Source organism: Lathyrus oleraceus, chromosome 1 (genome assembly GCF_024323335.1).
Source record: "Lathyrus oleraceus cultivar Zhongwan6 chromosome 1, CAAS_Psat_ZW6_1.0, whole genome shotgun sequence".
In the NCBI taxonomy this organism is placed as follows: domain Eukaryota; kingdom Viridiplantae; phylum Streptophyta; class Magnoliopsida; order Fabales; family Fabaceae; genus Lathyrus; species Lathyrus oleraceus.
This window is the reverse complement of record NC_066579.1, coordinates 213560567-213632655: the sequence shown is the minus strand read 5'-3', so window position 1 is coordinate 213632655 and position 72089 is coordinate 213560567. Positions and strand designations below refer to the sequence as shown.

The following is a 72089-nucleotide window of genomic DNA, read 5'->3' as shown; positions in this document are numbered from 1 at the left end:
ATCACCCATGGATCTCATCTAGAAACAGAACAGGATGCCCGCTCTGATACCAATTAAAATTCTGGTATAGTCAGAGTTCAGATGTTCTACACGAAGTCATGACATCTGATCCAACATTGTTACTAATACAGCAAAACAGTTATAAAAATTAAAACCCAGTACTCATATGCACACAGTCACAGATGTCATGACATCTGCTACTATACCACCATGGACAGAAGAACATCCAGTTTTGTCCATCTAGTACAAAGACACAGTAGAGATCAAACATAACACTTATGTTTATTGATCCTGCCCAGTTATCAGCATGATGTCTCAACATTGATTTGAACATCACCTGTTCCAACATTACAGATGGTTGAACTGTAACAGACCAACCAGTCTATACATCAGTATTAGCAGTCAATGATGAATGTCATAACATTCTGTTTTGCATTCAGACTGCAGGCTATGTGTCAGGTTTGTTATTCCCTTCATAAACAGACTAAAACCAGACTGAGTTATAACAGACAAAATATAGTGTGCAGAAGGTAAAAACACCAGTAATTGTTAACCCAGTTCGGTACAACATTACCTACTCTGGGGGCATACCAAGCCAGGAAGAAGATCCACTATTAGCAGTATTAATTCAGAGTTAAACTCCCCCGTTTACAACTCTTCACTTAATCCCTACCCAATGCAATCTATACCTAGGCACTCCTAGATAGAAACCTCCAGTTTCCATTCCTATCACTACAATTACAATGTAATGTTTAAATAACTTGAACATGCTTCACAGCTTCGTTCAAGAACATAACAACTCTTGCCTACAGACTTTGAGTTACAAATAATCTCATGCTTTCAAGCACTGAGAAACACCCGGTAACCTTCCCACAGGTTGGGAGGTTTACCTCACACACACCTCTAATTTTTACATTGTTTGAGGCTTACAACCACAAATCAGTCCAATTCAATCATCAATGGATGACTTGAATGACCTACAGACACAAACCCTAGCTCTCTCTTTAAATTTCGCTCAGTATTGGTTGTGTGTACAAACAGGTTTTCTGAGTCCCTTTTTATAGAAACATTGGACATCTTGAAAACCCTAAATATATTTTCCAATCAAATCTTTTTATAACAGCTGTAAAGATCTTCCTGGAAAATAAACAAATCTGGTTGAAATCCTTGATAGAATGCGCCAGCTAGCCATATCTTCAATCAACCAATGATTACCATTAATTATGCAATCACAAAACACCAGACATTCATACTGAATGTTCTGTGTACAGGATGTTATGACATCGGGTCTGACATCCTGGAAAAATCCTGCATAATCCAATTATTCTTTTTATAACTTCCAGCAGGTACAGCCATATCAGATACCATGACATTGTGTATGTCATCTGAAACAATCCTGCATGAACATGTCTTCCATATAAGCTCCAGCAGGTACAACCAATATCAGAAGCCTTGTCATTGTATGTGGCATTCTGAAACAATCCTGCTTGCATATGTTCTTTAACTCAGCAGGTACATAGGATATCTTATGTTAAGACATCACACATGACATCTTGTGAACACTCTTTGTTTTACCAAAATTGCTTCCAACACTTAGAATCAACAAGTACTTGTTCGTGCTCTTGTAGTTTGCCAAATAATGTTGTCAAGTCTAATACGGTGAGATCATTTGCTTCTTTGATGGTGGTCACTTTCGGCTGCCATTCCCTGTTAAGACATCTCAAGATCTTATTAGTAGCAACATCATTGGAAACCGGCCTACCTAATGAATGTAATCGATTGATGAGTTGAGTAAATCTCTTTTGCATGTCAGCAATGGTTTCCCCTTGCTCCATAAGAAAAAGATCAAACTCTTGTGTTAGTGTGTTGATTCTTGCCAACTTAACATCGTTCGTCCCCTCATGGGCGATTTGTAGTGAATCCCACATGGCCTTAGCAGTAGGAAAATGGGATACACGATAGTATTCATCTACACCTAATGAGGAGATTAGGATATTTTTGGCTTTCCAATCATAATTGTATTTTCTTTCATCATCATCGGTCCATTGTGCTTCGGGCTTTGGCACTAATTCATTATTCTCATTGGTCATGGTTATTTCAATTGGACCATTGAGAATAACGTTCCATATTTTTCTATCTATGGAATTTATGTGCACCCGCATACAGTCTTTCCAATAACTATAATTTTCACCATTGAAAATGGGAGCTCTATTATAAGCCCCTTTAGGTTCGTTAGCCATTTTCTATCAAAGTTATATTTTTAAGCACGAAGTTAACCGGTGCTCCTGATACCACTTGTTAGACTATGGCACGGATCTAGAAAGGGGGGTTGAATAGATCCCAATTAAAAATTTGAGTCGGCGCTACCAATTAAAAATTGGTTTTGAAAATTTGTTTTAAGTGCGGAAGCGGCTGAGGAAAATATAGTCTAAAACGAACGGTTATTGGAAAACCGGATATGCGTCTAGCCTATGGATTAGTGATAATGTAGAATAAGAATCACTACACTAGTCACACTATCAATGATTTATTTCACTTGCTAGGATTCCTAGTTCCAATGATTCAAAGAGCAAACCAAACTAGATACACAACTAAGATAATTTTGGTTTAGGAAAATTATCAAACACTTGGTGTGTAAAAACACTCCAAGTGATATTTATGTTGAGTAAGTGATTCCAATTAATCTAGTACAATATCTTATTGTACTTTGGATTCAAAAACAGAGTTTCAACTTCTTACTCAATTAATATCAAGGTTTGATAAAAGTGCTTATACAAAAATCACTTATTTTTAAGCCAAAACAAATATGCTGAAAAATAGAGAAGACAAAGGTTTGATGAGGCAGTTCCCCCTGTCGTCCTCGCTTCGGGGTACGTCTGCCCTCAATTCTAAAACTAGAATTGAGATTGCTTTAATAGATATCACCTGTTGAGTATAACAATTTATACAAGGATTGACAAGCAAATATACAACAGAATTCTCAAGACGTTGAATGTTGCTTCCACTCCTTGTTCCTTGATTCAAGGTGAATCAAGTCCTTCGATTGTTGTTGATAGACTTCCGATTCCAGCCCCTTTGTTGAATAACTCTCAGTTCTTCAAACCCTCGGCCCGGCTGATCTCAACTACAACAAATCGAACCCGAAATCTTCCCTTCAATATCACTGAATCCGCTACTAGATTGATGAAGACTTCCTCTTCTCAATCACCTTCGCTCAGCTGAAAATTGATGAAGAAATTGTCCAAAAAACCCCAAAATCAAACCAATCTTGGAGGACAAAACCCTAAAGGTTTTATTCAAGAAAAAACCTGTCGCAAGCTTCAACCCGAACCGGATTCCCCAATCTCGGCTTCGAACGTTATCACCTTTAACCAATCACAAAGCACTTCAAAAGTGGTTGTGTGTAATTGATGTGTTGTGAGATGTTGAAGATGAAGATGAAGAATCTTGGACACCTATTTCACTTTTTCTTGTTCTTTGTACATTTGAATCAATTTGTCAAATGTTACTTTGATACAAGTAGCTGAACTTCTATTTATAGTAACAAACCAACCAACCCACTTAACAGCTTTTCAAACAAGGTGGGAATTGCTTAAAAACAATATTTGCGCGCGAACGGTCGACCATAGCAGGTCTATGCGTCGATGCATAGCTTGCAATTTTGGACAAACTGAAAAATACATCAGTATGCGTCGACCATAGGTCGGCGTGCGCTGACCCGTGGGTAATTGAAAACTACATGCGCCGACCCTGTGGTCGACTCAAGCCTCCGTGCGCTGACCCGTGACAAACTGCACTATGTTATGCGCCGACCCTGTGGTCGACTCGAACCCTGCAAATCTTCAAAAATTCATATTTTTGTGGTTTTCATGCATTTTGTCATGACCATATTTTATCCACATATGTTGTATGAAATATAACAGTTTAGATGAACATAGAAAAGGATATGATAGGTGATATGTTGCATTTGTTTTGTAGAGGTGGATTCGACAATGCCGATTCATCCATGATGGTAATTTGTCATCATTGAAACCTATGATCGTATGTTGTATGACAGTTTTCCCTTACAACACTCACCTGCCGGAGAAGATGATCGTTGTAACACCCCGATTTAAAATAAGAGAATTATTTAATTAAGTTAATATTATGTTATTAATTTAATTAAATAAAGTTGAGATTTTGGGAATTATTATTATTATTATAGATGTTATTTATTTTAATAATAATTAAATAAATAAAATAAATGGAATATGAAGAGTGGAAGGGTAAAGGTGGAATTGGATATAAGAGGCCAAAAGGAGAACTCAGTTGGTTTTCACGTGTTTTGCTTCAGAGTCAGAAAAAGAGAAAGAACTGCAGAAGAGAAAGGGAAGGAAGAGGAAAAGGCCAAAGAGTGCTCAGAGTTTCCTTCAATCCAAAGAGGTAAGGGGTCTGAACCATTATTGAACGATAATATGCGAGCAATTTCGTGTTATCTGTGTGATTGTTGATGGATTTTGGGAATTTTAGGGAGATTGGGAGAGTTGGGATTTTGATGGAAAATGCATAGATCTGTGAGTTTTGTTGTGTTATATGCCCTGTAATCGAAGTATGTTGTGTATATATGTCTGTTAAATGTCGATTCTGGTTTGTTAGCTGTGGGGTACGGGTTATGGCGAGTAGAGGAGCAAAGCTGCGCTGAATTCTGCAGCAGAGGGTTCTGGTTGCGCGCGATTCGCGGCGCGAAGCCTAGTTCGCGGCGCGAACTGGGCAGGATTTAGAGGAGTTCTGTAATTCGTTGTTCGCGACGCGAACCCTGCTTCGCAGCGCGCACTGAAGCGAAATAAGTTGTTCGCGACGCGACCCTTCGTTCGCGGCGCGAACTGTGTTGTGTTGGAGAGTTCGCGGCGCGTCCCTATGTTGGCGGCGCGAACTGGTGAAATGCAGAAGCTAATGTTGATGGGTTGGAGTACGTCGAGTTGCGAGACTCTTAGTAAGTCGCTGTAGTTGTACTATAAACCATTAATAGTGATTATATGAATTGTATGAGGTGTTATGATGATGCTATGTTGAACTTATGTGTTTAATTATGAATATGTTATGTGACGATGTGATATCGTTATGATGTTGTTGTTGTTTTGTTGAGTTGTATGTCATGATATTAATGATGATGATAACATGACTATATGATGTTGTTGTTGCTATGATGATTATGATGCATGTTTGATGTGCATGCATTCATGAAAGGCCGATGCCTAGTGATGAGTGGACATGAGTTCCAATGATGTTGTTGACTCCGGGCTTGTTGAGAGGCTTGGTTCCTTACGGGGGACTCGGATTCTATGGTGATGAATCTGGGAGTGGTGATCCTGTAGTTGATCACAAAATGGGTATACCGAGTCGTGTTGAGTCATGCATGGGTTTGTGCATTGCATTTGATGTGTTGCTTTGTTGATGTTCATGAGTTTGTTAATGTTGATGATGATGATGAGTTGTGTGTGCCTATGTGAAATATATATTTATGTTTATATTTCTGTCGTTATATTATTATTTAATAATGAAATTCTCACCCCTTCTGCATGTGTTTATGTTCATCTATGATGGGCAATGTGCAGATAAAGAGGAGTAGCTTTTGTTGAGGTTCGAAGAATAAGTGTAAGAGTCATTCTACAGAGTCGAGTCAATGCTCTGGTCATGTGACACCGGGGATTATGGGATTCGATAGCTATAGTATTGTTATTTACGTTGTTTGTGATGAATGATTTGTTGAGATGTTTTGTTGAGATCATGTTGGCACATTATGATAATAATTATGTTGTTGTCCGCTGCGAAGTTTTAAATCAAATAAATAATATGTTTCATGTGTGATGCGATAAGTGTTATGCTTTAAAGAAATGTAAACTCTTCTACATGTTGTACTCTGATAATATATATAAATATGTCGTTTGGGTAGAAGGGTGTTACATTAGTGGTATCAGAGCATGGTCAGTCCAGTCGAGTCGTAATGTGAGGTTTTCCCTGTTGGTCGATTAGTGTAAACGACACTGTCGATATTTAACGGTTGTAGTTGTGTTATGCAGAGTATGGCTGGAGAGAATGACCGTGCGATTGCTGAAGCTTTGGCTGCTATGGCGCAGGCTATGCAGGCGCAGCAGAATCCGCCGGTCGACGAGTTTAAGAATTTGGGAAGGTTTCTGAAGAATAACCCTCCTACATTCAAAGGACGCTATGATCCAGATGGTGCTCAGATTTGGCTGAGGGAAATTGAGAAGATTTTCCGAGTGATGACGTGTACTGAAGCACAGAAGGTGCAGTTTGGTACGCATATGTTATCTGAAGAGGCTGAAAACTGGTGGGATAACACTCGCCAGAGAATTGCAGTACCAGGTGCTGAGATGACTTGGGAAAGGTTCAAGGCGGCCTTTCTGGAGAAATATTTTCCTGCTGATGTGCGATGTAAGAAGGAGATGGAATTTCTAGGACTGAAACAGGGTAACATGTCTGTTGCTGATTACGCTTCGAAGTTTGAGGAGCTGGTGCAGTATTGTCCTCATTATAATGATGCTAATGCTGAGGAATCCAAGTGTGTCAAGTTTGAGAACGGGTTGCGTCCCGAGATCAAACAAGGCATTGGTTACCAGGAGATTCGTAGGTTTCCTACACTGGTTAACAAGTGCAGGATATTTGATGAAGATAGCAAGGCTAGGACTGCTCACTACAAGAATCTTAGTGAGAAGAAGAATAAGGATCGTGGTAGTCCTTATGCATCCCCGAATGGTAAAGGTAAGCAGAAAGTGGTAGATGAGAAGAAGCCAAGTGGGGGAGGATCTTCCATAGCTGGTAAATGTTTCAAGTGTGGCGAGCCAGGCCACCGTGCTGATAGCTGTACCAAGAAAGTGCTGAGATGTTTCCGATGCGGTCAGGCTGGTCATAGAGTTACTGAATGTAAGGATGCTGGTCCGACATGTTTTAATTGTGGCGAGAAAGGCCATATCAGTTCGCAGTGCTCGAAACTGAAGAAGGCGGCTACTGCAGCTCATACTACTGGTAGGGTGTTTGCTCTGAGTGGGACTGAAGCTCCTAAAGAAGATAATCTGATTAAAGGTACTTGCTTGATTAATAATGTTGAATTGCTTGCTATTATTGACACTGGTGCTACGCATTCGTTTATTTCGTATGAGTGTGCGACCAGGATTGGTGTGAGTATGTCGTCCCTAGGCGGAAGTATGGTGATAGATACTCCTGCTAATGGTTCTGTGAGGACTTCTGTTGTCTGTAGAGGGTGTCATTTGACGATCTTTGGGAGAGAGTTCGTGGTTGATTTGGTGTGCTTACCCTTGCACCAAATCGATATTATTCTGGGAATGAATTGGCTAGAATTCTATGGCGTGTTTATCAACTGCTATAGTAAGACGGTGCGGTTTTATGAAGTTGGTGAGAATGATGAGGCAAGATTTCTATCTGCTAGGCAGGTGGGGGAATTTGTGAAAGATGAAGCTCAGATATTCGCTTTATTTGCGTCTCTGCAAGCGGATAAGAAAGTGGTGAGTGTAGATTTGCCTGTTGTCTGTGAATTTCAGGATGTGTTTCCGGAGGATGTAAGTGAATTACCTCCAGAACGTGAAGTCGAATTTGCCATTGACTTAGTACCAGGTACGAGTCCAGTGTCGATGTCTCCTTATAGAATGTCGGCAACTGAATTAGTTGAATTGAAGAAGCAACTTGAAGAATTGCTTGAGAAGAAGTTTGTGCGTCCAAGTGTTTCTCCTTGGGGTGCACCAGTATTGTTAGTGAAGAAGAAAGAAGGTACGATGAGGTTGTGTGTCGACTATCGGCAGTTGAATAAGGTGACTATCAAGAATCGGTATCCATTGCCGAGGATTGATGATTTGATGGACCAGTTGGTGGGAGCTCATGTTTTCAGTAAGATTGATTTGCGGTCGGGTTATCATCAGATCCGAGTGAAGTCAGATGATATTGCGAAGACTGCTTTCCGTACGAGGTATGGTCATTATGAATACACTGTGATGCCGTTCGGTGTGTCTAATGCTCCAGGTGTGTTTATGGAATATATGAATCGTATATTTCATCCGTACCTTGATGATTTTGTTGTGGTGTTCATAGATGATATATTGATATATTCTAAGACGGAAGAAGAGCATGCAGGACATCTGAGAATTGTTTTGCAGGTGTTAAGGGAAAAGAAATTATATGCAAAGTTATCTAAATGTGAGTTCTGGTTGAAGGAAGTGAGTTTCCTTGGCCATGTGATTTCGAGTGGTGGGATTTCTGTTGATCCTGCTAAAGTTGTTGCTGTATTACAGTGGGAGACTCCGAAGTCTGCTACTGAGATACGCAGTTTTCTGGGGTTAGCTGGTTATTATCGCGGATTTATTGAGGGCTTCTCTAAGTTGGCATTGCCGTTGACGCAGTTGACTAAGAAGGGTCAAGTGTATGTGTGGGATGCAGCTTGTGAAGCGAGTTTTGTTGAGTTGAAGAAGCGGTTGACCAGTGCTCCAGTGTTGATCTTGCCTAATCCTGGTGAGTCCTTCGTTGTTTATTGTGATGCTTCCTTGATGGGTCTTGGTGGTGTTTTGATGCAGAATGGTAAAGTTGTAGCTTATGCTTCTAGACAGTTGAAAGTTCATGAGAGGAATTATCCTACGCATGATCTAGAACTTGCAGCTGTGGTATTTGTGTTGAAAATGTGGAGGCATTATCTGTATGGTTCCAGATTCGAAGTGTTCAGTGATCACAAGAGTCTGAAGTATCTGTTTGATCAGAAAGAGTTAAATATGAGGCAGAGAAGATGGTTAGAATTACTGAAGGATTTTGACTTTGAATTGAGTTATCATCCCGGTAAGGCTAATGTAGTTGCAGATGCGCTGAGTAGAAAGTCTCTACATATGTCTATGATGATGGTTCGGGAACTTGAGTTAATTGAACAGTTCCGTGATATGAGTTTGGGTTGTGAAGTTTCCGCTGATAGTGTAAAGTTGGGTATGCTGAAGTTGACTAGTGGAATTCTGGAAGATATTCGGAATGGTCAGCAAGTTGATGTCGCTCTAGTTGATCATATTACTATGGTTAACCAGGGTAATGGTGGTAATTTTGAGATTGATGAGAATGGCATCCTGCGATTTAAAGGTAGAGTTTGTGTTCCTGAGGTGTCTGAATTGAAAAAGAGTATTCTTGAAGAGGGCCATAGGAGTGGATTGAGTATCCATCCAGGTGCAACTAAAATGTATCAAGATTTGAAGAAGTTGTTTTGGTGGGCTGGTATGAAAAGAGATGTTGCTAAGTTTGTGTATGCCTGTTTGACTTGTCAGAAGTCAAAGATTGAACATCAGAAACCGGCAGGTATGATGCAACCTTTGAAGATTCCTGAATGGAAGTGGGATAGCATTTCCATGGATTTTGTGACGGGATTGCCGAGGACGGTGAAAGGTAATGATTCTATTTGGGTGATTGTGGATCGATTGACTAAGTCGGCGCATTTCTTGCCGATGAAGATTAATCACTCTTTAGAGAAGTTGGCAGAGTTGTATATTGAGGAGATAGTGAGGCTGCATGGTATTCCATCCAGTATTGTGTCTGATAGAGATCCCAGATTTACTTCTAGATTTTGGGAAAGTTTGCAGAAAGCGTTGGGGACTAAGTTGAGGTTGAGTTCAGCTTATCATCCTCAGACTGATGGTCAGACTGAAAGGACTATCCAATCCTTGGAGGATTTGTTGAGAGCTTGTGTGTTGGAGCAGAGTGGTTCTTGGGATAGTTATTTGCCGTTGGTGGAGTTTACTTATAATAATAGTTTTCATGCTAGTATCGGTATGGCTCCATATGAAGCATTGTATGGTAGGAGGTGTAGAACTCCATTATGTTGGTATGAATCAGGTGAGAGTGTTGTACTCGGACCTGAGATTGTGCAGCAGACGACTGAAAGGATTAAGATGATTCAGGAGAAAATGAAGATTTCTCAGAGTCGTCAGAAGAGTTATCATGATAACAGGAGAAAGGCACTTGAGTTCCAAGAGGGAGATCATGTGTTCTTGAGAGTTACTCCGACGACAGGTGTGGGTAGAGCTTTAAAGTCTAGAAAGCTTACTCCGAGGTTCGTGGGTCCGTATCAGATTTTGAAGAGGGTCGGGGAAGTGGCGTATCGGATAGCTTTACCGCCGTCGCTTTCTAATCTGCATGATGTGTTTCATGTATCTCAGTTGAGAAAATATATTGCGGATCCTTCGCATGTTGTTCAGTTGGATGATATCCAGGTGAGGGATAATTTGACCGTTGAGGTGTTGCCAATTCGGATAGATGACCAAGAAGAGAAGACCCTGAGAGGTAAGAAGATTGCTCTAGTGAAAGTTGTTTGGGGAGGTCCAGCTGGTGAGAGCTTGACTTGGGAGCGTGAAGATCAGATGAAGGAGTCGTATCCGGCTCTATTTACTTGAGGTATGTTTTCGAGGACGAAAACTTCTAAAGTGGGGGAGAGTTGTAACACCCCGATTTAAAATAAGAGAATTATTTAATTAAGTTAATATTATGTTATTAATTTAATTAAATAAAGTTGAGATTTTGGGAATTATTATTATTATTATAGATGTTATTTATTTTAATAATAATTAAATAAATAAATAAATGGAATATGAAGAGTGGAAGGGTAAAGGTGGAATTGGATATAAGAGGCCAAAAGGAGAACTCAGTTGGTTTTCACGTGTTTTGCTTCAGAGTCAGAAAAAGAGAAAGAACTGCAGAAGAGAAAGGGAAGGAAGAGGAAAAGGCCAAAGAGTGCTCAGAGTTTCCTTCAATCCAAAGAGGTAAGGGGTCTGAACCATTATTGAACGATAATATGCGAGCAATTTCGTGTTATCTGTGTGATTGTTGATGGATTTTGGGAATTTTAGGGAGATTGGGAGAGTTGGGATTTTGATGGAAAATGCATAGATCTGTGAGTTTTGTTGTGTTATATGCCCTGTAATCGAAGTATGTTGTGTATATATGTCTGTTAAATGTCGATTCTGGTTTGTTAGCTGTGGGGTACGGGTTATGGCGAGTAGAGGAGCAAAGCTGCGCTGAATTCTGCAGCAGAGGGTTCTGGTTGCGCGCGATTCGCGGCGCGAAGCCTAGTTCGCGGCGCGAACTGGGCAGGATTTAGAGGAGTTCTGTAATTCGTTGTTCGCGACGCGAACCCTGCTTCGCAGCGCGCACTGAAGCGAAATAAGTTGTTCGCGACGCGACCCTTCGTTCGCGGCGCGAACTGTGTTGTGTTGGAGAGTTCGCGGCGCGTCCCTATGTTGGCGGCGCGAACTGGTGAAATGCAGAAGCTAATGTTGATGGGTTGGAGTACGTCGAGTTGCGAGACTCTTAGTAAGTCGCTGTAGTTGTACTATAAACCATTAATAGTGATTATATGAATTGTATGAGGTGTTATGATGATGCTATGTTGAACTTATGTGTTTAATTATGAATATGTTATGTGACGATGTGATATCGTTATGATGTTGTTGTTGTTTTGTTGAGTTGTATGTCATGATATTAATGATGATGATAACATGACTATATGATGTTGTTGTTGCTATGATGATTATGATGCATGTTTGATGTGCATGCATTCATGAAAGGCCGATGCCTAGTGATGAACGGACATGAGTTCCAATGATGTTGTTGACTCCGGGCTTGTTGAGAGGCTTGGTTCCTTACGGGGGACTCGGATTCTATGGTGATGAATCTGGGAGTGGTGATCCTGTAGTTGATCACAAAATGGGTATACCGAGTCGTGTTGAGTCATGCATGGGTTTGTGCATTGCATTTGATGTGTTGCTTTGTTGATGTTCATGAGTTTGTTAATGTTGATGATGATGATGAGTTGTGTGTGCCTATGTGAAATATATATTTATGTTTATATTTCTGTCGTTATATTATTATTTAATAATGAAATTCTCACCCCTTCTGCATGTGTTTATGTTCATCTATGATGGGCAATGTGCAGATAAAGAGGAGTAGCTTTTGTTGAGGTTCGAAGAATAAGTGTAAGAGTCATTCTACAGAGTCGAGTCAATGCTCTGGTCATGTGACACCGGGGATTATGGGATTCGATAGCTATAGTATTGTTATTTACGTTGTTTGTGATGAATGATTTGTTGAGATGTTTTGTTGAGATCATGTTGGCACATTATGATAATAATTATGTTGTTGTCCGCTGCGAAGTTTTAAATCAAATAAATAATATGTTTCATGTGTGATGCGATAAGTGTTATGTTTTAAAGAAATGTAAACTCTTCTACATGTTGTACTCTGATAATATATATAAATATGTCGTTTGGGTAGAAGGGTGTTACAATCGTGATCGGAGCAACGCCGATACTGAACAATTCCAGGTACAAATTTCTTTTATTCTTTCTTTGATTGCCGAACTTCTTATTCTCTTTTTTGCTTTGAGAATGGATCAATGAAATATGTGAGGTTTAGCTCAACCAAATTGAAGCTTCAAGGTGAAGCTTCAATGGTTGTGGATTTTGAGCTTTGAGTGAGGGTTGAGAGATTCTAAAGAATGGGGTTCTGAATTCGAGGGTAAGCAAAAGTTTTTCAGAATGATGATAAAATGTGGTTTAAATAGGAGTGAGGCTCGGATCCAATGGAGGCTTGGAATTTAGGCTTGGAGTTTGTTATAATTGGCTCACTGAGTTAACTGACAACTCAGTTAGTTAGTGAACTTTGAACTCAGTTAATTAATTATTAGGATGAGTGAGTTTAGAATTTGTTATAGGTATGTTAATGCAATCCTTTTCCCTTGACTGACTAATGCAGGTTGCAACTTAAATGGAATTGGGCTTCACATGAATGATGACCTGCTAAACAGGTTTACCCTCTAATGCAGGCTTGGTTAATGTAGTGAATTGAATCTTTGTGAGTTATTTTAGGCAATGGTATGTGTTAATTATGACTGTTTCAGGTTGCTTGTTTTGGTAAATGCTCATTTCCTGGCAATTTCATCTTGGTAACTCAGATGGAAGCGAGGCAATGCAAATGGTTTATTGGTCAAGATTGTTGCACTCATGATGCAGGTCAAGTGTGGTTCTCTCAAATTCTAGGTTTGTTGCATTGAAATACTAGGCTTTGTATATGGCTTCAATTTGGATATGAAATGCTTTGTGTCATATGTTTTTTTCCTTTCTACTGAACTGCACTAATATTTGCAATGTTGCTACTTTGATGTATGTTACTTGGCTAAGTTAAAAACTGATTTCTGAATGTGTTAATTGATATGCATTGCCTCAATTTCCCTGCACGTAGTCTACTTCTTGTTGGTTCGGGACTGATGCATTATTGGGCATGATCATGATGATACAGTGTGTTGATTGTTAAACCAAGGATGCAAGTCACTGGCTGGTGTAGATGGCTTCATGGTAGGGCAAAAACAAGATTGTTACTGCAGATTGCTATTGATGTACCATGTGCTTGCTAAGTCTAGATTTGGTAAGTTTCCTGCAACAATTCAACTGATGTACCATGTGCTTGTTCATGAATACCTTGCTGGTTTGTAGGCTTGGTGATGCAGGTTTATGGATATTGCATTGTTGTTGATTGTATCACTTCATGGTGAGGTATTTCAATAGGTTCACTCATTGCTTGGCCTTGATGTGCATGTTCTAACTTAGTTCCAAAAACATGCCCCATTTGCCTTATGTTTCATAGGCTATGCATGATGATAGTGAGATTTGATGGATTGGTGTAGCCCTATTTTGGTATAGTTCTACATAGGTCTGTTTTATGGTTCTACATCATGCTTATCTTGAAGCTTCCTTAGCCTGCTGCAGGTTTGGTCTTTAGCTGACTTTTGCATGATCAATGATTGGGAGTTGAACATTCAGTTGTGCATACATGATGGAGGACCATGTACTGGTGAAATTTGGCACAATTGCAAGATGAAATAGGCCCATAACCAAAGCAAAGCAAGGCATGGACAATCAAGTTCAAGTATGAAGCCATAAGGTGGAAAACCAAATCCAAATGGTCAACTCAAGGTCAAGATGGACATGGAATATGAAATTGGGACTAGGGTTGATTATGAAATTGGGACTAGGGTTGATTAGGGTAAAAAATAATTTGGGTTGACTTTGGTCAAAGTTGACCAAAGTCAACACTTGGTCAAATTTGCCATTTGCTTGTATTTTTCATGTAATGGACACCTTCATGGTTTGTAAATGGAAATTGGTGCTTGTTTGACAAATTGTATGGACTTTGATGTTTTTGGTATGAATACCATATTTAGGTGAATTTGATATGAACTTGAATTTGACTTTGTAATGGATGAATCAAATGGATTGGTTCAGACATGAACTTAACTTGAATTAATCCTAATATACTTGACATGGATTGAATGAAAAGATGAAAAAGGGAGGAAAAATTTTGTGGTACAACACATCCCATCTTTGAACCAACTTTAGTCCAATATTTGTGATAAAAATATCAAAAGTTCAATAATGTGAATTCAGAAGCTGCAAAAATACAAAACAGATAGCATTGTGGCAAATAGTTTCACAACAAACCATCAAACGCAGAAAACTGAAACCAGAACAACATGAAAATCAAATTGAATGGAAAACAATTGAGCAACACGGTGAAGAGATGAAAAAAGGAAGATGATACAAGCCTTATTATTATTTTATTTAGAGTTAGAGATTCAAAAGAAAGTTAACATTGAAGACAAATTAAGCTTTACCCAGTTCCTTTTCCAGATCTTCATAAATTCAAAATCGAAATTGATCTACAAAATTGATCTGCATGTAAGAGGAGAGAAAACATCTAAACTGGAAAATGAGAAAGATGGTCAATCAAAAGAAGATGAATGAAAAAAAGAGACATTTGATGATGAATGAGCAAGATATTTGAAAGAAACACAAATATTCCTGAATATCTTCAAACCTGCATCAACACAAACCCAAAAATATCGTCATAGCCCATAAAATCTTGAACACCTTCAATGATTCTTAATCGAAACCCATAAATTCAAAAAGCATAAACTAAACCCATAATATTAAAAAGTTAAGAACCCTAAACATGAACCCAACAAATAAACGCTAAACATGAACCTATTTAACCAACTTTAAACATGAACCCATAAAATGATGCGTAAACATGAACACTAAAACTCATATTGATTATGAATATAAATAATGAAATAACATAGAATCATAAAATGAACCCTAAACATGAAAGAGTTTACAACCATAAACATGAACCCTAATAAAAATGGAAAAGTAAACAACCCTAATAGTGAATCCTAATAAGAAAATAAAAAATAGGTAATAAATCGTCAATGAAGTTGTTGTGAAGAAATCAAAATGGTGGAAGATTACGCAAAAACCTGGTATAAAAAATGGATGAATAATGAGAGAGTTTGCAAAAAGGGAGAAGAAGAAGCCGAATACATAAGCAGAGAAGACAAAAAGGAGAATAGAAAGATTAGAAAGAGTATAACAGAAAGAAGAGAAAGAGAAGAGACGGAAGAAAGGGGAGAGAAGAAAGAGAAAAATGTGAAGATGAAAAAAGGGGTAGGCAAAAATAGGAGACACTGAAGAGATCAAAGAAACGGGAGAAAGTGACAGAAAGTAAGATTTTGAAACTATTGGATATATTTGGCTTCACTATAAATGACATATAGTCCAAATTTAAACTTATGGTAGACTTTTGGTTGGATGTCAACCAGAAAATATGGAAGCAGAGTAAAATAACAAACCAAAAGACAAAATTGTAATTTGATGAGTCAGCAAGTTACCTTTTGAAAAAATTTGACACAATTTACCCCCATTTTGATGTGGTGTCAGAAAATCAAACAAGGGTATTGTAGACTTTTCCAAAACATGTAATGTTCTTATATTATAGATTAAATTGCAGACATATACCAAACATACTTAATATATTAAATATAATAGTATTAATACTAAGCATATGCAAATGGAAATAAAATAACAATAATAGTAAAGTAGAAAACAGAAATATATGTACTGAATAGAAAAGTATAGCAAAATTTGGTACTGAAAAATGTCAGAAATAAATTCTGAGAAAATTATTTCAACAAGATTACATCACCAATGATCCAAATATTTTTTTGTTAAACTTCTGAATCTAACTCTAAAGTGCAACAATCCCTCAGTGTGAGAAACAATTATTTTACAAAAATGATTTTATGCCTAACAATTAATTCTCAAAAAACCTCCCTCTTGAAAAACTCTAAACAAAGTATATTTATAGAGCCAGAACTAGTAGAAAGTGTCATGAAATCGTGTTGGAGGAGTGGGAGAAAAATATGCAAATGGGGAGAAACTGAATCCACATTGCTGCTATTTTTCTGAACTCAAAGTCCACGGTGGATGCCATAGCCTCATGGCGAATTTCGTGGGTGAAAAATGGTGAACGTGGAGCTTTTTAAGTCCCTAGCATTCGCACGGCCAAATGGAGAACATTATGAGTGCAAATATGGAGAACATGGCCTTTTCAGGTCTATGACGAACGCCATGACCTCATGGAAAACGCCATGAGTGCAAATATGGAGAATGTGGCCTTTTCAGGTCCACGGTGAATACCATGAGTGTAAATTTCATGATAAATAATTTTCTTATTTACACAGTGGCGCACATGGTTTCCACCCCATTGTAAGCGTCATGGTGAATGCCATGAGTGCATAATCTTGGTATTTTCTTTATTTTTATTCGTTTTCGTATAGTTTTCTTGCACAGACACTCTTATCTAGAAAATACCTGAAAATACAATTTACCAGCATAACACAATAAAAAGGAGACAAAATAAGCTAAAATGTCACGTGAATCAAGTCGGAAATATGATGTGCTTTGTGGTTATCAATAGCGTCCTATAAGAGATCACAGAAGGTTAGAAGTTGTACTAATTATTGATGGACTGGTTAGTGTTAATCAATCAAGGTAAGGAAGTAGATTTCAAAGTTAATGAGAATGGAGTTATGAGATTCCGTGATAGTTTTTGTGTACTAGATTTTCCAGAACTTAAGAAGAGAATTCTTGAGCAAGGTCATATGAGTGGTTTGAGTATTCATCCCAGTGCTACGAAGATGTATCAAGATTTTAAGAAGATGTTTTGGTGGCCAGGTATGAAGAAGTATGTAGATGAGTTTGTGTATTCTTGTTTGACTTGTCAGAAGTAAAAAATTGAGCATCAGAAGCCATATAATTTGATGCAACCTTTGAGTATTCTTGAGTCGAAGTGGGATAGAATTTCTATGGATTTTACGGTGGGTTTACCTAAGAATGGTAAGGTAAGTGATTAAATTTTTGTTGTTGTTGATAGACTGACTAAGTCGATTCATTTAATTTGGGTTTTTGTTGCTATCAAAGGTTTACATCATTGAGATTGTGAAGCTGCATGGTATTCCTTTGAATATTGTTTCAGATAGATATTTAAGGTTCACATTATGGTTTTGAGAGAGTTTTCAAGATGCATTGGGAACCAAGTTGAGGTTTAGTTCGACCTACCAGCCACAAACAGACGGTCGGATAGAATGGACTGTCACATCGTTAGAAGATTTGTTATGAGACTGTGTTTTGGAACAAGGGGTAATTGGGATATTTCTTTTCCTTTTATCGAGTTCACCTATAACAACAATTACCATTATAGTATTGGAATGGTACCTTTTGAAGCTTTGTATGGAATGAGGTGTAAGACTCCTTTGTATTGCTATGAATTAGGTTAAAGTGTTGTGCTTGGACCAGAGATTGTTTAGTAGACTAATGAGAAGATCAAAATGATTCAGGAGAAGATGAAGGCTTTGCAGAGTATACATAAGAGTTGTCATGATAATCAAAGAAAGGACACTGAGTTCTAAGAGGGAGATCATGTATTTTTAAGAGTCACTACGGTGACTGGTGTTGGTCATGTGCTGAAGTCTCAAAAACTCACACCTTATTTTATTAGTCCATAACAGATCCCGCAAAGAGTATTAGAAGTGGCCTACAAAGTTTCCTTACCACTTTATCTTTCGAATCTTTATGAAGACTTTCATGTGTCTAAATTTTGGAAGTATATCCTTGACATGTCCCATGTGATTCAACTGGACTATGTACAAGTGAAATATAAATTGACTGTTGAGGCATCCCCCTTACAAATTGAGGATCGAGAAGTGAATCACTTGAGAGGTAAGAGATTGCTTCGATGAAGGTACTATGGGGAGGACCTGCTGGAGGAAGCTTGACGTGGGAGCTGGAGAGTCGGATGCGAGAGTCGTATCCTAAGCTATTTCCTTCAGGTAATTTTTTAGGGAAAAAATTATTTAAGTGGGGGGAGTTGTAACACCCCCGTTTTTAAATTAATTAATTTGCTGAGGTTTATATGCTTAAATGATTTATTGGAATGTTATGTGTATTTTTGGTGGGGCTATTTGGAGTTGGGTAAATTTTATATAATTATCATTACTTTGATTAATTGAAATAATAGAGATATTGATAAAATAAAAGATATTGAGATATAGGATGGAAAATAGGATAATGATATAATTAGTATGGTAAGGAGTCAGAGACCAAAAGTTGAAGGGGGAAAATAGAAATAACTAAAACAAAATAATTAGGCTTTTTTATTTTAAAGAAAATTGGAGAGAGAAAAAGGTTATTAAGTACATAGAATTTGGAGCAAAAGAGATTTTGAGAGGCAATGGTAAGACTTAGGATTCCAAGGCAAAAACTCACTTTCAATGAAGATTTGAGGTAATGGGGGTTATTCATCTATGAATGTGTTTTTCATAAATGATAGAGAGGGATCCTAACCCTCTTCTATGTTATTTTCCTCATCCTCCATTGATGATGTTTGAATCCTTTAGATGGTTGTGCATACCTCTGAATTATTTTGTTATGAATATGTTTTTATGTTGTTATAAGTGTTGAATTCGTATGCAAATTATATGTGAAATTCAGATTGGTGTTGTTTGTAACACCCTAATTTTTAAATTAATATTTTATTTAATTATTGAAGTGTTTATGTGTGATGTTTGGATTATTTTTGTATTTTGAAAGGTTTAGGGGTATTTTGGTAATTTAATAATTACTGGGATTATAGAGTTTGAGAGTAGAAAAATAAAATAGAATTTTTTATACTATTAGAAGTAATTAGATAATTTAGTTGTTTTGTAATAATTTGAGAAGATAGAAATTTGGATAATTTTTATTAAATATTTATTTAAAAAGAATTTTTATTTAATTAAAATAATAATAAAATAAGAATTTTAGGAATTGGGTGAAAACTAGAATGTTTTGAGAAATGAGGTGGATTGGTGAGAAATTGAGTAAGTTGGGTCAATAGTGTAAGAAGATTTTTTTTTTAAAAGTAGGGTAAAATAAACAGGAAAGTTTGAGGCGAGGCTAAGTTATTGTACTTGGGATTTGGGAGAAAAGAGACGGCGAAGGAATTGGAAGAGGGAGAGCTAGGAAGCCATAACCAATAGTTTGAAAGCTTCAATTTCGAGGTAATATGGGAATTTTCTTATTGATGGGTGATAATAGGCAGTCAGAGTGGTGAGACGTTCTTACCCTCCCATCGACGTAAAGTGTTATACTACTCTAACGTAAGGTTTGGGAAAAACCTTATTGGCCATGATCGATGAATAACATTTGTGATTTATTTTGTTGTTATGGGTGGCCAATTAGGATTTGGGATAAAATCATATATGGTCAGTGTATTTGGTATTGATGCATGAAATGTTTGGGTGAACCTTTATTGACAACAATCGATGAATGAATTGTTTTGTCTGAGTTACTCTAAAACCCAAAGAGGATTTGGGATAAATCTCCTAGGGTCACTGTAGTGCTAATGTTTGTTGATTTAATATTATTTGTTGTTGATTGTGATGACATGTCTGTTGAATTGTGCATATATATTGTGTTCATACCTTAGAGTTCATGAGAGATGTATGTGACTTTGAGAGACCCTATTCGGTTGTGTTTCCCAAAAAACATTCAAAAACCTCATATGTTTTCCCCGATTCCAAATAACCTTATGACCTATTTTTCCCAATTTTCCCGAATGTCAGAAAACTACATTTTCAAAAATTGGACTTTTCATGAAAAATAAAAAATTGGATTGTTTTTCATAGAAATCGAGTTTGTTGAGCATTTGGGGGCGGTTGGGATTCAAATAGGCGAGTTTTAAATTTATTCAATTGGAAGAAAAACTCAGAAAAACGCAGGTAGACATATAAGGGGATTGACCGTCTTATTTTAGGCATTACTAGAGTTTTGTAAGTCCTTTTAGAGTGATGTCTATTGTGTTGGAAAGCTAACGTGATAATCATTCGTTTGAAGTATATAAATAGGGTCTAGGGGTGCTACAAAAGTAGAACATTGCTGGTTTTTATACCAGAGGCATAATCAATTTCTATCATGTGTTGGTCATCCCGTTTCACGCATAACTTGAGTTTCGTAAGTCCTTTTTGGGATGTCGTCAATTGCGTTAGAAAGAGGATTGAATGATATTTCAAACGGGAGAGTTTCATAAGCTTATCACGAGTATATAATTTTTCGTGTTATTTTGAAGTCAGGCATTATATTTTACAGTTTATGCAGGAATTGTCGCGATAGGGTTGAACTAAAACGAATAGAACTGAAGTTTGGCAACTCCGCTTAAGGTGTGGTTAAGTGATTTGAAATAGGGTCTAAATATATTTTAGACTAGAGAGTTTCATAATTTTATCAAAGGACGAACATAAACAACAATTCCTATGAAAGCCATAAATAACGACCTAACATGTAATATCGACGAAATTAAAAAGGGGAGAGAGAGAGAGAGAGTTACATCAGGATTTATAGTGGTTCAACTATCGTCCTCGCTAAGCTTAATTCAGTCTCTAATGGTTGCCCATCAAAAAATTTAGTCTTCCAATATTATTTGTGACAAACTACACCAGTTTTTGTACAATAACAATATCCAAATAACACTGAAAATATTAAAATATTCTATTTGGATCCTTTGATTCATAAATAGTATCCAAACAATTATTTATAAGTCTTTACTCGAAGTTTCCTTAAATCTTCCAGACCTAACAATCTTGCTCCAAAGTCTCCGTTCTATAATGACCTTTCCTCGATCCTACTGGTATCTTGAGCATTGGCTTATCCGAAGATTTATAATAACTCTCACCGTGTCTGTAGATTTCCAAATAGTATTTAAATCTCATTCTTTCTAATAATTATGTGTAATAAGATTTTAGAGGTTTTCAAAGTATGTGGTATTGTGGTTGGTTTTGACAATGTTGTGTGGAATAACATAGTTTTCCCGACTCGAGTAAAAAGCAAGAGTTATTATGGGAATCATATAACAAGTGATTTGGATCAAGAGTAAAAAACCATATAAAACCCATTCGTGTTATTCGAGTCACAAGATCTGTGATTCGAGTCATATGATTCGAACTAGAAAAAATGGTGATTCGAATCTGAGTTTTAGAAGCAACCAATAGAATTCTCAATTTAGTGTGATTTGAATCAAGCATTCATGTAATTAAAATCATAGTGTTGTGATTCGAATCAGATATCTTATGATTCGACTCATGAAAATTGGAAATGCATTCCTGAGCTCTCAGTGTGTGGGATTTGAGTCAGACAAACTGTGTGATTCGAATCACAAAGGAATGATCTTTATCACAAAATTTCAAAGTGTTTTTGAGATTCTACTATAGCCATGACTTGAATAATTCTCAAACATAGTTCTTGGTTTAAAAAATCAATAGATTGAATTCAATCATATTTCTTAAGCTATAATCAAACACTTTGATTTATGAATGCTAAAATACGAATATAAAAATCAATCTAGAAATGTGTAATTGATTAGGAGACTCAATGACAAAAATAGAATAAACAAAATCTTAAAATACAAGCACTAAAAACCATAACCTTTGAGGTACCAGAGACATGCAATGCAACTTCACTTAACACCCATATGATATAACTTGAAATCTAGATGGCGGGAAAATTCCAAAAGAAGTCTAGTATCTTGGAGACGAGCTAAAAGAGCATAATTATCCTCACAGTCTTTACCTTCATCTTGATTATATCCTTTTTCCATAAAACTTGCTTTATTTCTAATAATTATTCCATTTTCATCGTGTGTGTTATGAAAAATTCATTTGATGCATATGACAATTTTATTTTTAGAATGAGTAATTGAATCACATACGTCATTCCTTTTAAATTTATTAAGCTCTTACTGCATAGCAATGAGTCAACCTTCGTTAGTTAAGGATTAATGATAGATTTAAATTCAACGTGAGAGATAAAAGTTTAATAGTTCCACAAACTATTCACTCGAGGACGAGTGTTTACTCCATTTTTAAAGCCTCCAGGAATAATGTCTAGCAGCTAGTCCTTCGTGATGATCTAATTTTGAGGAAATTTATTTTATTTTCTATCTTTAAGTAACTCATATGGGGTCTTCTATAGGATGCATCTAATGCCCATCATGTTTTAAACGTGGCATGCAGTGTTAACCACATCCTCCCAAAAGTGTTTGGTTGGTCCCATTTCACATATCGTAGTATATGATATTTCTGTAAAAACACAATTTTTATGATCTACAACATCATTTTTTTTGTGGAGTGTGCGAACATGAGAAGTTATGGGTTATATCGTTTTCGTCACAAAATTCATCAAAGTGATAGTTTACAAATTCACCACCATGATTACTCCTTAAGGTATTTTTTTCAAACTTAATTGGTTTTGGAAAAGTTTGGTAAATCTAATAAAAGCTTGAAATTTTGTCCCTTGTCTACTAAGAATAAAGTCAAAGTATACCTAATAAATCATCAACTATTACAAAACCATAGGATTTTACTCCTAGGCGTTTAGTCATAGATAGACAAAAGTGATCTAGATGTAGAAGCTCAAGGGGCTTTATTGTTGAAACACATTTTTTTTTATTTAAAATACAATCTTGTTTGCTTTCCTATTTGACATGCATCACATAGTTTCTCTTTAGAAAATTTTATTTTAGGTAAATCAACGACTAGGTTCTTGGATATTATCTTATTGATAAGATCAAAATGAACATGACCCAAACTCATATGCCACAATCAAGAGTGTTCACTCTAAGTGACTAAGCATTTGATACAACTATTTGATACATCGTCCAGGTTAAGCGTATATATATTTTCAACTCTAAAACCCTTAAATAGTGTCACCTTATTAGTCTTATGTTCTATTAAACAACCTATGGTATCAAAATTTATAGGGTACTCTTTATCTTATAATCGACATATGCTTAGGAGATTATGTTTAAGCCTCTTAATAAGTAAAATATTGTCAATGGTACTTATAGAAGGATTTTTCAAATACTTTCTCATAATATTTTATCTCAATTGTTATCTCCATAAGTGATGTAGCCACACTCCTTTTCCTTGATGTCAATGAACATAGACATGTCTCTCATCACGTGTCTAAGTCTCTGTTGTCTAATAAACATATCTTGTTGGTGGTCCTAATACACTTCTACAACGATTTCTAATGAGGTAATTTAGGTGTCCAACTTGTGTTAGGTTCTTAAGGGTTACTTATGGGACTTTTAGGGGAGTTTGCAACCTTAATCCCCAAGAAATAGAAAAGAGTGTGTAAACCTGTCATCTATTTTTTTTAGCTAAATATAGTTTCATCTCATCAATTCCATCAACTTTATCACATATAATAATCATATCATCAACATATAGGCATATTAGAATAGGACCATTAGAATTAGTCATGAGAAATAAAGAAGAATCATGATCACTATAGCAGAAGTTAAAAGACATAATCACACTAGAAAACTTCTCTAACCAAGATCTTGGATCTTTTCAAACCATATCGGGTTTTCTTCAACTTACACATTTACTATAATAATTACCTGGTGAAGGTACCATATAGAATTCCTTTTGAAGATTACCATTTAAAAGTTCCTTTTAACATCCATCTTAGAAATATTCCATTGGAGAATAGGTGAAACAGCAATAATAGTACAAATAATGGTCATATTAGACAAATGAGCAAAATTTTCTTCATAATCCATGCCATAATATTGAGATAATACCTTAACAAGGAAAGATTTATATCTCTCAATTCAACCATGAGACTTAGTTTCTATCTTGTATACCCAACAAAACCCAAAAGCACTTTTTCCTAGTGAAAGAGGTACTAAGTCCAAAGTATTTGTTTTATGCAAAGCAAAAAGTTTATCTTTCGTAGCCTATTTGTTTTATTTGAAGATGATTTTGACAAATTATGAATACAAGTTGGAAAATAAGGAAAAGAAAGGAATAAGTGGAATAAACATAATAAAGAAATTGATTAGGCTTACGACCACGAGGAGTATAAGAAGGAGAGGGGATGTAAATGGAGTAGGATCAACAATCACAAGATATTGTGGATATTCGTATAGACATGAGGGACATGTGTATTTGGAATTATAATAGTATTAACCTTGAATAAGGGATTTGTAATAGAGATAGTAACAAAGATAGCATGTTTAACCATACACTTACCAAAAAAAATACATATTGTAAAACAAGGAGATAATTTACTACGTTTTACTTGTGGAGGAAGAATAAACAAGAAAAAAAAGACTTCTAAATATGAATAATAAGGAGATCAACCATACAAATATTCTAAGGAAGAAACACTTAAACTGAGAGATCAAAGAATTCTATTTATCACAAGGTTAACAGTACAAATTGTTTCACCCTAAAACTAACTTAGAATTGAAGCAGGCAACAATAGAGAACATGCAGTTTGAACAATATGATAATGTTTTCTTTCAGTAACAACATATTGTTGAGGATTATTTATATATGAGGTTTGATTAATAGTTCTAGTAAAATTCATGTACTTAAATATAAAGGGAAAAACACGTACAAGAATTGGATGTTATAAATAAAAACTATTAGTAGAGAAATTTAAAGGAAAAGATGATAAATCAATATTGGAAGTAGACGTTGAGGCTACAATATTTATAACTCTCATCTCAGGCAAAACATAAATTTCCACTTGTCTATGAACTATTTCAATCTTCCTCTCGAAATGTGGACCATTTTCATAACAATAAATGAAAAAAATACAGTTGAATAACCAAAATCACACAATTGACTGATAGAAGAAAGACTCAAAACAATATTACGAATATGATAAATGTTAGATAAATACAAGTTAGTTTTGGAGACAATCAAAACCCAATTCTTGTTGGTGGCATATGAGTTCCATCAACAGTCAAGACTAACTTAGATGATGCAGTACTTAAGGATACAAAAGACATGATTATATGTTATATGATATGATTCCCTGGAGTAAAATATGCATATGGAAGAAGATATACGGTAGAATGGATCAAACCTTTAACATATGAGGTCGACATATCATGTGGTTAAGTAGCAAGAAGAATTTGTCCAATAAGATTATATATATGTGAAGTATTCTCATATGGGTATGTATAACCAGCACTAGAAGAACCAAATAAAGGAACATATTAGTGTTTTCGCTCTTGCAGGCCTCGTGCTTGAGGGACTATGAACATCCACATATTTTAATTTAAATCATTTTGTTCTTGCATGACTCGTGCTTGAGAGATTGTGGATTGGTATATCCATGATGAGCCAAGATATCTTCCCATCACTTGATCTTGACCCTTTATAGCTAGAGCCCTCTAAGCTCTTGAAGAGTACTCAAAATGGCATGGGTGAGTTCAGGCCGATCTCGAATCATATTAGTCGAATTCGTCAACATGGAAGGGAGCGCAATCATCTTGTTACGATGTCAGCTCATCCCTAGTCAGGAAATTAACTCAGGTACGTTGACTCATCTATGACTCTTGTAATGGTTTGATATAGTTTATAAACACTTAGACAATAAGAGAAGACAATTAGACAATAATCAGATAGCGACCATAACAACTAATATCATTAAAGCGTGAATAAAGAAACTTGAGTATAAGTGGACTAGTATACGACCAAATAAGAAGGGTCGATTCATGTAACACTTAATATGAGGCCTTATTGGTTTTAATGCTAGTAAGGTCACAAACAATGTACTTTTTGTAAGTAAAATATTATTATATTTTAACTAATGAATCAAAACAATATACGAAGACGATAAAACTAGCTCTTTAATACTATGATATCATTGGAGACTCATAGAAAGAGAGAAGATAAAAGAGTTAGAGTTTCGGTGGAAAAAATTGAAGACTCTTAGAAAATGACAAAAAAAAGTGTTCCAATACAAATAGGAAGATATAAATAGTAAAGTATAAAAAAATAAAATTACCCTTAATATAAAATTTTATCTAACATATTCAAATTAATATTAATTTTTTATTGTGATGCAAATTTTTGTAGTACAATGAAGCATTTGTGTGATATTTGAATTTGAATGAACATATAATATAATTCAAATCGCCTATATACCTTGAGAGTTATTCAAATGCAATTTTTCGGTTCATAATTCATAACAAGATAATGTGATTCATATTTCTGGTGTCTGAGACTAAAATAAACTTTTAATTTTTAACGGTTAATTGAATCAACAAGTAATGTGATTCAAATCATTAATACCTTAGACAAAAATGAACTTTTTATTTTTTATTTTTTATTTATAATTCAAATCTTCTTATGAATAAAAACTATAAGTCAAATCATACATATCTGAGACTAAAAGCATGTTGAAAAATATTTTTATTGATTCGAATCACATACAAATATGATTCAAATTACACATGTTTTAAGCATGAAAAAACTAATTTTTATGCAATCCAAGTGTTTGAAAAACATTACTTTAAAATTTAGACATAAGAGATTTATTGAGAGATGCAAGTTACATCAATTTTAAATTACACCTAAACTAAAATCAATCAAAACAAAACAAACCTAGATCTAGAACCATGCATTCACAAAGATCTCATTCACTATTCTATAACTAAGACTTACCAACTTCACTTGAATCTGTTAGAATTAATTCATATTTTGAGAAACTTGTAGACAAAGTTTGTTAGAGGGTATTTTAGTATTTCTCCTAAAGTCCCATTTGTATTTAAGCAAGCGAGTGGTGTGAACAAATTGTACCTTTATTCCTTTTGCAGTGTGTGTATGCAATTTTTATACAACCATTTTGTAACAATTTCAAGAGTAGTGGAAGTTTGTATTATTCTTTATTCTCTCTCTCTTGTTCATTGTTCATCTGTATCACCTTGTGCACCAACAATTGGTATCGGAGCTCCAGTTCAAATCCACAAGGAAACACCACGAGAAACACGAGTGAAATGGTGAGGCATTGTGTGATTGATTTCTATTTGGAGAATTCATGTTGAATTTCTGTTCAGAATCGTAACAGAATCACATATCTTGATTTTGCGGGATTGGGAAACACTATGTTTATGTGAGATCTTAGTGTATTTCACAAAGGTTGAAGATGAACGAAAATAATCTGAGCACCAAGATTCCAGTATTTGATGGAAATAATTGGAATCGTTGGATGACTCAGATGCATGTGTTGTTTGGAGCTCAAGATATTCTTGATCTCATCAACGACGGTTACGTTCAGGTTTCACTTTCCGAAAATGTAACAGATACGTAGAGAAATGCTCAGTGTGATCTGAGGAAGAAGGATCAGAAGGATCTATTCTACATCCATCAGTGTGTGGATGTGAACGTGTTTGAGAAAATCGTTGATTCGTCGATGGTGAAAGCTGCGTGGGATACACTGGTGCGGTGCTACGATGGTGATGCATCAATGAAGAAGGTAAAACTCCAGTCTCTACGTAAGTAGTATGAGAAGCTCAGCATGAAGAACAATGAGAAGGTACTTAACTACATCTCCAGAGTAATTCTGATCACAAGTGAGATGAAGTCGTATAGAGAAACTCTCTCTGAAGAAAGTATCATTGAGAAGGTACTTAGATCTCTTACTCCTTAGTTTGATTACATCGTTGTAGCAATTGAACATTCTAAGGATCTGAGCATCATGAGAATAGAAGAGCTGCAAAGTAGTCTAGAGGCGCAAGAGTTGCATCTGACTGAAAGAACCTCAGAGAGAGAGGTATAGAAGGCTATGAAAGCTTCTTTTGTCAAAAAAGACTAGAAGCAGTCTTGGTCAAAAGCCAAGAAAAGACATGGTAGGTCTCAGAAGTCAGAAACCTCAACTTCTGAAAGTCGGAAGGGAAAGGAGAAGTATGACAAGAGAAAAGTTCAATGTTACAGTTGTAAGAAGTTTGGCCACTTCACTGCAGATTATTGGTCAAACAAGGAGAGGAAATCAGAAGAAGCAAATATAGTCAGAAGTTCTAATGATGAACATGTGCTATTAATGGCTTCTGATTTTGATAGTGTGTCTCTAGAAGATTGGTGGTATATGGACACTGGTTGTTCAAACCATCTTACTGGAAATAAGAAATGGCTGGTTGATTTTGACTCTGTAAAGAGGACCAAGATCAGATGTCCTGATGATAAGTATCTGAATGCTGAAGGAATGAGGAATGTTAGAGTGATTCTGAATAATGGCAAATCTGCGTTAATTTAGAACGTCTGCTATGTTCTTGGCATGAAGAGCAATTTTATGAGTATATGTCAATTAATTGAGAAGGGTTTCTCAGTTACCATGAAGGACAATCTTTTGAAGTTGTATGACTGTAATCAGAAGTTGATTATGGAGTAAGAACAGGGAAGGAATAGAATATTCAAGGTGAATGTTAAAATTGAAGACTCTGAATGCCTTAGCGTAACAAGTGTTAAGAAGGAGAGTGAGTTGTGGCATAAAAGATTTGGTCATTTGAACTTCAGAAGCTTAGGGCATTTGAATTCAAAGAAACGGGTACGTGGAATTCCTGCAATTAGGAAACCAGAAAAGTCATGTAATGTGTGCATGAGAGGGAAGCAACCAAGACTTCTATCTGCATTAGAAGTAGCTCCAAGAGCCAAGCATGCTTTAGAAGTAGTCCATTCTGATGTGTGTGGACCATTTCCAAAACCTTCACTAGGAGGGAATACATGCTTTGTGTCATTTGTGGATGAGTTCACAAGGATGACATGGGCATCCCTTATAAAGTTCAAACACGAGGTGTTTGTTGAATTTAAGAAATTCAGAATCAAGGTTGAGAAACAGAGTGGTCAGACTCTAAAGATTCTCAGAACTGGTGGTGGAGGTGAGTATAACTCTATTGATTTCAAGAAGTTCTGTGAGGAGAATGGAATTGAGCATGAAGTGACTGCTCCATATACTCCTCAACACAATGGTCTTGCTGAAAGGAGAAATCGAACTTTGCTTGATATGACAAAGAGCATGCTGAAGGAGAAGAAGCTTCCTAACACTTTGTGGGGAGAAGTTGTTGCCACTACAGCATACATGCTCAACAGGTGTCCAACCAAGAAGCTGAAGGAAATTGTTCCTTTTGAGAGATGGACTGAAGATAAGAAAAATGTGAGTCATTTCAGAGTATTTGGTTTTGTCTGTTATAAACACATTTCAGATGCTACTAGAAAGAAGTTGGATGATAGAAGCAAGGTGATGCTACTGGTGGGGTATCACAGTACATGTGATTATAAGATTTATTGTCCATTCACTAATAAGGTTGAAGTCAATGGAGATGTTGTTGTGAAAGAGTTAGAAGTATGGGATTGTAGCAAGTCTCAATCCAACTCCGTTGCAGAGTTAACTTCTGAAGATATTGATTCGGATTCTGAAGGTGAGTCAGAGTTTGGAAATTATATTTTAGAGTGAGTCAGAATCAGAAGGCGAAATTGATTCTGAGGAAGAATATGATCCTAATCCAGATTCTAATGGTGATTCAGATTCTGGTGATGGTGATTCAGATTCTGGTGATCCAGATTCTTATGGTGATTTAGATTCTGGTGGTAGTCCAGATTTTGGAAATATTCCAGATTCTAAAGGTGGTCGTGCTTTTGAAGTCGGTACTTCTGGAGTTCCAACATTTGATATTGTTCCAGAATCAGAAGATTCTGAACAAGTTTAGAGGCCACAAAGAATTAGAAACATTCCAATAAGGTTTGCAGAGTTTGACATGTTGCAAGATACTGAAGTAGATTCTGAAGGGGAAATTATTCAGTGTGCCATGTTAGTACACTCTGAACCTGTGAGTACGGAAGAAGATCTCAAGAAGAAAGTCTCACTGAAGGCCATGAAAGAAGAACTTAATGCCATAGAGAGAAACAAAACTTGGAAGCTGACAGAACTTCCAAAGAACAAGAAAGCCATCAGCGTGAGACAGGTTTATAAGGTGAAGCTAAAGCCAGATGGATCAATTGGAAAACACAAAGCAAGGTTAGTTGTAAGAGGTATTCTGCAGAAACCTTGGTTAAATTACTTCGAAGTGTTTGCCCCTGTAGCAAGACATGAAGCAATCAGGTTGGTGATTGCGATAGCTGCTAACAAGAATTGGCCTCTAATGCATTTAGACGTGAAATCTGCATTTCTGAATGGTCCATTAGAAGAAGAGTTTTATGTGTCACAACCTCCTGGATTTGAGAAAAAGAATCAGGAAGGGATGGTGTACATATTACACAAAGCTTTGTATGGACTAAAGAAAGCCCCTAAAGCTTGGAATCTGAAAATTGATTCATTTTTCAAGAAGTAGGGATTTCAAAAATGTGAGATGGAGTATGGTGTTTATGTTCAACATACTTTTGAAGGCAATATGATTCTGGTGTGTCTGTATGTTGATGACATATTGCTAACAGGAAGTTGTAAACATGAGATAGCTAAGTTCATGAAGGAACTGATGAATGAGTTTGAGATGACTGATCTAGGAAATATGGTTTATTTCCTAAGGATAGAAATTATGTACTCTGAGAAAGGCATAATTTTGCATAAGCTGAAATATGAACTTAAGCTTCTAAAGAGGTTTGAGCTGCTGAATTGTAAAGTTGTTGTCACACCCGCTGATACAAATCATAAATTGGATTCTGATTTTGATGGTGATGATGTAGATGCAACAATGTTCAATCAGTTGGTAGGATCTCTGAGATATTTGTGTAATACCAAACCCGATATTTACTAATGCAGTTGGAACAATGAGTTGATTTATGAGTAAATCGAAGTGGTCTCATTGCCAAGCTGCTGTCAGAATTCTGAGGTATATAAAGGGAACTCTGAAGTATGGAGTTTGTTCCCTTCTGGTGCTGAAACTAGCTCAAAACTTCTGAGTTACTCTGATTCTGATTGGTGTGGAGACAGAGTTGACAGAAGAAGTACTTTTGAATACTTGTTTAAGTTTCTGGGAAGTCCTATTTCTTGGTGTTCCAAGAAGCAACCAGTTGTTGCTTTGTCAACCCGTGAAGCAGAATATATTGCAGGTGTTGTGACTGCATGTCAAGCTGTGTGGCTTCTGAATTTACTGCAGGATCTGAAGATCAAGGTAAACATGCCTCTGAAGCTGATGATTAATAGCAAGTCTACAATCAATCTTGCCAAGAACCCAATGTTGCATGGGAGAAGCAAGCATATTGAGACTAAGTATCACTTTCTGAGAAATCAGGTTCAGAATGGAATGCTAGAAATTGTGCATTGTAGCACCCAGAAGCAGCTGACAGATGTTCTGACGAAGGCGATCAAGACTGATCAATTTCTCCGCTTGAGGGATGAAATTGGTGTTGTTAGTTTTGGTTAAGTTGAATATGAATTAAGGGACGATGTTAGAATTAATTCATATTTTGAGAAACTTGTAGACAAAGTTTGTTAGAGGGTATTTTAGTATTTCTCCTAAAGTCCCACTTGTATTTAAGCAAGTGAGTGGTGTGAACAAATTGTACCTTTATTTCTTTTGCAGTGTGTGTGTGTGCAATTTCTGTGTAACCATTTTATAACCATTTTAAGAGTAGTGGAAGTTTGTTATTATTCTCTCTTCTCTCTCTTATTTATTGTTCATCTATATCACCTTGTACACCAACAAAATCTAGGAAGCATGACCATAGAGATAATGGTATCTGGATGAGGTACTAGAATAGAGAACAAAACATATAGGGAGTAGTATGCAATAGTATTCACTTAGTCTTTGTACATCATGACAAATATAATTTCTGTTGTGAGCTTGTACATTTTATTTTACTCAACCAATAAACCTATTTTACTTACATTTTACCCATATATGTTTGAAGTAAAAAAAAACATCAAGAACTATTAACTGAATCTTGGACAAACTTTTAATTTGGACAAGATATACATATTTTTGTTTGTAGGCATTGTTTATCCCTATAACATTATCGAGGTATATTCTAGGGGAAACAAGGGAGAGGGGGGCCAGGCCATAAAAAGATGAAGTATCATTGAATCATATTGACATTTATTTCATTTGGAAGGGTGAAAAAATTCATCTATTTGCAGATTGAAAAGAAATGAATAATAAGGCATGCATATCATTTGTAGACACTTCACAACTTGGAACTTTACTGCCTGAAATGACTTCTAGACGAAATCTAAGGCAACAAAATTAATGTGTCACCATTAAATGGTATCAACTAACATGTGCTTGTGATATTCTATCCCATCTACTATATTTAGGATTGATAATTATAAATAAATAAAAATTATGGTGGAAACGAACCAAATCACTTAAACAAATTAAATTGAATTGAAAACAATTGAATTATTATGTTTGATTACTGAATTGAGTTTGTATTACACAAATAGTTCTATTACTGAAACAAATAGCAAATAAATTGAATTAAAACTGAAACTGAACTGAGTTCAAATTGAAAATGATAAATGATAAAACAAATTTAAAATATTTTATTTAAATTGTTTAAAGAAATAATAGTTCTTTGATAAATAATTCGAAAAAACTGTGGATTTGATATGGTTCAAAATTTCGAATTGTTATACTAAATCAATAATTCTGATTCAAATCAATTCTAGATAAATTGAGATGAGGTACCATTATAATATGGTCAAGTACACTTTGATTTTTTTTATTGAAAACCTTTAATATTTTTGTTTTTAAATTTTTAATTGTCTTCCTTTGACAAAAGATTTTTTTTTTATAAAACAATAGGTTTTAATTGTGTAAATTAAGTTGTAATTCTTAATTTCAATAGCTTGTTTGACATGACAAAGGTGAATCTTTGTTGACACTGACTTAATGCCAATTTGACAACTTCATGTAGCTAAAGAAACTTGTCAAGTTATAACTTAAATGAGAATCAACTAATGCTCAAATTGGCCACATAAAATGTCACATTAAAAATTAGACATTAAGTCGGTGGACTTTGAGGACTCATTTTGCACAATTAAATAAGAGTATACAAATTGTATAATTGTAGTACAATACAGTTAAATCTTTTAATTTTCTTCAAATATCTTGCAATCATGACAATTATACACTAAATAATTAAAACATGTGGAAATTGTAAATTCTAACATGCTTTTAACACACTTTAATTTTTTTAAATATATTTGCAAAATAAATCAATTTGTTTATTGACCGAAGTATCTTTATAGAAATATGATTTAAATTCAAAGTATTAACTAATTGTAATGACATTTTTAAGAATCATTGATCATATTGTAATTCTCTATATCTATCTATCTGTCAGTATATTTATCTATCTATCGTTTTTTTTCTGAGATCAACATGTAATTTGATTTATACTTAAAAAATAAAAATAATGTACTACATTCCTATAGGATTGCAGCAATTTTTTGAATAAATAATATATGACGAGTTATATAAGTGTTGGCTTCCTAATAATACGGCCAAAAGCAAGAACCAACACAACAAGATTCGTGACGAACACTGAACACAAACAAGTTGAGACATTGTTCAGTTCATCTTCAAATGCAATAAACAGTATCCTATAAATAGTAACTCACCTTTTGCTAGTTTATATATATATATATATATATATATATATATATATATATATATATATATATATATATATATATATATATATATATATATATATATATATATATATATATATATATATATATATATATATATATATATATGAAGATGAAGGAAAACTATTATATTATATAAATCAAATAAATGAAGATGAATTGAAAGCTATTATATTATAAATAAAATAAATGAAGATGAATTGAAAGCTATTATATTATATAAATAATATAAATGAAGATGAATTGAAAGCTATTATATATATATATATATATATATATATATATATATATATATATGGACGGAGTCAGAAATTTTGAATTGTGGGGTCAATATAAATATAACATTTCATTTTCAAAAATATATATATAAATTATAATTGTTCTCTACGATTTTTCATGTTTTGAAAATGTTGAATGATTTTCTCATTTTCAACATCAACAAAAATATCTCTCTCAATGTAAGTAACTAAGCAATCATTTAATCAATCATCACCCATGCGATTTCGCATTCGATTCTTGATAATATTCATAGTAGAGAAAACTCTTTCAGTTGTAGTAGTTGTCACCGGTAATATAAGAGATAACTGTAAAAGCAAATATACCAACGGGTACACAACATGTTTTTTGGTCTCTACGAGCTTGATAGAAAGATCACCCATCCCCTCTAATTCTGAAAATTCATTGTCAGAGCATACATCTAAGAAATAGTTTTCAAGCTGACAATCTCGTGCCAATAATTCAACTTTAGAAAACTCTGAAGAATAAAATTGAGCTAAATGAATTAACCTCTCATTATCAAATGCAGAAAATGAATCTCTTGGACTTAAACAAGCTACACAAATGAGCAACTCAGTATTCACTTTTGTAAAATGATTGTTCAACTCTTGAAGTTGTCGATCAATCACTTCATAAAACAATCCAACTTGAAAATGGTGTAAATTAGATACTTTCTCCATTTTTCTCTTTGACTTTTTTTGTGTCGGTTGAAAAGTGTCATCCATATCTAGAATGTCAATATCATTATGCTCACAAAATAATGAAACATCATTCAACAAAGAATCCCAACCATTATCTCTTATAGCTTTTAGCCTTATTTTGGACACTTTTACTAACTTCATAGCATTTACAATATCTTGATCACTTCTTTGTAATGCTTGAGATAAATCATATGGAATTCCTAAAACTATTTTCATCAAGTGCAAGATGAAAATAAATTCAAAAGATTGCATATAATTCATCAGCATTAGTGCTTCACCTTTTTTATCTAAATTTGTTTCATCTTCCTCATCCATTTCTAGCACATCAATCATAGAAGAGAATAGAGAAACTATACTAAGTAATGTACCATAATGTGAGCTCCACCTTGTTTCCCCCGCCTTCTTAATTGTCATTTCTTGATTCAAGCCACGCCCACTAGAGATTTCTCCATGTTCCAATGCTTGTTTCACCTTTGTAGCTTGACTTTCACGAAGAATATCTCGACGCTTACATGATGCTCCAACAACATTATACAAATTAGCAACCAAATTAAAAAATAAAGCAATTTTGGAATGTTTTTTTGCTAATGTCACAAGAGCTAATTGGAGTTGATGGGCAAAACAATGAATAAAAAATGCATAACAATTCTCTTTAAAAATCAAGCTTTTTAGATCAATGTATTCACCCTGCATATTACTTGCTCCATCATAACCTTGTCCACGTATCCTTGACAAACTTAATCTGTATTTTGCAAATAAAGACTCCAAACCCGATTTCAATGTTAGAGCACTAGTATTTGAAACATGAACAACACCAAGAAAACGCTCAATAATTTTTCCTTCATTATTTACATAACGTATAACCACAATCATTTGCTCCTTCACTGAGATATCACGAGATTCATCAATTAAAATAGAAAATAAATCATCTCCAAGATCATCCAGTATAACTTTAGTAGTGACCGTTGCAGCAGCTTTAACAATATCTTTTTGAATATCAGGAGATGTTAACTTAAGATTTCCACGACAATTTTTCCAAACTTTATAAATATTTTCATTATGATTAACAATAAAATTCATAAGTTCAAGAAAATTCCCCTTATTTCTGGATGAAATTGACTCATCATTACCACGAAAAGCTAAGCCTTGTGCTAATAAATATCGAGTACAATCAATTATACCTGTCAAATGAATTTGATAGTCCTCTTTAACTTGATTGGTCTATTAACACAAGACACCTTCAATGTGTTGCTTTTGTTTCATTAGAGCTTGACAATTTCCAAAAGGTTGATTATGAGAGTTATTTACATCTCCAAGATGAACTTGAAACCTTTCACTTTTTTTTCAATTTGTAAAGTTTTCTGTTAGAAAGGCATCACCGCAACCTTTATGTTCTTCAAGATGTGACCTATAAACAATATGCATATGTAGCATCCTCACTTTGACTATATTCCAACCAACTACCATATTTTAAATACCAACCCGAATTAAACTTACGAAAGGTATCTCCAAATTTTCTTTGTGGAAAAATAATTTCTTTTGGTTGACAAGGACCCTTTTGCAAATAATATCTTATAATTTCATCTTTATCACTTAGATGATAATCTGACATTTTTTGTCTTAAACCGGGATCATTAGGAAGTTTTTCCAATTCAAACTGTAAAAAAAAAAAATTCATGGGAGGACCCAGTTTGGGGCTTCGACGTTCATTAGATGTTTGAGGATTAGGAGTTGATGATTGCTCTGTTGATTTTCTTTTGAAATATTTTTCCATTGCTTATTACTAAAAACAAAACAAAAAATCACAATTAAAATCATATTCATAAAATTCATAATAATACTATAAAATTGATACAAACACAACAATTTCAAACAAATACTACAAAACTCTAAAAATAAATTTGCTGCCATTAACACAATCTCAAGCTCAATAAAATAATAATATATATTTTACTCTTATTACAATAATAAAAATAAATTATAAATTCATAAAGATTAAAATTTTGAAAATTACCTTTTAAAAAATCAACAATGGAGAAGAAGTTAGAAATAGAGAGACACTTTGTAGTGAGAGAATAAGGAGTGAGAGAAAGAAGAATACGAAAAAGTTGTTTGTTTCTATTTGGAAAGAGTAAAAGAGAATTAATAGGAATATGAAAAGAAATAGGAGTTAAATTTTTTAATTTTATTTTAAATGCATATGGATGTGGATGCGTGTGATACTCTGAATCATTTTATTAAGTGGAGTCATTATTAACTTTTCTTCCTAATTTTTAGTACATTAAATATATTAATATATTATTTATATTATTAAATATTAATCATAGAAGAATGTGGTGGGGGCATGGGCCCATCCTTTTTTCTTAATACCTCCGTCCATATATATATATATATATATATATATATATATATATATATATATATATATATATATATATATATATATATATATATATATATATATATATATATATATCCAACAACTCTTTATAGCATATTCGTATAACATACTTTATCGTTTAATTAAAAGCTATTATCATATAGATCATGTCTATAAAATTTAATATCAATCGGAAATTCTTTAACATGTCAACGAGATAAATAAAAACTAACGTCTTACAAAACTTCATGAAAACCGTTAATTTTTATCATTTTTTTACATATCAAATAATTTTTTATTGATGTGAAATTTTATAGGCGTGACCTATACGATAACAGTTTTCAATTCAATGGTGGATTTTGTTATACAAATATAGGGTAAAAAATTATCGGAAGTGTCGTGTACTAAGTTTAACAATTTGGTGTCATTTGATCTCTCTATCTATCTATCTATCTATCTATCTCTCTCTCTCTCTCTCTCTCTCTCTCTCTCTCTCTCTCTCTCTCTCTCTCTCTCTCTCTCTCTCTCTCTCTCTCTCTCTCTCTCTCTCTCTCTCTCTCTCTCTCTCTCTCTCTCTCTCTCTATATATATATATATATATATATATATATATATATATATATATATATATATATATATATATATATATATATATATATATATATATATGCGCGTTAATAAACAATAAAATGTTTTTGGTTTTGGCTTAACTTGTATTTAAGAAAAGTGTGAAGTTTTGTGTGTTAGTAATGTAATTTAAATTCAACTCACTTAAGTTTGTATTTTGGTTTGTATTTTATTTAGTTAGTTTTTAAATTCTTATGCAACAATGGAGATTAAGTGTTAACTCCAATAATTGGTATCGAAGCTCTGGTTATGATTCACTGGAAATACGACTGTATGTGAGGTGTGTGATTGATTTTGTTTAATAAAATTGTGTTGAATTGAAGATCGAAATCAAAGATAATCACATATCTTAATTCTCAGAGTTTGGGAAACACGAGTGTTAGTGAGAACTGAGTGATTTTCACAAGAACGATGATGAACGACATAAATGGTAGCTTGAATACAGAGCTTCCAGTATTCGACAGAAAGAATTGGAATCGATGATCGATCCAGATGCATGTGTTGTTTGGAGCTCAAGATTTTCTTGATCTCGTCAATATATGCGCGTTAATAAACAATAAAATGTTTTTGGTTTTGGCTTAACTTGTATTTAAGAAAAGTGTGAAGTTTTGTGTGTTAGTAATGTAATTTAAATTCAACTCACTTAAGTTTGTATTTTGGTTTGTATTTTATTTAGTTAGTTTTTAAATTCTTATGCAACAATGGAGATTAAGTGTTAACTCCAATAATTGGTATCGAAGCTCTGGTTATGATTCACTGGAAATACGACTGTATGTGAGGTGTGTGATTGATTTTGTTTAATAAAATTGTGTTGAATTGAAGATCGAAATCAAAGATAATCACATATCTTAATTCTCAGAGTTTGGGAAACACGAGTGTTAGTGAGAACTGAGTGATTTTCACAAGAACGATGATGAACGACATAAATGGTAGCTTGAATACAGAGCTTCCAGTATTCGACAGAAAGAATTGGAATCGATGATCGATCCAGATGCATGTGTTGTTTGGAGCTCAAGATTTTCTTGATCTCGTCAATGACGGTTACACGCCAGTTGTAAAAAATGCAACATAACGCAAAGAAATGTGCAACGTAAAATGATGAAGAAGAATATGAAGCTCTTTAAGAAGATTGTTGATTCGACGACGGCAAAGGCAGTGAGGAATACACCGCTGCAGTATTATGGTGGTGACACGCCAGTGAAGAAAGTAAAGTTGCAGTCTCTACGCAAGTAATCTGAGGATCTTAGCATGAAGAACAATGATAAGGTAACTGATTACATCTCTATAGTGATTATGGTTGTTGTATCCCAAAATTTTCCCTCCAGTTTGCTTCTCACATGACCTATAACCTGAGACTCACTCGACTCATTCATGTGAATCATTCATGCATAATCAACACATGCTAATAAACATCATAGATTCAAGATCGTGGTTAACGAAAGTCGTGGTTTTGGCCTGAAGATTGTGGTATTGTTGATCATGTGAAAAAACCCTATTTACTCGATGCTTAGGGACCTCAACTCCTGAGACCTACATTCATCTGTACTTTTTGGTCAACTTTGACCAAAGTCAACCAGTTTTATCATGAACCATTAAAATCTCTTTTACAGGTGAATAATCCATCTACATCCAATTTTTTTAACATTTACTACATTAACAATCCAATGGTTTTCAATACAAGTTCTAAACAATAAACATTCAATTTCAAACCTAACATTAAAATCCCAACGCCATTTCACTTACACATTCAAATTCTAATTCCATTCATTCCAAGTGCATCGTAATACAACTCTAATTCCATTCTAATTCCAAATACATTTGCATTTGATTTTCGTAAGACACAAATTGCATTACAACACTTTATGCCAATACATAAACCATAATACATTCAAAACAATGCCAATCCATCTCAAGAGTCACAAAAATTAAACTAGGGAGACTAAATTCAAGTAAGTCCTAACATGCTAAAATAATTTCCAAGACATCCACCGTCTTCATGCCATTGTCATTCAAAGACCAAGAGGAACCATATTGTAAGATCCATATTCATTCCAAATCATAGCATATATTCATTCATTTCAAACCGACATCAAACATGACCAAAACTCACAACACTCATTGTCACATTCATAGCTTATTTCATAGCGTTAGTCAATTAGCAGTTTGACGATGTAATAAATCATGGTTGGAGCAATCAAAATAGTTATCTTTCTGATATAATTTTCATGTAATTTCATTCAACCTGTCCTACATCACATAAAGTAGAAGTCCAACATAAAACATACCATTAAATCCACCACTCGTGAGATGTTTAGTGGATCTGAGATGCTTCCAGAACCACCACCTGCTACAAACCCTACAAACTTGTGACATAATGAACTTCAACCTATAAAGTTTTATAACAGGGTAAAACAACTTCTGACCTATACAAGTACCTTAACAGAAAACCAGTCTCATTTTACATGCTAACTTCGCCATTATAACAACCAATGAGCATCACCTTTAACCAAACCACATTTAATCACTCAAATAACAACAGTAGGTCGAGCCCCGGACCGTTTGGACAACAAACCTTGGCAATGCGTAAACCAACTCAATCAAACACGGTAAACAACAACATTAAATGTCTTCAAGTATCATTACCCCTGCAGCAAATAACCATTTCAATAACATTATGTTTTCACTTATAATGGTTAACAAAAATATTGTGCTAGCAAAATAGAACCAACCTAACTAATTGAACATATTACTTACTAATTTAAAACAATTAACTTTAGTTCACAATTTCCTAACAGTATAACATCTTTACCAAATTAACTCATTACAGAATTATCCAAAAACTCTAACCGAAATTGAGTTTGACCAATTCATAACATCCATAACAGAATTCCACAACCAACTTAACTAACATTCCCTAACTCCTCTAACTGAAATCCATAATAGAATTCCACAACCAACTTAACTAACATTCCCAAACTCCTCTAGCTGAAATCCATAACAGAATGAGAAGGAAAAGAAGTTCAGAAATCTATAAAAGCATGCCTTGCTCCTTCATTTTCATTTTCAGTTCAAAATCATTCTTCTCCCATTCTTCACTTCACCATTCTTCAATACTTCTTCTCTTCCCTCCAATCTTCTTCTCTCCAGTCTTCACTCTCCTCTTCATCTTGCAAATACGCTTTTCATTCTCCATTTTCACTCCACTCTCAACAACACTTTTCACTGACTCCTGAGTCAAAACAGAAGATGTAACATAATTTCGGCATCACTGAGTTGAACCGAAAAAGAAAACCGAAAACCTTACTCATTCTTATTTTCCGTTCACAGAACGTGCATCAGAACGAAGAAACGCAACAATCATACGTTGCCATCTCCCTGCAAAAAGCTTGCTGAACTCTTCCTCTCAACGTCTCGAATGCCCTCACGCTCTCCGATTTCATCTCCAGTACACAGGCAAGAACACAATAGCAAGGCATTAAAGCGAAGCAAGGAAGAGAATAATGAACGATTCAAGGAAAATCAAGCAGAAACTAAACGGAAGTGCGGTACCTGGTGAGTTTTCGATTCGACGTTCTTCACTTTCTTCTTCTGTTCGTGTGCATAGAAGAGTGAACTGATTCGATAAATTTCTGAATCCGTGAATCGTGACGATGATGAATAAACATGGTGAATGATGAGCGAAGAGGGAAAACAAGATGCTTCGTTATGAAGAACATGGAGATTCCAAATCGGTGAGCTTAAGGTTGAACGTGAACGAGATACGGCGTCGATGTTGGATCGGAAGCGTTGCTCCAATGCCATAAAACGCATTGAAGCGCCCAAAATAAGGAATGTGTGAGCGTGGATGACGGATCCTGGATGTGAGTCGCATGATGTTGATTGCGGTTCGAGCAAACTGGACTCTGCTATTGAGAGGCGGTGGCGCCATTGTTTGAAGTCGAGCGTGATGGAGGATGTGGCGGAGTGTCGTCGGCGGCCAATGAGGGTCACTTTCTGTTTGCGATCGACCGTCCCTTTCTTTGCTTTTGATGTTTCAGCAGAAAGTCTTGGTCCCTTGAGTGAGTTTGGGTTTGGGCCTAAGGCCCTAACGGTGGATTCCAGGTACACACCCTCTCGGATTCTACACCCCATCCGGTATTTTGTAAGGTTGTTGATATTGGGCCTGAGGCCCATTCACTGATTGCAGTCCAGCTTCAGTTCCGCACCCCCATATCTTTAGTTTACTTGCACACTAAACCCCTTTTAGAGTTAATTAAGATTATTTCCTTGTTAATATTTTTACTGAGCGAAATTAATTTTGTAACTTTTAATTCGAATTTTGTTTTAATTAGAATATAGTTCAAATTAGATTTTAATATAGATTTTTTAATTAGATTAAAATGAGGATTAGAATTTTAATCAATTATAGAATTTGGTTAATTTCTAAACATTAGGTTAAAACCAACTTTAAGACTTAATCAATTTTAGGCTATAATTAGATTTTGACTAATGATAACATGCTCCCTTAGGATTTTAACATAGAATTTTTAATCAATTATGGCATGATCCCTTAGATTAGCTTGATTAATTCTAACCATTCGATTAGGTTATAACCTAGTTTCCTAAATCATTTCAAACTCTCCGGTTTAAATTGATCAAAAGTAATTTCGATCAATTAAATCATTTGAAATTGTATAATCCCACAGTCTAATTTGAGTGACCAAAAGACCATTGATCACTTAATAAGACTTTTCTTCTAAGTTGTGGAGCTCGAAGCCTCAAGTCAAGATCTTCAACCAAGGCGTCCTTAATCACACCAAGCAGCGGATTATACAAGATAAATCAAAGGTCAACACTTGGTAAATATGATTCGAATTGTACGAAATGAGACTTAAGTAATAGGGAATGATGAGACGGAGTTTCTCCTATCCTTGTCTAGAGCGACTTTGCATATGGGGCGTAGGCCCCAAATATTCAAAGTGATCGCCCTTATTCATAAACTTTAGTATAATATGAATCAATTAAACTACCAAGTCTTCTTCATACAAGGCAAGACCAATACAAGGATCAACAATGAAGATTCTTCACCAACAACTTGTTAGTTAAGAGAAGTATCATACGCCATGAGCCTTAAGTAATAAGGAATGATGAGACGAAGTTTATCCTATCCTTGTCTAGAGTGACTTTGCGTATGGGGCGTAGGCTCCAAATATTCAAAGCATTCGCCCTTTCTCATAGACTTTAGTGTGATTCCTATCAATCGACTATCAAGTCTCTTATTATTCCATCATTCATTCTAATCATTTCAATTCAATAATTCAATCATTCTTTTTCCTCCTTAATCACCTTATTTTCAGCCCTAATAGGTTGAATTACAAAAACTCTGATTTCCTTATTGCACTATAAGGATACGTAGGCAGGAGAACCCGGTTTCTTTGCGAGCTACCCTATTTATTAATAAATCATTCTTCATTCATCAATCAATACCATCTTTTTGAGATCGAATATCACTTCTCTTTGGTTTCCATTTTCATCCTTTTAGGACGCCTAATGAATAGTCAGCCTTGTGAACCAATAGTTGTTTGGCTTGTACCCAACCATTTAATTCGCTTTGTTGTTGGTTATGACAGGAGTGGGTATGCCTAGTTTCCTCCACATCCTAGTCAATACCTCTTTCACTCTTCTGTTCAAAGTTTATTCCTTCATGGATCCCAGATGCTATTCTCCTTTGATCTCGAATTGTTTGTACCCCAGCAAGTGATGCATTCTTTCTTGCACCCAACAATATTTTCTTGTGGGTCTCATACTCATCCTTTTAGGACGCCTAATAAACAGTCCTCTTTGTGAACCAAGAGCTGTTTTTGCTATGCAATCAAACACTTAATTCAATCTTTTTTCCGGTAATTCCACCAGTGTTGTAGGCCCTCACTTGTTGGTTCATGCCAGTTTTGCTCTTGGGTTTGAAGCTAGTTATTTTGAGGTCCCTTGATACCATTATATTGGTGCGAGTTATACTTTTCATCACTGTATATCTCTCTATTTTCTCGTAGTTCCGAACTACGATTACTCTGATTTTCTCATTGCACAGTGAGAATATGTAGGCACGAGGATGCGAATCCTTGGCGAGCACACTTCTAATTATTCCTTCTTCAGCCCTACGGCACCACTCATATCTTTCATAATACAATATCTACCTTCGATCATAAATCATTCATCCAGTCACATACTATTTCTTTGAAATCAGATACACTTTCCTCGGATACCCATATACACCCTTTTAGGACGCCTAATGAATAGTCCGCATTTATACCTAGAGTTGTTTGGATTGTTCCTAGACATTTATATCCTTCGTTTTGGCCAAGATGCATGTTTCCCTCTATGGTACGAATCCCATTTCTCCTATGGATTCCAATAGACCTTGACTTTTGGTTTCAGGCTATACCTCTTCAGTCACTTGTCACCAAATACCCTATTTTGTGACTTCGGTCACTTCACTCCGTTCATCTCCATGATGCACTCATTATTCTACCTTCATTCACTTAATGTGATATACCCTTGTTTTGAGCCAAATATATTATACCTTTGTGCTCCATCTGGTACCTCTTTGTGAACCAAGAGTTGTTTGTACTATGTAACCAAACACTTAATTCAATCTTTTTTCGGTTGTTCCAATACAGTGTTGTAGGCCCTCACGTGTTAGTTCATACCTGTTTTACTCTTGGGTTCATGTTTTCACCCCTTGTTGGAGTTCAAACAACAATTCATCCTTTGGTTCATACCGTACTTTGATCACACTTATTTTCATCTCCTGCCATTAGTTCTCTGAACTACGGAGCTCTGAATTCCTCATTGCACTATGAGGATATGTAGGCATGATGGCCCCAATCCTCACCGAGCATTTTATCTATTTCTCTTCCTTTCCCATTCTTTTGCGAGTAATCTTTAGTTATAACACCTATTCGAGCGAGATCAATCAAAACGGTTCCCATGGAGTACCATGGATGTTTGGGGTGCTAATACCTCTCCCTTGCATAACCGACTTCCTTACCCAACATATCTCTTTCCCCCGGGTTTTATCGATGTTTTCCCTTTCCTTCGGGAATAAATAAAGTTCGATGGCGACTCTGTTGTATGTTCGAGCGTGCGATATGTTCGGGTATATTTTCACTAGCTTCAGGTGGCGACTCTGCTGGGGAAGTTTTGCTCCTTGGAGTACTTCCTAGTCGCTAAAAGGAGTCGAGCCTAGTTTAGGTTGTTTCCTCGCTAGTTTTTAGGTGTTTATCTTTGTGCCTTACTCGTTTTACATTATTCGCTATTTACTTTATTATTAAATTCTCGCACCTTGGATATTATCTTTTATACGCTTTGTTGGGTTGGGGCTATGATACATGAGAGAGAAGCTATATACCCGAGCTTGAGTACATATGCAGGGTAGTAACGTGACTAGAGTCGTGTTTGACTTCCATGGAGTTATTTTGTGATTATGGTCGACACGAGATGTCACACCTAGAGTAGATCCTTTTGGGAGCATCATTGTTCGATGAGTCATTCGTCTAAGGCAATAACATCTCGAAATGGGTCGTTGACTCTAGGAACCTTCTAGGTTGCCTTTGAAGACTAGAACTTACCTATGAAGGGGATATGGGATTTTTCTGTAGGAAACCATAAACCCTACATACCTTTGTTCTCGTTGACGTCGAACCTTTGATCCTGCATCAGGTGGTATACACATATTATCCAGATTTTTGGTGTTGTTAACCTATGGTATTGCATTGTTGTACATATGTGGGAGTTTGGAACTTGGGCTGCCATACCACTAAGGCTTTGAATCTATGGATGTTGCATAATTATTTTCATTTCATGCATGTTAACCAGAAAACTCACCTTATCCATTCCTCTGTCAGAAAGACAACGATTCGCCGACACCAATCATACAAGGATCACGGAAGAGACTAAGAGCATTGACAAAGCTGACATGGTTTTGGGGATATTCTTGGATAGCATGACGACAGGCATCCCAAATCAGGTTGTGATTGATGAACATATTGAAGACAGTCTGAAGAAACATAACAAACAGAAAGTGGCTGCAAGCGTCCTGCCACTTCTTCCTCAAGAGAAACATGTACTTCCATATCAGAGGTCTGCCCAAAACAACCAGAAATTGAAGCAGAAGCAAATCAGTCAGAAGAACAACGATCAAGAAGGGAGACGTCCTCACTATGATCCAATTCCTATGAGTTACGCACATCTGCTACCTATATTGGTTAATGTTGAGGCAATTGTTCCTAAACAAATCGAGCCTGCTAGATTTCCCTACGGTCTTAAGCATAACCCTCGTGTCGTATGTGGATATCATGCTGGATATGTGGGGCATTCAATAGAGAATTATTACCCTTTCAAGGCTAGAGTTCAAGAACTCATCAATCAGAAGTTGTTAAGCTTCACACATATGATTGCTGAAACACCTATTGAGAAGAGGTTTGAATACAAGGGTCCTCCAATTCATCTGAGATTTCATGCACCTGTGGTCCAACCTAATACGCAGTATCCAAATCAAGGATACCATCCTGAAATGTTGTTGGCCTATCCTGGGGAATCGTCTACGGTTGTTGCACCTCAGTATGCCTATGTTAGGGCATCCCATGTCCCATTTAGGGTTCGTCATGGTCAGACTTCTCATCAGACCGTCAATCCTGGCTTGGGGCACTCTGCTCAAATGTTCCAACAAGTGGTCATTCGTCAAATTCACTCTCAGTCTCAGATATCTTTGGTGCATATGTCATGCTACTCATTTCCACTTGGTGTTACGTCCCAGTATCAGTAGTCTCCTCAGGCTCAAATTCTGAAAACTCAACAAACTATGTCGCGTGACCATCAAAGGAAAAAGTAGACCAAACAGTTTGATAGAAAGCATCCTCAACGTGATCAGATCCCTATGACATATGCTCAACTGCTACCTTACCTTGTCCAACAAGGAAGGACTCATTGAGATAAAGGAAATCCCACCTGTTACTTTCCCATATCATGCAAAGCACAATCCCAATACCTCATGTGCTTATCATGCTGGGTATAAGGGGCATTCTATTGAGGAATGTTGGCCCCTCCAATCAAGAGTACATGAACTCATAGATCATAAGACTCTGACTTTCACCAAATAAGGGCCCAATGTCAAGTCCGAAAAGTGTGAGTGCAGTCAGTGATGAAAAATGATCAAGAGCTAAAGGATATATCTGTAGAAGAATAATGAGGTCATTTATGCCAGGGATCATGTTGTTTTTCAATGTTTTCATTTGTAATATGTTCTTGTATGACAATGTATTATTCAATTGTGAACTTGCTTGTTTTGAATAATGATCATAATGAAATAAACATGCATGTTTTGATTAAATCCATTCGTGTTTACTCATATTTTATTTATCAGTATCATACTATTGTTTGATAAAATAAAATCAAAAGAGAATGATGCAATTAAAAATACGCAAGATCGTTGCGTATATGCTTTTGAATAAGACTATGCTGATGATGTAAGGCATTGTTCAATCCCTAAACATCGGAGATATAAGGAAGTTAAACCCTATTCAACCCCTTTGGGCCTTGAAGTAGGATTTTCTTTGTTTAAAACATACAACCCTCATGTTTAACCAGGGGCATGGTAGTCTTCAGTTAGTTTAGATTTGCATTCAAATTTCAGAAAGAGAACATCTCATCAAGTGTTTAATCATACCATATCCCTCTCAAGAGGATGAAATCACCAATTCAAATGGTTATCCCTTACCAACAAAAGAAGTGAGATAGTCACAACCTGTGCAACAAATCGAGAAAATAGTGCCACGGGATTTGCTCAAGTACAAAAATAAAAGATGAAACAAAATGAAAAAAATCAAAAGCAAATGAAAAGCCCGCTAAGTCGGGAAATTGAAAACAAGATTGACTTAGGCAAAAATTAGGGCATCCCGGTGGGCGGCCGACCCAAAGGATAAACCCAGGCAAAAACAAGGGTAAATAAAGAAAAAGAACAAGAGGATCAATATCAAAATCCTCAGTAAGAGAAAATCCATGTGACTGCACACACAAAATAGGTGAGTGACTATCGCTCCAAACTCTCATGGGTTCCTTAACCATCATTGTTGATATTCAAAATCCTTTTTTGAGAGATGGATGCTTGTTGTAAGATAACTGAATGTAGGACTGGAGAACATCATGAAGAATAGGTTTTGAGCCTTCTATCCTTTCTTTCTGAAACCGTGAACCAGACCACGTTACAACCCTCAAAAGACCTAATTGAAGCATGGTTTATTTCAAAAGTATACTATGGTAAGATCGCGTTAAGCTGACTCCTAAAGATTTTCCTGTCATCTGCATTGATAGTGATATGACATTCTAAACAGTGATTCATTCACTAGATGTCATAATCTTAGTGAACACACTTGAGTTTTCAAAACTTGCATGAGCATAACATTATAATTATCATTTTCAAAATGAGCATGTTTACTTGCGGACAAGCATTTGACATCCAGGAAGATTACACATTGGGGAGGTTGATCAAATCCCTGATATCTCACGGCTCAGAACTCTTTAAGAGTCAGTCAATCTGGGGCAACCACGTCGAGATTCTACAAATCTCTCTTAATTAGCCAGATATGGGAAAAAGCTACTTCAAGGCTCATATTGGGACAAGCTACCCCAAGAGCACAAAAAGTCAATCACTCCCAAGATGGTCAATCAGGAGAATACAGTTTCGAGACGTTGGGGCAAGGCAATTTGAAATACTCAGACGATGAGACTGCCATAACTTGTAACTGGGGCAGTTGGTACAAATATCCGGTATATAAGGGCAAAGACAGGCTACACAGGTACAAGCTCTCTCCATATTTCATATCAAATTCATAGGTGCTACAACAGCTAGTGAGCTTGAAGTAGGTGTCAGAGAATCACGTCTAGATGATCCCATATCCTAGCCCAGAATCCCCATCTCCCTCTATGTGAGCATCTGGCGTAACCATTGCACAAATTATTATCATGCACGAATCACGTCATTTCACTCATGCATATCATTCATAAAGCATAACATAAAATCGTGCAAATAAGAAAATCCAAAAATCAGTTTTGTTGACTAAACCAAAGCCCAACCCTTGCATGGCAAACCATAAGACTCACATCACAGTACATCCACTCTTAACGGGCAAATTTTAGGATACGTTGGTATTTAATCCTTTTCTACCTTGAATAGCTGAAAAGCTTCCGCAATTCTTGTATTCAGGTTCAAGAAGATTAAATAGGGGCATCTGTTGTACCCCAAAATTTGCCCTCCTTTTTGCTTCTCACCTGACCTATAACCTGAGACTCACTCATGACTCATTCATGTGCATCATTCATGCATAATCAACACATGCTAATAAACATCATAAATTCAAGACCGTGGTTAACAAAAGTCATGGTTTTGGCCTGAAGATTGTGGTATTGTTGATCATGTGAAAAAAGCCTATTTACTCAATGCTTCGGGACCTCAACTCGTGAGACATACATTCATCTGTACCTCCAAACCATGACTTTTGACTTTACTCTTATCGGGGGGTTGTTTGCTTGGTCTCATGTGCATGGATTTGACCCATAAACCCCAATTGTGGTCCTTTGATTTGAGATGTTGCGTGTGGAACTCTATGCTTGGGGTGAAAACCTGTTGGTTGGCTTTTGGACGTGGGATTCATCGAAACTCTAGTTCTTAGAAAGGGGCTACTTGGCCATTATGGTTTGCCTCATACCATTCTTGATCATGGTTTTTTTTTGGTTTGATAATCCATTTGGCCCAGGGCCTTGTTAACTCATGTTTGTTTATGTTCTCATTCCTTTTTTTATGGCCCATCGATTCAACCCCATAAGTACATGCCAGGTCCACATGATTCATTTTAATTCAAATGTGAAATTTTTGGAGGAGGGGCTTGCTTATTTAGATTATGAGTATCATGTTGGATCCATACAGGTACATTCAAATAAGTATTCATTTGCATTCAATTCTACGATATTTCATTTCGAAATCCATATGACTAGATTCAAAACAAGGCAATTTGGAGTTTTGTGGAAAATCCCATTTGAAACAAAAGCTTCCTTTGCATTAAAATAAGAAGACTATTTGCATTCATGTCCATGCAAAACCATTCATTCATTCACAATCATTCACGATTCATCACAATGTCCATGCCATGAGAAAATAATAAAATTGAACTTTGACCGAATGTTGACTTGGGTTAACAGTTAACTTTTTGGTCAACTTTGACCAAAGTCAACCGGTTTTATCATGAAACATTAAAATCCCTTTTACAAGTCAATAGGCAATGCATCTACATCCAATTTTTTTAACATTCACTACATTAACAATCCAATGGTTTTCAATACAAGTTCTAAACAATAAACATTCAATTTCAAACCTAACATTAAAATTCCAAACGCCATTTCGCTTACACTTCTAAATTCTATTTCCATTCAATAAGTGCATCGTATTACAACTTTAATTCCATTATAATTCCAAATACATTTGCATTTGATAAATGTATTTGATTTTCGTAAACCACAAATTGCATTACAAGTTACAACACTTTATGCCAATACATAAACCATACATTCAAAATAATGCCAATCCAGCTCAAGAGTCACAAAATTAAACTAGGAATACTAAATTCAAGTAAGTCCTAAGATGCTAAAATAATTTCCAAGACATCCACCATCTTCATGCCATTGTCATTCAAAGACCAAGTTTTATTTCCCTTCCATAAAGCTACCTACAAAACCAAGAGGAACCATATTGTAAGAGCCATATTCATTCTAAATCATAGCATATATATCATTCATTTCAAACCTACATCAAACATGACCAAAACTCATGGCGCTCATGTCACGTTCATAGCTTATTTCACAGCGTTAGTCAATTAGCAGTTTGACGATGTAATAAATCATGGTTGGAGCAATCAAAATAGTTATCTTTCTGTTACAAACCCTACAAACTTGTGACATAATGAACCTTCAACCTATAAATTTTTATAACAGGGTAAAAAAACTTCTAACTTATACAAGTACCTTAACAGAAAACCAGTCTTAGTTTACATGCTAACTCCGCCATTATAACAACCAATGAGCATCACCTTTAACCAAACCACATTTAATCAATCAAATAACAGCAGTAGGTCGAGCCCCGGACCGTTTAGACAACAAATCTTGGCAATGCGTAAACCAACTCAATCAAACGCCGACACGAACAACAGGTAAATAGCAGCATTAAACGTCTTCAAGTATCATTACCCCTGCAGCAAATAACCATTTCAATAACATTAAGTTTTCACTTAAAATGGTTAACAAAAATATTGTGCTAGCAAAATAGAACCAAGCTAACTAATTGAACATATTACTTACTAATTTAAAACAATTAACTTTAGTTCACAATTTCCTAACAGTATAACATATTTACCAAATTAACTCACAACAGAATTATCCAAAAACTCTAACATAAATTGAGTCTAACCAATTCATAACATCCATAACATAATTCCACAACCAACTTAACTAACATTCCCTAACTCCTCTAACTGAAATCCAGAACAAAATGAGAAGGAAAAGAAGTTCAGAAATCTATAAAAGCATACCTTGCTCCATCATTTTCATTTTCAGTTCAGAATCATTCTTCTCCCATTCTTCACTTCACCATTCTTCAGTACTTCTTCTCTTCCCTCCAATCTTCTTTTCTCCAGTCTTCACTCTCCTCTTCATCACGCAACTACGATTTTCATTCTCCATTTTCACGCCACTCTCAACAACACTCTTCATTGACTCCTGAGTCAAAACAGAAGATGTAACAGAAGTTGAACCGAAAAAGAAAACCGAAAACCGAAAACCTTACTCATTCTTCTTTTCTGTTCACAAAACGTGCATCAGAGAGAAGAAACGCAACAATCATACGTTTCCATCTCCCTGCAAAAAGCTTGCTGGACACTTCATGTCAACGTCTCGAATGCCCTCACACTCTCCGATTTCATCTCCAGTACACAGGCAAGAACACAATAGCAAGGCATTAAAACGAAGAAAGGAAGATCAGAATGAACGATTCAAGGAAAATCAAGCAGAAACTAAACAGAAGTGCGGTACCTGGTGACTTTTTGATTCGATGTTCTTCATTTTCTTCTTCTGTTCGTGTGCGTAGAAGAGTGAACCGATTCGATAAATTTCTGAATCCGTGAATCGCGACGATGATGAATAAACATGGTGAATGACAAGCGAAGAGGGAAAACGCGATACTTCGTTATGAAGAACGTGGCGATTCCAAATCGGTGAGCTTAAGGTTGAACGTGAACGAGATACGGTGTCGATGTTGGATCGGAAGCGTTGCTCTAATGCCATAAAACGCAGTGAAGCGCCAAAAATGAGGAATGTGTGAGCATGTATGACGGATCCTGGATGTGAGTCACATGATGTTGATTGCGGTTCGAGCAAACTGGACTCTGCTATTGAGAGGCGGTGGCGCCATTATTTGAAGTCGAGCGTGATGGAGGATGTGGCGGAGTGTCGTCGGCGGCCAATGAGGGTCACTTTCTGTTTGCGATCGACCGTCCCTTTCTTTGCTTTTGATGTTTCAGCAGAAAGTCTTGGTCCCTTGAGTGAGTTTGGGTTTGGGCCTAAGGCCCTAACGGTGGATTCCAGGTACACATCCTCTCGGATTCTACACCCATCCGGTATTTTGTAGGGTTGTTGCTATTGGGCCTGAGGCCCATTCACTGATTGCAGTCCAGCTTCAGTTCCGCACCCCCCATATCTTTAGTTTACTTGCACACTAATCCCCTTTTAGAGTTAATTAAGATTATTTCCTTGTTAATATTTTTACTTAGGGAAATTAATTTTGTAAGTTTTAATTAGAATTTTGTTTTAATTAGAATATAGGTCAAATTATATTTTAATATAGATTTTTTAATTAGATTAAAATGAGGATTAGAATTTTAATCGATTATAGAATTTGGTTAATTTCTAAACATTAGGTTAAAACCAACTTTAAGACTTAATCAATTTTAGACTATAATTAGATTTTTATAAGAATTTAATTTGGGCTAATAATTGGATATCTTTGTAAATTGACCATTTTATCCCTTATGGGTCATCTTGTTATTTTCAGCATACATTGTATATTCCCTTCACACTTTTAACATAGAATTTTAATCAAAGAGTTTTGACTAACGATAACATGCTCCCCTAGGATTTTAACATATAATTTTTAATCAACTATGGCATGATCCCTTAGATTAGCTTGATTAATTCTAACCATTAGATTAGGTTATAACCTAGTTTCCTAAATCATTTCAAATCCTCCAATTTAAATTGATCAAAAGTAATTTCGATCAATTAAATCCTTTGAAATTGTATAATCCCACAGTCTAGTTTGAGTGACCAAAAGATCCTTGGTCACTTAATAAGACTTTTCTTCTAAGTTGTGGAGCTCGAAGCCTCAAGTCAAGATCTTCAATCAAGGCATCCTCAGTCACACCAAGCAGCGGATTATATAAGATAAATCAAAGGTCAACACTTGGCAAATACGATTCGAATTGTACGAAATAAGCCTTAAGTTATAGGGAATGATGAGACAGAGTTTCCCCTATCCTTATCTAGAGCGACTTTGCATATGGGGCGTAGGCCCCAAATTATCAAAGCGTTCGTCCTTATTCATAGACTTTAGTACAGTATGAATCAATTAAACTACCAAGTCTTCTTCATACAAGGCAACACCAATACAAGAATCAACAATGAAGATTCTTCACCAACAATCGCCATGAGCCTTAAGTAATAAGGAATTATGAGACAAAGTTTATCCTATCCTTGTCTAGAGCGACTTTGCGTATGGGGCGTAGGTCCTAAATATTCAAAGCGTTCACCCTTTCTCATAGATTTTAGTGTGATTACTATCAATCGATTGTCAAGTCTCTTATTAGTCCATCATCCATTCTAATCATTTCAATTCAATCATTCTTTTGCCTTCTTAATCACCTTGTTTTCAGCCCTAGCGGGCTGAACTACGAAAGCTCTGATTTCCTTATTGCACTATAAGGATACGTAGGCAAGAGAACCCAGTTTCTTCGCGAGCTACCCTATTTATTAATCAATCATTCTTCATTCATCAATCAATACCATCTTTTTGAGATCGAATATCACTTCTCTTTGGTTTCCATGTTCATCCTTTTAGGACGCCTAATGAATAGTCTGCCTTGTGAACCAAGAGCTGTTTGGCTTGTACCCAAATAGTTAATTCACTTTGTTGCTGGTTATGACAGGAGTGGGTATGCCTAGTTTCCTCCACATCCTAGTCAATACCTCTTTCTCTCTTCGGTTCAAAGTTTATTTCTTTATGGATCCCAAATACTATTCTTCTTTGATCTCGAATTATTTGTACCCCAGTAAGTGATACAATCTTCCTTGCATCCAACAATATTTTCTTGTGGGTCTCATACTCATCCTTTTAGGATGCCTAATAAACAGTCCGCCTTGTGAACCAAGAGTTGTTTGTGCTATGCAATCAAACACTTAAGTCAATATTTTTTTTCAATCGTTCCACCAGTGTTATAGGCTCTCACTTGTTGGTTCATACCAGTTTTGCTCTTGGATTCGAAGCTAGTTATTTTGAGGAGTTATACTTTTCATCACTGTATATCTCTCTATTTTATCGTAGTTCCGAACTACGATTGCTCTGATTTTCTCATTGCATAATGAGAATACGTAGGCTCGAGGATACGAATCATTGGCGAGCATACTTCTAATTATTCCTTCTTCAGCCCCAGGGCACCACTCATATCTTTCATAATCCAATATCTACCTTCGATCATAAATCGTTTATCTAGTGACATAATATTTCTTTGAAATCAGATAGACTTTCCTCAGATACCCATATACACCCTTTTAGGAAGCCTAATGAATAGTCTGCATTTGTATCTAGAGTTGTTTGGATTGTCCCCAGACATTTGATTCCTTCTTTTTGGGTAAGATGCTTGTTTCCCTCTATGGTACGAATCCCATTTCTCCTATAGATTCCAATATACCTTGACTTTTGGTTTCAAACAACACCTCTTCAGTCACTTATCACCAAATACCCTATTTTGTGACTTCGGTCACTTCACTCTGTTCACCTCCATGATTCGCTCATTATTCTACCTTCATTCACTTAATGTGATATACACTTGTTTTGAGCCAAATATATTATACCTTTGTGTTTCATCTGGTACCTCTTTGTGAACCAATAGTTGTTTGTACTATGTAACCAAACACTTATTCAATCTTTTTTGGGTTATTCCAATACAGTGTTGTAGACCCTCACGTGTTGGTTCATACCAGTTTTACTCTTGGGTTCATGTTTTCACCCCTTATTGGAGTTCAAACAACACTTTATCCTTTGGTTCAGACCATACTTTGATCACACTTCTTTTCATCACCCATCATTAGTTCTCTGAACTACGAAGCTCTGAATTCTTCATTGCACTATGAGGATACGAAGGCATGAAGGCCCCAATCCTCACCGAGCATTTTATCTATTTCTCTCCCTTTCCCATTCTTTTGTTTGTAATATTTAGTTATAACACCTATTCGAGCGAGAACAATCAAAATGGTTCCCATGGAGTACCATGGATGTTTGGGGTGTTAATACCTTCCCCTTGCATAACCGACTTCCTTACCTAGCATATTTTTTTCCCCGGGTTTTATCGATGTTTTCCCTTTCCTTCGGGAATAAATAAAGTTCGACGGCGACTTTGTTGTATGTTCGAGCGTGCGATACGTTCAGGTATATTTCCGCTAGCTTCAGTGGTCACGAAAGAGATGAAGTCTTGTGGAGAAACATTCTCTAAACAAGTAATCATTGAAAATGTACTAAGATCACTTAATCCTCGATTTGATTACATAGTTGTAGTCATAGAACGCTAGAAAGACAACAACACCATCAGAATTGAAGAGCTTCAGAGTAGTTTAGAGGCATAAGAATTGGGTCTGACTAAAAGAAGCTCTGGAAGGGAGACATAATAGGCTATGAAAGCTCAGACTCTAAAAACCTATTTTGTCAATAATAACCATAAACGAAAATGGATAGAGAATAAGAAAAAGTATGGTAGTTTTGTTGAAAATTCAGAACTCTCTAATTCTGATAAGAAACAACAGAATGTTCAGAATGGAAAGGAGAATTTTGACAAGAAAAAGGTTAAGTGCTACAGTTGCAACATGTTTGGCCATTTTGTTGTTGATTGCTGGTCAAACAAGGTTAGCAAGGGTGAAGAAGCTAACATAGCCATAAGAGATTCTAATGATGAACCTGTGTTATTAATGGCATCTGAAAATGTAGGTGGAGTAATGACCGACTAGTGGTATATGGACAAGGGCTGCTCAAATTACTTAACTTGAAATAAGCAACAGTTGGTTGATTTTGACTCTGGTAGAAAGACCAAGACCAAATATGTTGTCGATGAGTATCTGAATACTAAAGGAATGAGAAAGTTTAGACTGAAAATAAATAATGGCAAAACTGTACTGATTAAGGATGTATGGTATGTTCCTTGCATGAATAGAAATTTGATGAGTGTAGGTCAGCTGATTGAAAAAGGTTTTTTAGTAACCATGAAGAACAATCTCTTGAAGTTCTATGACTGTGATCAGAAGTTGATTATGCAGTTTGAATTGGGAAGAAACATGCCATTCATGGTGAATGTTGCAACAACAAACACTCAATGCCTTAATGCAAGAAATGTTGAAGGGGAAAGTGAGATGTGGCATAAGAGATTGGGGCATATGAACTACATAAGCTTAAGGCATCTGAGATCAAAGAATATGGTACATGGAATTCCAAAGATTTGCACCAGAGAAATCATGTGATATATGCATGACAGACAAGCAATCAAGATTGCCAATATCATCATAAATGACTCAAAGAGAAACTCATGCTTTAAGTGTGGTGTATTTTAATGTATATGGGCCATTTGAGGCACCTTCACTTGGAGGAAATAATTATTTTGTGTCATTTGTGGACAAGTTCACAAGAATGACATGGGTAGCACTCATAAAGTTCAAACATGAGATATTTATTGAGTTCAAGAAGTTCAAAGTGAAGGCTGAAAATGAAAATGGTCAAAGATTGAAGATCCTCATAACCAATGATGGAGGTGAGTTAAATTCAAGAGACTTCAAGAAGTTCTATAAGGAACATGGTATTTAACATGAGGTGACTACTCCATACACTCCACAACATAATGGTCTTGTCGAAAGGAGATATAGAACTCCGCTTGACATGACAAGAAGCATGTTAAATAAGAAGAATTTACCTCACACATTGTATGGTGAAGCAATTGCCATGTTAGCACATGTGCTCAACAAATGTCCAACAAAGAAGTTAAAGGAAGTAGTTCTTATTGAGATGTGGATTGGAAGGAAATTGGATGATATAAGTGGAGTCATGAAGCTTATAGGTTACCAGTGTATAGGTGCGTATAAGCTCTAATGCCCAGTCACCAACAAATTTGAACTCAGTAGAGATGTCATAGTGAAAAAATCAGGAACATGAGATTGACGCAAGTCTCAATCCAACTCTAGTGAAGTTTCAATACTAGTCTGATTCTGCCTTAGAATGTGATTCTGACTCCGAAGGCGGGTTTGGCTCTGAAGATGACTTTGACTCTAAAGGTGAGTCTAACTCTGAAGGTGAGTCTGACATTGAAGGTGAGTTTGACTTTGATGGTGCACCTGACACTGAAGGTGATCTAGCCTCAGAAGTTGATCATGCCTGTAAAGGTGGCCCTACCTTTTAAGGTGGAGCTTGTGAAGATGGTTCTGCTTCTGAAGGTGAACTTACACGGTTTTAGAGGCCACATAGAGTTAGACATATACCAAGGAGACTTGCAAACTTTGAGTTGTTGCATGATACTAAGTTTGACTCTGAAGGGGAACTCATACAAAGTGCTAGGATGGTGGACTCTAAACCTATCAGCATCAATAGACTCTCAAGAAGAAGGTGTGGGTGAACATTGTGAAGGAATAACTTGAGGCCGTTGAAAGAAACAAGACATGGGAATTGAATATTCTACCTCAGAACAAGAAAGTCCTCAGTTTGAGATGGGTTTTCAAGATAAAGCTAAAGCCAGATGGTTCAGTTACTAAGCATAAAGCAAGGTTAGTAGCTAGAGGATTCCTACAAAAGTATGGTTTATACTACTTTAAAGTGTTTGTACCAGTAGCTAGATATGAAACCACGATGTTGGTTATTGTTATAGCTCCAATAAGAATTGGCCTCCGATATATTTAGATGTAAAGTCAATTTTTCTGAATGGTTCATTGAAAGAATAAGTTTATGTGTTATAACCTCATGAATTTGTGAAAGATAATAAAGAAGGGATGGTGTACAAGCTGAATAAACCCTTGTACAAGATGAAACAAGCTCCAAGGGATTGAAATATGAAAAATTGATTCATTTTTCAAGCATCTGGAATTCAAAAAATGTGAAATGGAGAATGGTGTGTATCTGTAACATACCTCTTATCGCGCCGCGAAAAATACAGAGTCACCATCAAATTTTATTTATTCTGAAGGAAAGGGAAAATAACGATAAAACCCCAAAGAGAATGGTCTTCGTAACCAAGACCAGATTCAGAAGTCGGTTATACAAGGGGAAGGTATTAATACCCCTCACATCCATGGTACTTCATGGGAACCACTAGCTTGTATCAATGGATTTTGTTTATCTGAACGTTGCTTGCTGTTGGGAAATAAGATGAGAAAGAATAAGATGGGAAGTGAAAATAAGTTTAAAATTAGTGTGCTCCCCAAGGTTTCAGACCTTTGGGCCTATGTATCCCTATCCGTGCAATAAGGATGTTAGAGCTCCGTAGTTCCGCTCACAAATGGAATATTTGTTTGGTTGTTTTTATGAACAGTGTTGACATTCACGTTTTATTGTTCACTTGCTTGTACGATCGATGATGGGAGTGTTAAGTGTTTGTTTGTTTGCGATAGAATGCTTACGCTAGGATCGCACTCTAGCAGTTAAACATTACTTGCTCATGCATGGAGGCTTAAGCTTCATTCTCGGTAGAACGAAAGTAACACGCCTTTTCTGAAAAGGTTTGAAGGATGCCATAAGGCATAAAATTGATTTGATTTGATTGGTTAGGGTTGATTTTAGTACAGAGACAAGCATAAGAAAATTGGCTAGGTACTGTCAACAATCCGAGTACTTGGGAGTTGAGAGGACAATGGTATACTAACCACTATTTTTCATCCAAAAGAAGATTTTATTTGTGAAATTATTTGTCAAGTTTAATTGTGGGTACTTAGAGGGATATAAATATCTGACCCTTGAATAAGTATGGCCAACGGGCTGAATACTCGGGAGTTGAGAGGATAATGGCATCCTAATCACCGTTTTTCTCTCTTAAGAGAAACTTGATTGAACTTGTTTTATTGTTAGATGTTTTGAGGAGGAAGTCAAGCATCGGTCCCCCAAGCTAGGTACAACCGACAACCCAGGTACTTGAATGTTGTGTACAAGTACGTACACCTCATTTTTGCATTCTAGTTTATTGAGAAATTATTTTGAAAAAGGCACTTAAAGTTGGATCAAGTGTTTGACATTTATTATGAAAAAGTGTGTGTGAAGAATGATGGAGATAGAGAGATATAATGAGATAGATTGAGAAGTTGAGAAGAGAATGGATAAGAGAATGGTGTGGATAATGGATTGGAATGAAGATATTTGACGTTGGATCAAGTACTTACATTGCCTTTGTGAATTTTATTTGGAAAACACTTGACGTTGGATCAAGTGTGCTTTTTATCTTTTAAAAAGTTTTGTTTCTATCGTTTAGTTTTATCTTTGTAGTTAGAATGTATGATAATCTATGAAAGAAAGTAAACCTAAGCTATTACACTTGCATGGGATGGGGGGACATATGACCCACAATGGATGGATGAAACCACACAATACAAAGGGTAAGGAATGGATATTAACAAGTTACAAACCAAGCTCCATGCCTAAAACAATCAAGTGGCATGGTATCCTCAAACAATACAAGGCAAAATGAATTGATTAAAGGGATAGTATCTTGGATTCAAACTTGAAATCTCAAAGGTCATTTAAACACACAAGCAAATGGGGTTAGTATGAATTAAAACAAATGAATTAAATGGACATGTTAAATGACAATGCTAATTCAACTAAAAATGGATCATGAACCACTAAATGATGATTAAACACAAAATCATGGCAAATAATATGGACATACACGAGGCATATATCACAAAAATTGAAATGGCATTTTCAATTTATTCATGATAACCATAATCTAATAGGAAATTAAATGGATATTAACTACAAGGTTAATCAAAATTAACATCCTAATGACAATGAAATTTATCATGGTGAATTTAAATTGAAACCTAATCATAAATTTTAGGTTAATCTTACTTTCTTTTCAAGGTAATTTTTCAAGCAATTAAAAGATTCGATGTTATTAAAGAAAACAATTTAGAACCTAATAGTTCTAAACATGTCAATTTCTAGATGAAAATTAATCAACAATTTGAAGGAGAAGGTCGATCCAAAACGCAGCGGAATTAAAAATTTCTCCTTTCGTGATCCTTAAGAATGGTCATGATCAGTGATAGAATTGTTACCTCTTGTGGTGATTGTAACCTTTGATGCAGATCTACGGAGCGATCACGAACATTGAACGATGACAACGCCTCTACTCAGTCCACACGAACGGATTCCTTCAATCTCAGTGCTAGCTGCTACGAATGAAGGCTTTGAGTGAGAGAGAGAGAGAGAAACAAAATTGCAACTACACAAATGCTTCTACACAAGGGTTCTATTTATAGAACCACTTGTGTGAGCTGCAAGCTAAAAAACCTACTCAAGTGTATGTGGCCCATATCTTATAATATGCCAAAATCACTTAAGCGCGTGGTATCTTACCATATTTCGTATTCTACTTAAGTACACTGTACCTTACGATGTTCTACAATTCACTTAAGGGCACCGTACATTACAGTATTCCTTAGTTACTTTATCTCTCATCAATCCGTCCTTTTGTGTGTGACCCTGTAGGTTTTCGCGGGATTGGCAATTATATTAAATTACGTATTTAACATAATAAATAGTGAGCGGTATCTAGCAACACATCACTGCTACCTAAGACACGAAAATGTCATGTGATATGACAAATCCTTTTGTGATAATACTTATATGTACAATTACCCTTTTGCCCTTATGTCTATATTGAACACAAGGCATAGACTGTGTCATCCTTGTCCAGTTCAATATTGGGCCCATAGACATTTATCCTGTTACGCAGGATGGGCAAATTCCATCTAGGTCACTCATGTCCCTTAGCATGCTTCGTGGAGTACCCATCAACTGTCTTTATGGTCATCCAGTTACGGACAACGTTTGATCAGCAATAAGGCACTTGACTCTACATCTAGGGTCCATAGTGGTTTCAGGTCGAAGGGTATACACCATTATCACCATGAGAATAACTTATGACACTTTGCATAACATTCTATATAGTATTCTCGTGGTGGGTCAATCCAGTATAAATATTACTCTTAATATTCATACCTATGTTTAAGACTTGATAACTCCTTATACATGATCCATGAGATGTGATCATCAGTCTATATACATAATAGTCTTATTGCTTTAATGTTATCCCACTTCACAATAAAGCTCGACTACAGATACTTTAAGAATAGTGTCCTTATGTTTAATGTGATCTCATGATTAAGTCACACTTAATACATTAAACGGACTAGCTATTATAGGGACTTTATTATACAAACATAATAAAGAAAAAGCCTTTTATTATTAGTAAATAATTCGATACAAGTACCAAAAGTATTGGCCTCTAGGGCTTACACCAACACAATTAACATGCATTTTTATTTCTAATACCATGGTAAAAACAATTAAAATCAAAATGATAAAAAGAATTAAAAAAATCATGAACAAATATGAAGAAAATATAAAGAAACAAACATAAACAAGTGGAATGGGTTAGGGGGTGTGAAACTGGAATAGGGTGCATATGGTGACTCCAGCACATCGGCCATGTGAATGGGCTCATTCCTCCAGCCATTAAAATAGGGGAGGGTATGAGCAATTTAGGGTGATGGTCAATAAACTAATTGCTAGTCCCATTCCAGCTTAGGCCCAATACGCAATGAAGGGCAATGTGCAATCAAAAATGAAATTCAAATTCAAATGAATAAAAATACATAAAACACGTGCTGGAGGTTGCCTCTGGCAGTGGTGTAGCACCAACGCGAAAACCAAGACCACCAAAAGGACCGTGGCAACGAGCTGAGCTCGAATATGGTAACAATTTCACAAGACTCTGAACCTAAATGCTAAACAATGGAAGTATTTTCCAGAACCCAAATTATTCAACATAAAGTTAAATGGAAACCACGAGGAATTAAAGCCCAAAAGGCTGGGGATTTGATTCTTCCCATCTCCCTCTATATCTCGGTATCAAGAACTTGAAGAAAAACAAAAGTTTAGAATTTCACCTTACCGGAGAAGATGTTCTAAGCTAGGTCTCAGGTAAGTTCCCTGACTTGTTCCCCCTCCTTGATTTCTACGCCTTCTTCCTCTCTTCTTCTTTCTTCTTCTTCTCGAGAGATTGCGAGAGTGCCATGAATCCGCGAATGAGAGTGATGAACTCGTGGCTTTGAGGATTGAGGGAGGTTCAAAGCTTGATTTTAAGAGAAATAAAGCTTGAGTTGAGTGAGTCAGAATGAATTATCTTCTGAGTTTTTGGTAATGAATAATTGAGCTTGTGATGAAGGTTTAGAGGTTATGATGAATGCTTGAGCTTGTGATGATTTGTGATTTATGATCAATGAATTGATAGGTTTTTAGGTGGAGAGAATTTTGAGGATGCAATGATTGAGAGTGATTTTGAGGTAGTGAAGAAAACCCTCTGAATGATGAATGTCGAAGTGGTTATATAGGTTATTAGTTTGTTGTATTGGGATCAGTGAGTTCTATTATAGATTTAGTTTGGATTTTATGAATTCGAGGCAAATCAATTATTTTCAGTTGGCAGTTCTATTTTCTGTTATGGAGTGAAGTTAGGGCTGGATTCAGTTAGTAATTATGTTATGGAATTGGGAAGCTCGAGGAAATTAGATTGAGTTGGTTTGTAATGTTAGTTGGAATATGGTTAGTCATGAGTTGTTAATTGGTTGGGATTAAATTAGTGGTTGGTTAGTTTGCATTGGACTGTGATGGTTATTTGGTACTCCCTCTGTCCCATATTATAAGAAAATTTCACCTTTTTAGTTTCATGAAATAATTAATGTATTTGATCTATATATAGATTAGATACATTAATTGTTTAATGAATCTAGAAAGGTGAAATTTGCTTATAATATGGGACGGAGGGAGTATTTGGTCAGAGTGAAGTTTGCTTTATTATTTTGGCTTGACCTGCTTTTTCTGCTACATGATGTTTGGATTAATGTACATGCTAATGACTTGTTATGAACTAATTCCACATGCCTGGGATGATGTGTTGATGTTGCAGGCCTGTTATGCATATGCTTGGTGTCTGGCTTGCATTGCTTGTAACATGATTATCTACATTGATTGTTATCTGCATTGTATTGTTAACTGTTTTGATGTCATGATGCTTTATGATGAAATGTTGTGGAATTTTGGTATGCTAGAAGTCGTGTTTGTGAATGAATGAGTGCACTTTCTTCTAACTGAATGATTGTTAGATTTATTTGAATGGTTTGATGACAGGGTTGCAATATGCTTTGATTGTTGATTTAAACTATTGTTTGCTTATGAATACTGCTATGATGTGTTGTGTTGTTGCAGTTCAAATGGTTTGCAGGTAAGGCATGACTTTATATTGGTTCAATGTTTTTGTGTTGGACTGATGCAAGCTTTTGCATTATGAAGGCTTATCTATTTGGTGCATACTGCAGGTTTGGCACATGGTTTTGAACATGGTTGCTAACTTGGATTGCTTTGGCTTGGACAATTATGCAAGTTATTGATGTTAAACAAAGCCTCATCAAGATCATTGAGGTTATTGACATAGTCATGGCCCATGGAGGAATGGCTTGGCAAAAATGACTTTGGAAACAAAAGAATGATGAAAACAATTGGAATAGCATGGATTTTAATGGCTCACATGTAGATGGACCAAGCATTTAGTATTTAGGAATGGAAAAAATGTGAGTTGACTTTGGTCAACTGGTTGACCAAAAAGTCAACTTATGCCAAGATGTAATTTTTTGTGTATGTATGGACTTTCTTGTGATTTGTATAATGGAATTTGATATTTGGTATGAATGAATGGATTTTAATTGAATTGAATTGAATGATATTGTATAAGATATATTGAATTGTATGGAAATGCATGAATGAACCAATCACATAATCGAACCTAAACCTCTTGAAATCAACACACTTGACTTGATGATGTAGTGAATGATGAATAACAAGACTTTGACGGATCATCTTAACATGGATCAATGGACAACAACCATGACCTAGACAATGGATCGCTCTTGAAATGGATGTCGATGATACAAGACTTAGATGAATCACCTTAGGCCTTAGCATGGACCAATGGACACACCATGAACAAACTATGCACTAGAAATTACCAGATGAGATGAACATAAACAAACCATGAACAAGCTATAGACTAGGAATGAGGAAATGACCAGATGAAATGCCATGAATGAATTGAATCAAGTGGAAGTTGTGATGTCATGAAAATGGACTTGAACACATGAACATAAACATGCAAAAAATGAACATGTAAGTCCATGAAGTGAATGCTAATTAAACTAAAGAAACCTCCATAATGGACCATGAACCACTAGACCTTGAATGAATCTTGGCCAAGCAAGTGAAGCATACACAATGGATGATAATGAATCAGATGGAATCACGGCTAGGTGCCCACACAATGAGTGATAGCCATAATTAGGGGTTGGCTTGGCCATCAACAAATGAAAACCCCCAAACTAGGATTTTGCTTCACCAAGAAGATACAATTGAGTCTTCATTGTAAAGCACACACACAAGAATCAATAGATACCACCAATCAGGGTTTTGGTTGACTGAGCAACCTCAAGCTACTAGGAAATCCTAGTCTCCACTAGGTACAAGCACACTGCTTTGAATCCAAGATACGTGTTCTCTTGTATTGAACGAATGCTCATGCAAATGCTATGACTAACCATGAGGAGATTCACATGATTAATGTTAGTGACCTAGGCGAATATTGTGAAGCGTATGGTGAATTTTGGGGTGTGACAACTGACTCTATTTAATCTTTTCGGACCTGAATGTATGGATAGCAATGGCTTCCGGACATTCGAGGTAGGAAGGGATTAAATACTAAAATATCGAAAAAAATTCCCACCATGAACAAATGGAATGTAATGTGAGGATATGTGTCTCAATGAATTTCTTCATTGGGATGTAGGATGAATGACCTGGCTTCTGCGTAGGGCAGCTGCCGGGGATTGAAATATTTATGGGAGGTGAGTAGTTATGGAAGGGTAGACATGCATGACGTATGCAATATGCTAATGTAGTATGATTGATTGATTTTTTTTACTCTTTACTAACATGTTTTTAGCATGCACTAGAAAGAATCTTCCACTGGGGGATATGTTATGTAAGGGATTTGAAGAAGGTTTTCCAAACGGGAATCGAGCTGTGGGGTGATAGATGACTTAGCTGGGGGAAAAATAGTTGGTCAGTTGGGGACAGGGCTTTTAGAGAATATTTTAATTAGAGTATTCATGTTTAAAGGAGGTGAAGACCAAACAAAGTTTGGGCTTTGCAGAGAAGAAGGGGTAAGCGCGAAACTTAGGCTTTATGGAGGGAGCAGGGGCTAAATTCATCGCTTAGGCTTGATGGAGAAGAAGGGACAAATAAAACAGATTTGGGCTTGATGGATATGAAAGGGGTTAAGTTCACAACTTAGGCTTATGGAGAAGAAGGGCCAAATTCAACAGGATTTGGGCTTTATGGATATGAAAGGGGCCAAGTTCACATCTTAGGCTTGATGGAGAAGAAGAGCAAAATTCAATAGGATTTGGGCTTGATGGATATGAGAGGGGCTAAGTTCACAGCTTAGGCCTGATGGAGAAGAAGGGAAAAATTCAACATGATTTGGGCTTTATGGATATGAAAGGGGCTAAGTTCACAGCTTAGGCTTAATGGAGAAAAAGAGCCGAATTCAACAAGATTTGGGCTTTATGGATATGAAAGTGGCTAAGTTCACAACTTAGGCTTGATGGAGAAGAAGGGTCAAATTCATTAAGATTTGGGCTTTATGGATATGAAAGGGGCTAAGTTAAAAGCTTAGGCTTGATGGAGAAGAAGGGCCAGATTCAACAGGATTTGCGCTTTATGGATATGAAAGGGGCTATGTTCATAGCTTAGGCTTAGTGGAGAAGAAGGGACAAATTCAACATATTTGGGCTTAATGGACATGAACAGGGGGTAGAAGGGCCAGATGTAAAGATTTGGGCTTTATGGATAGAAGGGCCAAACACAAATATTTGGGCTCAAGCTGGATAGGGGTGCCAAATTTAACAGTATTTGGGTTGGTGGTAAGAAATGCCAACTTCAAAAGGATTTGGGATAAAGCTGGAGACGGGGATCCAAATTTAACAGTATTTGGACCGGATATTGAAGAGATGCCAAATTCAACAGATTTGGGTTGAAGTTGGATAAGGGGTGCCAAATTTAACAATATTTGGGCTCGATGGAAGAAATACCAAATTCAACAGGATTTGGGCTAAAGCTCGAAATGGAGGGGTAGACGGGCTAAACACAAAGGCTTAGGCTTGATCAAGGAGGAGGTTTAAATATAAAGTTTAGGCTCTACGGGGAAGAAGGGATAAACACAAAGGCTTAGGCTTAAAAGTTGGGGTAATAAGGCCAAATGCAGAATGATTTGGGCTTCTGATGGATATGAGGGGATAAGCGCACAACTTAGGCTTTGCTGGATAGAAAGGCTAAACCAAAAAGTTTAGGATTTATGGATTGAGTAACAAAAGTATAGCTTCTTTATGTGAAAGGGGGACAAATGTAACATGATTTGGGCTAGATCCGGAGGCATGACAAAATCTAACATTTATGCTTGTGTGGAAGATGGGCTAAACACGTAGTTTGGGCTTAAGGGGGGATAGACAAGATGTTTAGGCTTGTTGAAGAAATTGGGTAGATCGGGGGAGGCTAAACAACTGGCTCTAGACTTGTATGAAATTAGCTAAACAACTGTTTAGACTTTATAAGTATATAATACTAAAAAATGGCTCAGATTTTGTTGGAGAGTTGTCCAAACATAAAGCTTGGGCTTAAAGGATGCAAGAGGTAAAACAACGGTTAAACCTACCGGGGAGACGGGCTAAGCACAAAGCTTAGGCTTAGGGTTTGCGTGGCTAAACAACCACTTAAGCTTACTACGAGAATACGAGGGACTAAACACCAAGGTTTAGGCTTGAAGGAACACAACAAGGGTTAAGCACAGGTTAAACCTATTTTGGGGGACATGGGGATAAACAACGAGGTTTAGGCTTGCTAGGGAAAGATGGCCAAACGTAAAGCTTGGGCTTAATATGTGGTATCGTATACAAACAACAATTTATGTTTTCACGAGGTAGGTCGAAACAGAACTTCGACTTTGAAAGAGAAATAGGTTGAACAAACAAGGTTCACACGGAGGATATGGCTCAATGACTGTTTAGTCTTCAAAAGATAGTGGCTAAACAATCAGTTTAGGCTTGGATGGAAAGGTAGTGGCTAAAAATTCAGTTTAGGCTCGGATAGGATACGGCTAAACAATGGTTTAGGCTCGGAATTTGGGCTTGAAGAGACTCACAGGAAGGTCTGACAGTACTTATGTTCAACAAAGCAGGGGATAAACGAAGGTTTAGGCTTAAAGTATGGCAATGGCCAAGTTAAGTTTAGGCTCAAAGGGATAATAATGGCTAAACAACGGTTTAGGCTTGCCGAAGAAAAGGAAGGGGATAAATAATAAGGTTTAGGCTTGAAGGTAACGTAAGGGCCAAAATGGGGTTTTGGGCTTGGGAGAATATCTCTAAACAACGGTTTATACTCGCGGGGGAAAAGGGTGCTAAATACAGGGTTCAGGCTTGCAAAGACTGGCTAAAATAGAATTTAGGCTTTGACAAATTTATAGGAAAGGGTCTAACAAGGGGGGCAGGTACAACATGGGCTTTTGCAAAAGAAGGTTTGCCATCTAGAAATCAAGCTAGGGAAAGGTTTGCCAACAAAAATGGGCTTGAGGATAGGTTTGCCGATGGAACTGGGCTTGAAGATAGATTTTGCCAACAAAGTTGGGCTTTGAGGAGAGGTTTTCCATACTGGAATTGGGCTTTGAAGGAGTTTACCATACAAGAACTGGGTTTTGGCATGCTACATCAATTGGGCACTTTGTTGTAGGCACGAAAACCTCAGGGTGCCCTACAGGCACAATGGAGGGAATGAAGTCTTCGAAACATGGCTACCCTTCTCCGGACTCACCAAACCTACATTGGGTACTTTGAAACAAAAAAAAAGGCAAATACTTGAAATAGACATCTTTTCTCACGCAAAAGGAAACAAGGGTTTTCAAACAGCAGAAAAGAGGGAGGCTCACAAAAAGGTAAGCACTTGATGAAAGGTCACAAATACTCATTAAAGTCTTGAAGATATATCGCGAGGTGAAACCTAGGTTTTGAGAGAATTTTCTAGACAAAATCTGGGCTTTGATACGCTCTGTTAGATAGGGACCTTGCAATAGGCACGAAAATCTCACATCGTCCCTCAAGCATAATGACGGGGATGAAGTTCTCAAAACAATGGCTACCGAAACCCCGGGACTCACCAAACCTATATTAGGTACTTCAAAACGAAACATGATCCAAAGTTCTAACTGGGGCACCCTTCTCGTGCAAAAGACAATAAGGGGTATACGTGATTCCGTGCATGGGGCAACAAAGTAAACTCGCGAAAGGAAAGTTATCTCAATGAAATCTTCTCCATGCAGTAGGCAAAAGGATTATGAAGTGTAAGAAAAAACGAATGACTTGAAAAATCCTGTCGGGGATGCCAACTAGAAAATTTTCAAGGATCCAAACAAAGATTGATTTTTTTATGATGCCAACAGAAATGGGCTCTGGAAAGGTGCCAGCAGGATTGGGCTCGAGAATATGCCAAGAGAAATTTGGGCTTGCTTTTTCTTGTTAGAGAGCTTCATGCTATTTCGAATGATATGCATGAATGGAATGATATGCATTATCCATGACAGTTTTATGCAATGGTCTGGGGATCTACAGATGCCCCAAGTTTAGGTCTGGTGTAACAGACACCAAGGGAGATTTGCTTCTTTTACAAGGCTGCTGGTTTACAGGGTGGGAGATGTGTCTAACATGAATTCTTGACATCCTTATACTGATGGAGAATGAACTTGAGTTGGATCTTCTGATGCCCCAGGCTTGATCTTAGAATCTTTTAAAAGCATGGAGAGGAATTCCCTCTCTTTGAACAGTCTTGCCCCAGTCTATTGGGAATCTGCATGGATTACCCCAGTCACAAGCTATGAAGAAATTATTTCATAAACGATCTCGATCCTACTTGCCTCAGTTTCTTGGAAACGTATTCCTCTAATTAACCGTCTTTGAGAGATTGACTTCTTGTGCTCTTGGGGTGGCCTGCCCCAGTATGAGCCTTGAAGTAATTTTTCCTCTAACTGGATGATCTTTAGGGGAACTCCCCTGACTAACTAATCTTTAGAGACATTTATCGAATCTCGATGTAACTACCTCAGATTGAATGAATCTTGTAGAGATATGTCGACGGAAATACCTCATATTGACTGAATCTTGTAGAGATTTCTTTACGTGACTGCCCCAAATTGACTGAATCTTGCAATGACTTGTCTTTTTTCTCAATGGAGTTTTCAGACGCTCTACTCTTTGATATGATAAAATGAAGTGGCTTTCCCTTACTCAACGGAGTTCTTAGGCGTTCTTTACTTTTGGTGCAATCAAGCTCCTCAATTTGCGTTCATTATGGAAGATTCCTTGATGTCAAATGCTTACTCACAAGTAAAACCTGTTCGTTTCAGAAACGATACTGCCAATGTTATGTTTAAGCTAGTTTTGAAATACAATTATGTTCACTGGAATTATGACATATAGTGAATAAATCACTAACAAGGATTTCATATCGATACCAACACAAATGATAAGAAAATCATTAAGGAGACAGTTTTAACATAATCTTATTGACTGCATTACACTTTCGAAATAAACCCCACTGCAATTAGGTCTTTTGAGGGTTGTAACGTGGCCTAGCTCACAGTTTTAGAAAAAAGGATTTATGGCTCGAAACCTATTATAACCCACCCATTCTCCTTGATGTTATCCAGTCCTACGTTTATCCAGTTCGATAGAAGTGCCCGTCTTCCAAAACGGATTTTGGAGTGATGGAACCTATGCGGTGTTCAGAGTGGCAGTCACCCACCTTTTGTTTGGTTTGTGGCCATACGATTTTATTCTTGCTGAGAAACTTGATTGAACTTATTTTATTGTTAGATGTTTTGAGGAGGAAGTCAAGCATTGGTCCCTCAAGCTAGGTATAACCGACAACCCTGGTACTTGAATGTTATGTACAAGTACGTACACCTCATTTTTGCATTCTAGTTTATTGAGAAATTATTTTGAAAAAGGCACTTAAAGTTGGATCAAGTGCTTGGCATTTATTATGAAAAAGCGTGTGTGAATAATGATGGAGATAGAGAGATAGAATGAGATAGATTGAGAAGTTGAGAAGAGAATGGATAAGATAATGGTGTGGATAATGGATTGGAATGAAGATATTTGACGTTGGATCAAGTACTTACGTTGCCTTTGTGAATTTTATTTGGAAAACACTTGACGTTGGATCAAGTGTTCTTTTTATCTTTTAAAAAGTTTTGTTTCTATCGTTTAGTTTTATCTTTGTAGTTAGAATGCATGATAATCTATGAAAGAAAGTAAACCATAGCTATTACACTTGCATGGGACGGGGGGACATATGACCCACAATGGAGGGATGGAACCACACAATACAAAGGGTAAGGAATGGATATTAACAAGTTACAAACCAAGCTCCATGCCTAAAACAATCAAGTGGCATGGTATCCTCACACAATACAAGGCAAAATGAATTGATTAAAGGGATAATATCTTGGATCCAAACTTGAAATCTCAAAGGTCATTTAAACACACAAGCAAATGGGGTTAGTATGAATTAAAACAAATGAATTAAATGGACATGTTAAATGACAATGCTAATTCAACTAAAAATGGATCATGAACCACTAAATGATGATTAAACATAAAATCATGGCAAATAATATGGACATACACGAGGCATATATCACAGAAATTGAAATGGCATTTTCAATTTATTCATGATAACCATAATCTAATAGGAAATTAAATGGATATTAACTACAAAGTTAATCAAAATTAACATCCTAATGACAATCAAATCTATCATGGTGAATTTAAATTGAAACCTAATCATAAATTCTAGGTTAATCATACTTTCTTTTCAAGGTAATTTTTCAAGCAACTAAAAGATTCAATGTTATTAAAGAAAACAATTTAGAACCTAATAGATCTAAACATGTGAATTTCTAGATGAAAATTGTCGCATCGCGCGAAAAACCGGCGGGAAAAGAAAGAAACAACAGAGCCGCCACCGTGCGTTATTTATCCCAAAAGAGGGAAAGGAAACGCTCGAAGTAAACCTAGGAAAGAACATGGTCTCGCGACCAAAGAGAATGGGTTCGGGAGTCGGTTATGCGAAGGGAAGGTGTTAGGCACCCTACGCATCCGTAGTACTCTACGGGATCCACGCACACTAGAAAGGAAAATTGGTTGCTAAAACGCTGCTCAAACACACACACACACTGGCTGAAAGAGACAAAAGAGACTGACTGAAACTGACTCGGCAGGATGTCGCATCCTGGGCCTACTTAATCTATCGGGCATAGACATCAGAGTCCAAGTAGTTCGGACCGGGGAAACGACACATGCTCGCTAGGATATCGCATCCTATGCATACGTATCTTCTCGGACGAGAGAAGAATCAGAGCATTCGTAGCTCGGCTGACACGCACACAAACAAAACAAAGGCAAAGGCAAACATGGAGCCCGAATGCCAATCACTGGACTTACATCGGC

At 36.2% G+C, this 72089-nt stretch overlaps 1 protein-coding gene, 1 long non-coding RNA gene and 1 pseudogene across 2 annotated transcripts; all 3 read right to left on the bottom strand.

The window, feature by feature from the left end:
• Positions 1–34330: 34330 nt before the first annotated feature.
• On the bottom strand, positions 34331–36599 carry LOC127100504 (uncharacterized; annotated as a pseudogene).
• A 3028-nt stretch (positions 36600–39627) lies between these two features.
• Positions 39628–41978, bottom strand: LOC127128204 (uncharacterized). Its single transcript, XM_051057438.1, has 2 exons — positions 41382–41978; positions 39628–40477 (listed from the first exon to the last, which is right to left on the bottom strand). The coding sequence occupies exons 1-2, from the start codon at positions 41961–41963 to the stop codon at positions 40472–40474; spliced, it is 588 nt and encodes a 195-aa protein (XP_050913395.1). The 5' UTR covers positions 41964–41978; the 3' UTR covers positions 39628–40471.
• An 8288-nt stretch (positions 41979–50266) lies between these two features.
• LOC127128214 (uncharacterized) lies at positions 50267–52412 on the bottom strand. The gene is made up of 4 exons (XR_007805777.1): positions 51700–52412; positions 51446–51632; positions 50883–51106; positions 50267–50587 (listed from the first exon to the last, which is right to left on the bottom strand). It is a non-coding gene; the product is annotated as an uncharacterized LOC127128214 (long non-coding RNA).
• Between the last annotated feature and the right edge of the window lie 19677 nt (positions 52413–72089).

Excerpts from the sequence above, each read along its gene's own strand:
- LOC127128204 (XM_051057438.1), bottom strand. The coding sequence starts at position 41,963 with ATGGGGTGTAGAATCCGAGAGGGTGTGTACCTGGAATCCACCGTTAGG.